Source organism: Cryptomeria japonica, chromosome 7, assembly GCF_030272615.1.
Source record: "Cryptomeria japonica chromosome 7, Sugi_1.0, whole genome shotgun sequence".
Taxonomy (NCBI): Eukaryota; Viridiplantae; Streptophyta; class Pinopsida; order Cupressales; family Cupressaceae; genus Cryptomeria; species Cryptomeria japonica.
The window spans coordinates 278,840,852-278,912,940 of NC_081411.1; the positions used below are offsets into that span (position 1 = coordinate 278,840,852).

A 72,089-nucleotide genomic window follows, 5' to 3' on the forward strand; every position below is an offset into this window, starting at 1 on the left:
AGTTGGCGATGAAGTGATGGTCTATTTCAGAAAAGAGAGATTCCTAGTTGGAACCTATAATAAGTTGCAGATGAAGAAGTTTGGACCCTGTAAGATCTTGAGAAAGTTCAGTTCTGGAAATGCATACGAGGTGGAGCTACCAAATAGTCTGAGTATTTCACCTATATTCAACAATACAGATCTTCATGAGTACCATGAACCAGAATTCAGTGAGGACAGTATTGTAGACTTGGAGAAACAATTGCCCCAAAAGGAACCAGATCAGATTGAAGAGATTTTGGATAGTAGGATTGGGCATAGTACCTGAAGTAGTCAATACAAAGAATATCTTGTGAAGTGGAAGAACAGACCAGTGGAAGATTCATCTTGGATTTCTCAGGCAGAAGTAGACCGCCTTGGTTTCACTATGACCCTAGCAAAGTGAGAGGCTCACTTTTTCATTAACCCCGGATGTCTGATGCAGGAGCATCCCCGGTTCACAGCAATCTTGCATCAACCAGAAATATTTTGTTTTTGTTTTGTTTTCTGTTTGCAGTTTCAGTTTTCCTTTCTGTGTGTCCCATTTTTGGCTCACCGATTCCTAAGGAGTTTGATTCTACTTGAAGACTTGATCATCCTTCTTTTTTTCAATCAACATCACATTTGGAGCACTCTCCGGCAAGATATCACTACCGGTTTCCTTGATAGTTTCTTGTTACCGGTTGTTCCTTTGTTGTCGGTTGCCTGAGACCTATTCTAGAGATCTACCAAAACCCATTCCAAAGCTTGTGGAGCCTTGGACATTGATCTCGATGTTTCTTGGGGTATGGTCAATCATCTGCATTTCATCCTTTGGATTTTTTTGGAGGAATCTCTTGGTGGAGGCCGACCTTGTTCATTTTGCATTGTTCTTCGAGTTTGGATCCTTTTTGGGCCGACAAGATCCTTTGGATCGATATATATATTTGTAATCATGCTTTAGAATGTAATCAATCAGAGAATCAAGGAGTATCAGATAGATAGACTGTGCCTAGAAGATAGATCTTTCGATTCAAGGTCCCAGTGTGACCTATTCTACCAGGCCTGTGTGCCAGTATGTTGTAACCCAGTTGTTATCGGTTGGATGTAATTAACTTTCATGCAATAAAACTATCTGTTATGCATTCCCTCCATCATATCTGTGGGATTTTGTTGTGTTTACTCTTGCTGACCGGTTTGAACTGATCTCCTCGAGGTCCCTCCTCGTCGATGACTACACCACTCCCATCAAGGTAAGAACCAAGATAACACGGCGAATTATACCCATGCACCATATACTTATACTGTCAACCACCTTTATGATGCCAATGAACAAGTTGCAACCATTACAATCAAAGGTAAAGATCTCGCATGCAACATTGTTACTCATTGTCGCATGATTACTGTATAAGGAGCACCATCAAGAGCGGCATATGTGCCCAAACATTACAACCTTGTGGACCAATTAGATAAGATGCCACGACTTATCTCCATACTAGAGATTTTGTGCTTATCAACCTCACATAAAACCATCTTAGATCAAGCTCTCCAAGAAGCATCAGTTCCATCTGACCTCAATATAGATCAATTTCAAGCCATGGTTGGTAGTCTCAAGTCATCACCATGTCTCACTTTTGTTAGAGTATTCGGGTATTTACTTGATTAATTAAACATTCTTTGTTTAATTATTTAAGTTCCCTTTATCTCTTTTACATTTAAGCTAACTTTAGGTGCATATAATTAATTGTTTTAATTAATTATTATGTGCAAACCTAGGTTTTCCCTTTTTAGGGTTTCTTGACCTATTAAAGGTTGAGTTCTTTCTCTTTTTTGTAAGAATCACATTACATATTTTTGTGAATATTGAGCTCTCTTTTTGAGCATATTCTCTGTGTTTTGTATGTTCTTCAGATTTTGCTTCATTGCTTCTCCTTGTAACAGGTTATTCGGCTTGCAGAAGATCTTCAGGCTCCTGTGGTGTTGTATTTTCTCAACTCCTATATGGTATCAGAGCTCAGATCTGCAGCTACCTGTTCTTGTTTTGAGATTTTTGGCTTTGGAAGCAGATCTGGGGTTTCAGGAATGTTTTTATGTACCTAGGGTCTGAGCTTTTTTTCTGAGCACTTTGGGCCTAAACGGACCTCACCATCGTGCTTAGAAGGCCCGAAAACCCCTATGGTCATATAAAATTTGACCTATTATGGTTCTTGAGCCTCTGGGAGCATTTTTTTCTCAGATCCAGGCCGTACGGCCCTGGCACGCAAATCGAGAAAAAAAATTGCAAGAAAAAAAATGCCTTTTTACGGCATGCAGGCCGAAATTTGTCTTTCAAAAATATTTTTTAAAAAAAATTGAAAGAAAGGCAAATAGGGTTTTCTTTAAAAAATTTTGGCAAAAACAAAAAATCAAATTTTGGGGTTCCCACGGTACGCAGGGTACCGTGGGACCCCTGCAGCTGTCAGTACGGTGCCGCTGCCTGCCCTCGAAACGCGTGCCACCTTTTACTGGCGCTTTCGCCGGCCGCTGTTGTCCCTGCTCCAGCCCTGACCCCTCCGGCCGCCGCTACTGTTTTTTCCGACCGCCGCCGGCCCTGTCTCCCCCGGCCGCCGCTGCTGTTTTTTCCGGCCATCGCTGGCCCTGTCTCCGCCGGCCACCGCTTCCCTTCCGGTCGCCGCCACCAGTCTCCCCGCCCGCGCTCAACACTGCGCCCTCTGCCGGCCACCGCTTCCCTTCCAGTCGCCGCCGCCGGTCTCTCCGCCCGCGCTCAGCACTGCGCCCACCGCCGGCCACCGCTTCCCTTCGACCGCCGCCTCCCTGCGTTGTCGTGCTCAGCCTTGGCCCGCCGCCTCTGCTTGGCCTGTTTTCCGGCCAGGACCACCAACAGTGCCACTAGACCCCTTTTTTGGGCCTTTTAAGGGGGGGTTTGGTTTTTTGGCCCCATCTTGGGCATACGGAGTCGGATTTTGGCAAACGAATAGGCGTCGGAAAGCTGGTTCCGAGGCCGACCTCATGGTGTTGGTACTTTATTCCAATTTTTCTGTTTGACTGTGTTTTTTTACAGTCAAAGTGAGGTCACTTTTTTGCACTCCGGGAGACGTAGAATGAGCATCCGACCTCCGTTTTTCAAAAAATTTATATTTTCGGAAAGCGTGTTCTGTGTACTTTCCAGAAATATGAGTTTTTTTTTCCAGATTCTACTCCATGCATATTTTATTCAGTTTTTTGCTTTTCAGCACTCTGGTGGATATCGTGGTTGTTTCAGGTCCTGGGATCTCTTTTCTGAGTAGGGTGTCTCTGTTTTGATTCTCGTTTCTATTTCCAGTCTTCTTATCATTGTAGCTTGTAATTATGCAAACGCACTGAGATAAAGTGCCATCATGCATTGTTTACTTAGAATCTTGCATATCTTGTGTCTCGTTGTACATGCACTATTGATCAAGTGCCATGAGGGGGTTGATGTTTGCCTTTGTTTGCCATCTTCCTTTGTCAAGTGAGTGTTCCTTCCACGACATTCGCCTCATGATGATGTGTCTCAGCACCTTTGATGTTCTTGGTTCTTCGTCATACAGTTGTTTTTGGCTGTCCTTTTCAGTGTTCCTGTCCCTCTCCCACTTCCGCATTATGGGGAGGTTTATCCTGTTGGTTCTAATGCTTCCGTGGTTCGATTGATCGTCTCTTCAAGCTTTGGTTTCTCATGCCATCTGTATCTTCGATTTCAGTTGTTTTGCCTTGTTTGCCTCCTGATTCGAGTAGTGTCATTTGAGGGCACTCATGCAGATTACAGTCTTCTCTACCTGGTCATGTTCTAGTTCAGTGGATGTTCTTCAGATCAGCAGTTATTCTTCGACAGAGTTTGCATGTTCTTCATGCTTCAGTGGTGTTCTTTTCCATCTCTTTTTGGAGTAGAGTTTTGTTCCCATGTGGTTTTCTCTATTTCTCCAGTTCATAGAGATTTCATTGTATTTGGGTACCTAATCAGGCCTTGTTGTCGGGACCCACCTTTATTGCTTTCAGTAGCTGTTCTAGGTTTTAGCTTCTCCCTAAGTCTAGCTTAAGGGGGGGTGTAAGAGTATTCGGGTATTTACTTGATTAATTAAGCATTCTTTGTTTAATTATTTAAGTTCCCTTTATCTCTTTTACATTTAAGCTAACTTTAGGTGCATATAATTAATTGTTTTAATTAATTATTATGTGCAAACCTAGGTTTTCCCTTTTTAGGGTTTCTTGACCTATTAAAGGTTGAGTTCTTTCTTTTCTTTGTAAGAATCACATTACATATTTTTGTGAATATTGAGCTCTCTCTTTTTGAGCATATTCTCTATGTTTTGTATGTTCTTCAGATTTTGCTTCATTGCTTCTCCTTGTAACAGGTTATTCGGCTTGCAGAAGATCTTCAGGCTCCTGTGGTGTTGTATTTTCTCAACTCCTATAACTTTTGTCGAGAATGACGACGCGTCCTTTCAACGACTGCATAATGCTCCTCTTCACATTGAGGGATTCATAGATAAACCTAGAATCAAGCGAGTCTTGATTGACAATGGAGATGGTCTTAACATTTTCACCTTGCAAATGATCACAACATTGGGATATTCTGAAGGAGCGGTAGACACCAAAAAGAATATCACCATCAAGGCCTATGATGATGTTGAACGTTCCTCAAAAGGGAGCGTCATGTTACTAGTCAAGGTAGGACCTATGGTGAAGAATGTGGCTTGCCAAGTCCTAGACCTCCCTCTTCCATACAATCTCATATTAGGTAGACCATGGATTCATGCCATGCAAGCAATACCATCCACTTACCATCAATGCATCAAGTTTCTACATAATGGAGTAGAGATTACTATCCTTGGTGATCCCAACCCATTCGCCTTTTTTAATAATATAAGGCATCGACGTGATATCACAATACCTAGAAATAGAGAAGCCACTGCCTCATCATCCTACATCCACCCAGCAAATCTCACTAGTACACCGATCCTTACACCCAAACAAGAGAATTTGAAAATGAAAGTAAAGGATGATGACCCATGAGAATATGACATTAGCCAACTTTTGTGTATTGGACAATTGTCCCTCTCACCTAGGACTCATGGCAAATAACAAATGTTACTCAAGACCCCTTGTTGCAGCCCATACTGGTACACTTGATGGATTCATCCTAGGCAGATCGTAAGAACAAGAAACTATTAATGAAGACTTGGCATGATGGATCTACTAAGACCCTTCTGATACATCTAGATAACAAATCAAGATCCCTATAGAGTGGTATGGTAAAGGTTTTACCCTAATGCAAAAGATGGGCTATGATGGCCATAGTACATTGGGATCCCATAAGCAAGGTGTACAAGAACCATTACAACCATTCTTACAACCACGGGATACAATTGGCCTTGGATTCAACCCTGGTTCAGGAGGCTCTTATAAGCTCAAGATTCATAGCAAACAAAAGTAGACCACATCCAAGTTCACCCCTTCCAGAAGCAGAAAAGTGTATATTGCAAATCAACCTATAAAATCTAAAAATCCAAGTCACGCCAGCACCTCTCACTCATCGAATGCATGGACACCTAACATACAAAGGGATGCACAAAGGTCAATCACTTCAAGATTGCCACTTCTATTCATTTTACATACTCAAGAAGCACCAGCCACCCCATCAGATGTGACAAATATAGTAGCTGATCACAAACCTTTCAACCATGACGACATCCCTATAAGGAACAATGACATAATTCTACCGAGTGATTTTGAGACCAATTCAAATTAATATGAATGGGATTCTTTACATGACTCTGATGAGGATTCTTTAGATGATAAAAAAGCTGACAGAGATCCATGGATCAAAACATTTTGCGATCCAGTTGATGAGGATACTTCAACAATAGATAGGTCACCTCCCAAGCCCGATTACGAAGAGGATAGTACTATTGATGACCTTGATTCCTCCATACTTTCTCTAACCAACACATCATATGAACTTAACATAATCAATGAAGCAATACCAATTATTCACCCCGAACTCATTGATTGGAACCAGCAAGATCCCCCACACCTTGATGATGAATAATGATGAACAACAAATACCCTAATTGGTACTGAGAGGGGGGGGTGAATTAGTACATACAAAAACTTCTTAGCAACTTATCAAGTTAAAACAATGCTAACCGGTGGTCTTCATCACTGAACTTAACCATCGCAATACTGGTTAAACACAGTAAGACTTTAGACCACATCGACCGGTAAGTTTGAACACTTCAAATATATTTAATACTTGATAACTACTTCACTCATAAACATATGCATGTGTTGTATCAGCAATACCATACCCATTAGCTCTGCATGCATAATCACTCAAACAAAGAATACTTAACCATCACATGAAAAATGCACAACTCATGACACAGATTTTTCACGTGGAAACCCAAATGGGAAAAACCACGGTGGGGATGAATACCCACAAGCTTGTTTTTTAACTCTTTTGAAGCTCGCTCTGTTAGGATCCTAGTCCGGTTAAAGACTTTACAATAAGGTTCTGCTAGGAACCGATCCTGTTAAAGATCACTCGGTTAAGGGATGGCTATATACCCTGTTAAAGGTTGAAACCCTGTTAAAGGTTACCTTGCTAGAGGATTTAAAGAAATCAATGAACTTAAGTCACCTGGTTAGAGGATTTATAGTAAGCCTATTAAAGCTACCCGACAAAGGGATTTTCCTTATGTTGAAATGGTTAGAAGACAACAGGTAAAACTTAGATCTAATAACAGCACTATATGCTAAGGCGAATCCTTTTCAGTTCCTCTACTCTGCAATCACACTCTGCAATTTTCTCTCACTGGTTTGGCAAGTATCTCATCACTCAGATACACACACAACATTTGCCAACAACTTACAATAACAAACATCATCAATCTTATAGACAACAATTAGGTCGGTAACCTAAACCCTAAATCCTCAGCATTTTAGGTTTACAATACAAGCAATCCAATCCTGACCATCCAAACACTTTGCATAGAGCAATACAATTTCAAATAGATCACAAGACAATCTGCATCATCCATTCTTCATCGCACATAGAAATCAGTAACTCATCACGCTTTCTTCTCATACCACTAAGAAGAATGTTCATTCCCGAGGTAGGCTTTTAATGCAGTCGATCTTCACATGCAAGATCCTCAAGGAAATCCTTCACATGCACAAAGCTAATGTGGCATCTCGATCTCATCTTCATCTCTTAGCTAACTCATCATAGAATGTCATTGGTTGCATCGCATAAGCGAGATTGCCAAACCGGAAACCCTAGAGCTGAAATTACCAACCGGTAGTCACACTTAGTGAAACCCAGACACCGGTTCACTGCATCTCTTCATACCGGTTCACCAACTTCTTCCAATCTGCATGCCGGTCCACTTGCACATATTGACATCAATGACAACATACATTATCATCATATCAACATACCGGTTCATCATATGCCAACACTTGACACCTTCCAAAATGATAACGTGATCATAGACTTTCTTGAATTACAAGATGACATATTAAGAAGGGATCACAAGGTTGGATTCGCTATTGAACTTAACAGTGTGACTTACTTTGGAGAGAATGCCAAACCTTTCAGTCGTAAAAATATTATAATCAAAATAGGATCCTCAAGTGAAAACCACAATGTGGCACTTGTGGAGGCCAAAAGAGTAAAATCAAAGGATGTATCCAAAGGTGAAAACCTCTCTAAGGTGTCGAAGGATGGAAGGTTTGACATTCTTCCCTTTAGAGTTAATCAAGAGAGATCGTCTATTCTCATTGAAGAAACAAAGGAAGTCAATCTGGGGGCACCGGAAAATCCACACATACTAGATCTAGCAGAATCACTGACTCAAGTAGAAGATCCTGATTTTATAGAGTTCTTTCAAACGCGACAAATCAATTTTGCATGGTCCTATGCAGACATGTCAGGCCTTGATCCAGAACTAGTAATGCATCACTTGACAGTAGCATAAGAATCCAAACCAATAAAACAAAAGCTCAGAAAGATGCATCCTCAGATCACACTATTAGTAAAAGAAGAACTCAAAAAGCTATTAGATGTTGGTTTCATAAGACCCATTGATTAGGCATAATGGATCTCCAACCTTGTACCAATGGTAAAACCAATTGGGGGCATCTGTGTCTGTATGGATTTTAGAGATCTCAACAAAGCATGTCCTAAGGACGACTTCCCTCTTCCAAACATTGATATGATCATGGACCTCATAGCAGGACATGCAATGCTATCACTCATGGATGGCTTTTCAAGATACAACAAGATAAAGATTGCTCCAGAGGATCAACACAAAATAGATTTTACATGCCCATGGGGTACATACTACTGGAATGTAATTCCATTCAGTCTCAAGAATGCAGGAGATATCAAAGGGCAATGACTAATTTTTTCCACGACATGATGCATACACTAATGGAAGACTATGTGGATGATTTACTAGCTAAATCTTTAACAAGAGAGGGACACCTCATCGTACTAGACAAAATCTTCACCAAATTAGAGCAATATAATGTATGCCTAAATCTGAAGAAGTGTGTCTTTGAAGTAACCTCTGGGAAGCTCCTAGGATACATTGTCTCAAATAAAGGAATTGAGGTTGATACCGCAAAGTTCAAAGCAATCATGGAAATGCCACCTTCTAGAAACATCAATTAGTTAAGAACATTACAAGGGAGGCTACAGTCAATCCGTCGCTTCATCGCACAATTAGCCGACAAATGTCATCCCTTCACACATCTTCTTCATAAGAATGTCTGTTTCAAATGGGAAGAGGATTTCCAACAAGCATTCCAATAGTTAAAGAACTACCTAATGATGCCACCATTACTGACACCACCATCTCCAAACAAGTCATTATTGTTATACATATTGGCTATAGCTATGGCCTTAGTAGTACTACTAGCACAACATAATGCAGAAGGCAAAGAATGTGTAGTATACTACATTTCTAGAACACTGGTAGGGTATGAACTCAATTATACCTCTATTGAATGAGCTTCTCTAGTTGTGATTTTAGCAGCCACCAAACTGAGGCATTACATGCTGACACACAAGATACAACTCATTTCCAAGATAGATTCACTCAAGTACCTACTCAGTAAAGCAACACTAATAGGTCATTTGGCTAAGTGGGTTATGCTCCTCAGTGATTTTGATATAGAATATGTAGGCCGAAAAGCAATCAAAGGGCAAGTCATTGCATATCAGTTAGCCGAAACGCCACTTGTAGGAGACCATCCTCTTATCTCAAATTTTCTAGATGAGGAAATCTTCACAATCATGCCAGCTCAATAATGGAGATTGTATTTTGATGGCTCTTACACTCGGCATGGATCAGGAGCTGACATTCTTTTAATCACACCTCAAGGTGATAACATTCCAAAATCATGCAGGCTCGCATTCTCATGCACAAATAACATAGCAAAGCATGAAGCCCTAATCATAGGACTACTAATGGTCATACAATGGAACTTAAAGGAGCTACAAGGCTATGGTGATTCACAACTGGTTATTCGACAAGTCAATGATGAATACCAAACTAAGGATGATAAGCTCATGCCTTACAAGAAAATGGTTGATAGCTTCAAATAATTATTCACAGATATAACTTTTGAGAAAATTCCTCAAGATCAAAATCAAGCTGCAAATGCATTGGCTATCGTAGCCTCTCTCCTTGATCTTCGACAAAATTCAACACGCTATGATTTCTTAGTTGAACAAATTTGGATCCCTTCTTATGATATCCCAGAATCCAAGATGGTTTGTCAACTCATCGGTTCTGATTCCCCATGGTATGGTGAGTTTTACGCTTACCTACGTGATCAAATCCTTCCACCAAACCAATCAAACAACCAATGCAAAACCTTCATATGCCAATCTGCTCGATACACCATCATTGTTGAAACCCTATACCGACGAGGTCACAATGGTACTCTCCTTCGATGTTTAGAGAAAGGTGAGGTGACCATAGCTTTAGAAGAAGTACATGAAGGTATCTATGGAGCTCATTCAAGTGGCCCTTCATTAGCTAAAAAGATCATCTGGGTAGGATACTAATGGCCCTCTATGGAAAAATATTCCTACTACTTTTTTAGAAAGTGCAAGAAGTGCCAAGTTCATGGAGATCTGATACATGCACCGGCACAAGAACTGCATCCCATCGCAACACCATGGCCCTTTTGTGAGTGGGGACTTGACCTTGTGGGTAAAATTCATCCTTCTTCATCCAATGGTCACAATTTCATCATTACCACCACAAAATACTTCACCAAGTGGATCAAAGTTGTTCCACTTACCCAAGTAACCGGAAAGTAGATACATCATCTGTCGGTATGGTGTACCCATGTCCATCATCACAGATAACAGGCTTCCTTTCAAAAATCAGGATATCTGGGAACTATGTGAGAAGTTTCATATCCAACACCATTTCTCCACCCCCTATTACCTACAAGGAAATGGTCAAGCAGAAGCCTCCAACAAGAACATTCTGAGAATATTAAAGAAGATAGTCAATGATGTCGATCGCGATTGGCACATTCATCTGAATCCAGCACTATAGGCATATCGAACTAGCATTTGAACCCCTACAGGCGCAACCCCATACTCACTTGCATATGGAGTAGAGGTTATCTTGCCTATTGAAGTTGAATTACCATCCCTAAGGGTTTCCTTGCACAATTTAATTATTGATGAAGAGTATTGAGTCTCACGTATTCAGGACTTGGAATTGCTTGATGAGAAGTGATAAGCTGCCTACAATCACCTAAAACAATATCAGCAGCGCATGAGCAGAAGATACAATCACAAGGTCAAACCTTGCACATTTGAGGTAGGAGATCTTGTTCTCAGAGAGAATCCCCATGACAATCAACCAAATAGAGAACACCGAGGAAAATTTGAATCCAATTGGCTGGGTCCATATGTCATCATTGCAATCTTCGGGTCTACGGCATATTAGTTAGCAACCTCAGAAGGAGAACCACTGGCAAATCCAATCAACAGCAGGCATCTCAAAAAGTTCCATACATAAGTTATACAGAGCATCAGGCCCATCAAATATCAGAAAATACCAAAAACATTCAGAAAAAAGTCCTAAAAAAAAATTACAAAGAAATTAAAAAATCAAGAAAATAGTAAAGAAAAATCATTCATCCAAATGGTGAAAACCACTTTGGTGGCACCTTGGATAAGTAGGTGGTGAAAACCTGGCAAACAGGCGTCATTCGTAAAGGCTATGTCTCCATTGTCTCTCAGACTTGTTGCGATAACATCCATTACATCTACTCATACACCATATCTATCATGGCTTGTTAAATAATCTGCAATCAGGGTTATTGCTTCATGTGTCTCGCATCATGCTTTCACACCGACACCTAACTGGGGGTAACTTTGTTAACCTAATGATGGGAGTGGATTCTCGCTACTGGTGACTCGTCAAGTTACTTATTCGGAAAATGTCTTGAAATAACCCAAAAACATTCGTAAAACCTTTAAAAATATCAAAAACATTCAAAAAAATGTCCTAAAATAATCCCAAAAACATTCGTAAAACCTCAAAAAAGCAAAAACATTCAAAACAAAACAAACACCCAAAAACATTAGAAAACATCAAAACTAATCAAAAACATTGCAATATACTTCTTCATTGTACATAAACATCAAGCCAGACACAAAAAAAATTGAGCTATATACAAGATGACTGACTATCAGACAAGCAAAAACATTTGATCAACACATACAAGAAACTGTCTTACAACAAGGATGCATCCTTCCTTCAAAACAAGACATGGTGACATATCTCTTTGACAAGAGGATTATGTTTGGTTGATAAGCATTTGGTCGGATTATTGCTTTATATATCAGGTTCCTATGCTACTCCAAGATATCTACAAGTGATTAGACTAGTCGAGATGATTCATGATATCTTTTTCTTTGTTTTTTGTTTGTGGATTGTTCCAATGAAGTTCAAGAGCACATACTAATGGTGTCTACGTGGGAAGATAACTAAGCTATGAGATCCTATGCAACAATACAATCTTGGATCACTATGGCTTATTGACTACAGCATATACCTCGACCATGTGTATATGAACTAGAATGGAGGGGAATTTATCCTTGTGTACGATGTTTGTTAAAGGTGTAACTCTCAACCTTGGTTTTTGATACCTCAGTCAAGATCAGTACCAAATAAGCCTAATGATGAAAGAAATCACTATGAAAAGCACAAGATCCATCCATTTCATTTCATGTGAACATATCCTACTATTGCATTTCATCCCTCCATAAATTCATATTGTTGCATATCATCTATACATACTCATGACAATGGATACTTTATTTTGATCCTATTCCAAAGGAATGGGTACTAGGTCCTCCATACATTCTATCTAACATTGAATCCCACCCCTCACCCTCCCTATCCAGGTCATCATAACAGCATCCCCCGCATTGTGTCTCATCAAATAGATCAAGCCAAGTTCATCATAGTCCATATCTATAGGAAGGGTTGCGTAGCCAGTGTCATCTAGGTCATCCTATATACTGTAAGGCAAGTTATTGTGTCTACCTTTAAAACCCAACTGTCAATTGGTCAACCAAACCAACACAATCAAAACATAGACAATTACATCAATTGTCTAAGTCTCAATGAGTGATTTGACTTAGGTACCTTGACTTCATTGGGCAATTACATCACTTGTCTAAGTCTCCACGGGTCAATTTGATTCACTTACTCAGAGTTTATCATGTCTGAGCGATAACTGACATCAACTATCACGCTTTGACTAATCCTAGGGAAATTCACCTAATTGCACCAAACTGTCCAAAACAATATTGATCACTTGAAAAACATCAATCAAATGCACCACAATACTACCTTTGCATCATATCTCCTGGATGACCTAAGGTTGCTTACCAACTTTCTATTATTCTCTACTGCTCACCATTCACCCTCATTCATTCCAAAATCCTCCATTCTACCATGCCTATTTTTTTCAAAAATTTCGAGAGATCGCCCGAATTTGTGCAATTTCATCCAATCTCTCGAGGGGGCATACCTAACCACCAACCTAGTGCATGTTGGGGCATGTACCATGCTTGCTTGTTTTTCTTTGAAATGATGCAATAAACAGCACCATCTCAAAGAGCGGCAAATGTAGACACCCAAATTTGTCCACTTAATTAAATGAATACTTAGCATTTATTTGATTATTTAACCATCATTCAATAATTAATTATTTAATTAATTCACCCTAACCCTCTTCTCCTATTAATTAAATAAATTATTTGATTTATTTGATTTAATTCATGTAAACCATATTTTGACTTTTAATTAAACAAATCAAATTTATTTTATTAAATCTCATTTTCACATTTAATTAAATACCCTCTTCACATTTAAATAAATAAATATTTATTTAAATATCTATCTAAATGCAAGTTGCACCAACAATTGAAATAAATGAATTTTATTTCAATTAAAATCCTAAAAATCGTCCCCACTTGCATTTTCCTACAAACCCACTTGCATGCTTAAACCTCTTCTAGATTCTTCTAATCACTTCCTATTTGCCTAATTACCCCTTATACATTTGCACATTCCTTAAGAAAAAAGTCATTTCTCGAAAACCCCCCTAAGTCTTTAATAACCATTAAAGGCTTTGTCTTCAAATGGTTAACCTCTAAAGTCTTCCAAACCATTAAAGTCTCTTACATAACCATTAATGGTTAACTCAAACTCAACACTTGGTTAGAGACTTTCTCTCTAACTTAACCATCCTTTTAACTCATGGGTCTCTTCAAGCATTCATTGTTTTGACCATGATTATCCTTTAACTCTTGCACAAGATTTTATCCTTTGGATAAAAGATTTATCCACTAACCTTACCCTAACCAAACCACCTAGGGTAACCCTCATGTCTTCTCAAGAAATAAATGTTTTTTCTCTCTCCTCTCAAGCCTCTTCTTGTTGACACTTGTCAACATGTGGTTGGCTTGAAGGGGAACACATGGATTGAGGATCACCACTTCCTCCAGCAATCCTAACCCTTCCTCAATAAACTCAATCTCAACCCTTCATTTGCCCATTTCCTCTATAAATAGAGCTCATTCCTTCATTGTTGAGGCTCATACACACATACATGGGATTTATCCATGCATTATTATTGTTACTTAGAATTTGGATGTTTTGTAGGAAGCCATTGTATTAGGTTAAAGCTATTCCACTTGTTGGAATTTCTATTCAACCTCTAATACTTCATTTGCATCTCCATTCCACTCTCCACATTCATCAACCACTTCAAACCTTCATTTGTCATCTTGGTGTGAGTTCTTAAGCTGAGGGCATACTTCATGTAGCCACAAGATCTTAAAGAGGAGAAGGACAAGGAAGAGCCAACATCATCAAGCATAGGGAGAAGTATTAGATTTATCTAGTTATTTATCTTCCTATTTTCTTTGTTACTAATCTTTCTTGATATGCTTTGAATGGATTTATCTTCAGGTTATGCTTGTGGTTGAAAGTTTACTAACATGATTTCATTGTGAATGTCACTAATCCCCATTTTCATTGCATCCGCATATATATATATATATATATATATATATATATATATATATATATATATATATATATATATATATATATATATATATATATATATATATATATATATATATATATATATATCTGTGTGTGTGTGTGTGTGTGTGTAGCTAGTAGTTTATGGAGAGGCAAACTATTTAAAACTTGTTGAAGGTTTGACACTTTGATATAAAGATTGCCAAAGTACTAAAATATTTTAAAAGGTACATTTTATATGGATAATACCTAGAGGCTCTAATAAAGAAGGGAATAAACAAAGACAATAAGCATACTCATTTCTTAGTTTCATTCCATTGCAATTATGTTTATCCAATTCTTGTCAACTTGGATAATCCATTGAAAAGGCAATTTAACATTGAAACTCACAAATATTCACAAACCTTCATGAAGATATCTTTCACTTGCTTAAATTTATCGGTCAAAACATCTATCAAGAAAGACATTCATGCCTTAATCACTATAAAAATGCATGTATCATTTCGCAGAAAAAACTAGTATTGTCAATGGCCTATTTGGAAGAAGTATTTTATGGTTGAGGAAATAGGGTAGGATATAGTAGCATCATAAATTGCATCCCTATGCAATTTATTGCTTGATTGTGCCCTATTTTATCATGTATGGCCTCCTACACCCGATCTCGTTCATCCCAGCTCAATTTCATATCTCATTTTGGCTTCTCCTTCCCACATCTGGTCTCGTTCAAACTATTTTGCTTTTGGCACCTTGTGCGTCGCGCTCTCAGGACTAGGCCAATTAAGTTGCCTTGATCCCCAACGTTTGGCCCGAAATTCAAATAGCTTAATGATCAACTTGGTTAGGAAAAAAAAAATTGCATCTGTCGACCTACTCAAAATTTTGCACCCCGAAATGCTTGGGAGAGGTATATAAGCAAGGTATCCTCCCTCATTTTATAGGAATGGAAAATAAAGGATGGCAAACAAAGAAGAGAACTATAGGCAATTCAATCAAATTCAAGCACTCAACTCATTCATGAATTCAAGGCATTTCATCCCACCATATCCTTCATTTTGGCAACCTTCGACAACATTCATGCAAACATGTCTTTTATGATTTCCTTTTAGGTCTTTTGTGGATTCATTCTATTGCTTCAACATTTGTGATCATCTTCAAAAAGTGTTTGCATCATCAAGGTAAAAGACATGTTCATTTTCAAATCTAGCCTCTGCTACATATCGACATGCTTTCCTTTTAAGTAAATTTCAATTGAATTTCAAGGTTGATTCCTAAATTAGGGTTTGACTTAGGAAAACCCCTTTCTACCCAACATTTTCCCTCATTTTTGTCTGTAGGAACGTGTGGTGCACCCATGAAAACAAGTACAGAGCAAGCAAGTGGAAATCTCCAGTCTACAATTTATTGGAGTTGAAACTACTAGGATTCCCTTGAGCAGGGCACCTTAGTCCTGAGAGTAGGTCAAGCTCGACACCAAAGTCCCCCAACTTCTACTTGAAATTCATACTACACATTAGTTACAGTCTACTCTCATAGATCCTCTTCCGAAATCGGTTTGTCAATTTAATGTTTTTCGATGCAAACAAAAGGTCATCTTTTCACCCCATTTTGCATCCCTCTTCTTAAATAGTAGAGTCACCTTTCAACTCTCCCTATGATAGACCACATAATTCACCTTGTGCCTAACAACATCTTGGTCCAAGTGGATCATTCTCGCTCTCAAACTAATTATAGAAGAATAGGCCTCAGAAGCTTCCTAGTTTGCCCATACAAGCTAATGAAACCTATTTTCCCACATTACATTTGGGTGAACTTGACATGTCCTATACTTCCATCTTTTGATTTTTAGATCTGATTTGGGTGTATTGCATTATTCATAATGGCATTCACTAAATCCAATTAGTTTTATATTTTGCATGTGATTGCATTGCTTCTTAGTTACATTTATCAAAATCATATGTTGGATAATGGTTTCTTTCATTTCATGTTTGATTATTTTCATTCACAGTACTCTTGAATATGAAATCAATAGAATTTCAAAGATATTTCCTACTTGCAAAACATTTCTCAAATCTTTTATCCATGTTGCATGTTGTTTTATGATGATATTTTTAAGAAAAAAGATAGCATATGTGGATCACATAGGAGCTTTTGTAGAAAGTGATAATCCTAGAGATGGCATTGAAATAAACAACACATGTACCTCCCCTAGGTCATCTATTGTTAATGAGGCTAGAGTCCATACTCCAAGACCCTGTCCTCAAAAAGATACCTTGGCGCAAGAGGAAGAAGCTAAGCATGTTAATTTAACCACTTTGATCACTCCAAATCCTCCCTTTTCTCCTACATCTTATCTTTGCCATCAGAATATTCTAAAACAAGATGACGTTTTGCACTTTATTCATTATCTATCTCCTAACATAGCATTAACAAATGATAAATATTTAGATGACCCTCCTTTCAAACCTACTAAAGAGGACATGAATAATGATGGTAGAAAGAAGAATCTCCCTGAAAGGATATTCCTTCTTCATCTAATCATCCCTTTGGCCCTTCAACTTATCCTTACATAACATATTTTAGATAAATTAATAGATAAATTAATGATGAAGATCCTTCTTCAAAATTGCAAACATCTTATGAGGTTTTCTATGATATGATTGCAAATCTAGGATATAGAGGACAAGGACAAGGAAAGCATGAACAAGGAATTAAGATCCCTATAGATTCTCCCTCACAAGCTACTAGATAAGGTCTAGGATATCCTCATTAATCATCTCAAACATCTATGGAAGACTCCCATAAGGTTCAAATGCTTGAGGAGTACTTTGAAAACCATAGAAACTACCATCCATTTAAAAATTCTTCTTCATCAAATAATCTTCCTCCTCCTTTATCAAATATTTTCCCACAAGAGAAAAACCCTTCCTCTTCCACTAGTGTATATTTCCCTACATCTCAAGAGATGAGACCTACCCTTATTGATAAACAAGAAAAACTAGCTACAAGAATCTTATAAAGATTGAATTATGATAGGAATGTTATCTTTCCTTTCATAAAATGTAACAATAGCTATAAGAACAAATATGGTGATGTGTATTGTCTCTTTCACCATAGTTATTCTCATTCTCTCGGAAATTGTAAAGATTTTAAAGAGTTTATTCAAGACCAATATGATAGAGCTCATATTATTCTCACAACTAATCTTATTGTTTTTCTTGGTGAAGAGGGAATTTCTTAGTACCCCCTTTGCCTATTATGTTGCTCCACATCATGAAATCTTAGTGGTTCACCTTTAAGGGGACTCTTTGTTTTGCATAGTGCTATGCTTTCATTTTCAATATTATTTTGTGAGCAACATAATAGATCCTTTTCCTTGACCTTCATGCTTGGGGGGAAAGGATTCCATGATCTCTTATTCTTTCTAAGGATCCACTTCTTCCTTGGTTGGGTGGAATTTTCTTATGATACAATGTCACTTCTTGGGTGGAATTATTTGTTCTTTCAGGGATTCTCTCTAATGCAAGAGGTGTGTCCTTGGGTACAACCTCTTCCTCACTTAAAGATGTATGTATATTATAAACAAAACCCTCACTTGGGGCCAAAAAGTGTGTTGTCCTTCATCGAGAATCCATTTACCTAGCAATGGGAGGAAGGTGTGAATTCTTGTTATCCTTCCTTTCTTTTGTTCAATGATGTTATTTTTGTTCAAGATATCCTCTTATAGGTAGATGTCTTTGATTCAAGATCTCTTCCTCCTTCTTGTGTGTCCCTCAAAAGGATCCTTTACACTTGTTGCAAGATATCTCACAATTATCTCTTCCTTGGTTCACAAGAGTTATTCCTCTTTGGCTAGAGTTGCATGTATATTATCATTTTTGGATATCTCCTTGGTGATTGAAGGTGTGTATCATTGTTCTTCTTTTCCTTAAGATGTCACCATAGCTTTGCGTTGTCATCTTCAAGAGGGGGCCATATATGCAGCCTCCTTGTGTATTATATTGCATATTTCCTTGGAGACAATACTTTCCTTGGTCATCCTTTTCCACCATTTTTAGCAAGATTTCCTTAGAGACAATGCTTTCCTTGGTCATCCTTTTGTACCATTTTTATCAAATTTCCTTGGAGACAATGCTTTCCTTAATTATCCTTTTTGCACCATTTTTAGCAGATTTCCTTGGAGACAATCCTTTCTTTTGCACCATTTTTTTGCAAATTTCCTTGGAGACAATACCTTCCTTGGTCATCCTTTTGCACCATTTTTAGTGGATTTCCTTGGACACAATGCTTTCTTTGGTTATTCTTTTGCACCATTTTTTGTAGGATTTCCTTGGAGACAATGCTTTCCTTGGTTATCCTTTTGCACCATTTTAAGCAGATTTCTTTGGAGATAATGCTTTCATTGGTTATCCTTGGGATGGTTTGACTAGCATAACACAACTACTTGACTTGGAGCTTGTTTTTTTTTGAATACTAACCCTTTTTGTGTCTTTTGTTTGTGTTTGTCTTTTTTGGTGTGTCTTTATACGTGGTTGTATGAGTTAAGATCTTTGATTTGGGGGCTTGTTCCCTTGAACTTAATGATGTCTTATCTCTTTGTAGGCTTGCCCATGCCTATCTCTCTTTCTCTTTCTTCTACTCCCACTAAAGTGTTGGCTAAATGTAGCATCATAAATTGCAACCCTATATAATTTCTTTCTTAACTAGGGCCTATTTTAGCATGTATGGCCTCCTACATCCAACCTCATTCATCCCAACTCAATTCCACATCTCATTCCAACTTCACCTTCCTATTTTAGACCTCGGGTCCCAGTTTGGAGCCACATTAGAGGGAGCAAGGTGCCTTGGGAATCCCGCTTCTAGAATTGGGCCAATCAAAGTGCCTTGGTCCCTAATGTTGGGCCCAAATTCAAATCACTTAACAGTCATCTTGGTTAAGTGGGAAATATTTTCCCCTGTCATCTTGCTCCAAGTTTTGCACCCTAAAATGCTTGGGAGAGGTATATAATCAAGGTATCATCCCTCATTTTAGGGGAATTATGAATCAAGGAGAGTGAACAAAGAAGAGAACTGGAGGCAATTTAATCCAATTCAAGCACTCAAGTCATTCAAGCATTCAAGGTATTCATCCCACCATATTCTTCATTTTCATAACCTTCAACAACATTCATGCAAGCATGTCTTTTATGATTTCCTTTTAGGTCTTTTGTGGATTCATGTTATTGCATCAACATTTGTGATCATCTTCAAATAGGTGTTTGCATCATCAAGGTATAAGACAATTTCATTTCTAGATCTAGCCTCTACTACATATTTGCATGTTTTCCTTTCAAGTACATTTCAATTCAATTTCAAGGTTGATTCCTAACCCTTTCTACCCAACATTTTCCCTCTTTTGTGTGTGCAAGAATAGGTGGTGGACCCATGAAAACAAGTACAAAGAAAGCAGGTGAAGATCTACAATCTACAATTCATCAAAGCTAAAACTATCAGGAGTGGGTCGAGCAAGGTGCCTCAATCCTAGGATTAGGTCAAGTTGGGTATCCTAGTCCCTCCACTTATACCTTAAATTCATACTACAGGTTACTTACAATTTTCTCTGTTGGATAATTCTTCTAGAATTGGTCTGTCATTTTGTTGTTTTAGAGTGCACACATAGAGGTTATATTTTAACCCCATTTTGCATCCCTCTTCTTAAATTGCAAAGTCACCTTTCAACTCCCCCCACAAGGAACTAGTGAATTCAACATGTGCCTAACAACATCTTGGTCCAAGTGGACCAAATTCTCTCTCTCAAATTAATTAAAGCAGAAATAGGCCTAAGCTTCCTAGTTTTCCCATACAAGCAAGTTAACCCTATTTCCCCACATTACAGATATGAAAAAAAAAACACTTCTATTTTTGTATAAAGAATAACATATTTCCCCATTTTGATATTTCAAAAATTCAAATTCCATCCAACGCACTGTGTCAGTGGAAAAAAAATGTATGATCATGAGCATGGATGAATGAAAGTGGCTATTAATGATAATAGGGACTCCTTGAAAGTAGTTCTAAGTTGTATTGAACTGATGCCCAAAATAAACATTAGCATTCATTCATTTCCCTTGACCCACCCATGGGAGATTGAGCACAATACTAAATATCAATTATAGTTGTACAAAAGTGATAAGTGGGGCAGTGCATGAAAGAAACACATAAGTTACACATATAGTAAGAAAAGCATGTTCAATGAGTGGAAGAAATGTAGAAAAATGGTGGTGTGTGTGATTTATTCTGGTAAAAGTGCAAGAGTTTGTACAAGAAATATGTGAATAAGGGTATTCCACATAGAATCATTATCATGGATTACATAATAATCAAAATCAAAGAACGGTCTAACTGGCATGATTATCATTTTAGTATACTTGATCAATATGGCCTTATAGGCTCATTAATAAAAGTATAGAAACAAATACACGTCATTAGATAGAATGTTCTAAATTTAATATCTTTGAACTTGGTGAAGAGAAAGAGTATTATCAAAGTAACTTCCTACCCAACCACAAAGTAATAAAATATTGTGGTACTACTCAAAATTGGAGAAGTATGACTCTTCAAAAAAGATAAATAAAGTTGAAGTAGGTGTGCATATAATAGAATTTTGTGCAACATATAATCACTGACAATCTAAAATAATATATATAATGCCTATGGTAAGATACATATACCTAATACATATCTCAAAATAGATGATATAACAAGTATTAAGATGTCAAAAAATGTACTATACTCAATTTCATTCTTAAACTTTACAAAAATATTTTTTTAAATATAGTATTGTACTATATATTAGTCATAGGCTTAAAAATTAACCCACCATTCTCTAATTATATATTTTTTGGGCACCCATCATGCCTCTCTTATGTTTACTTGTTTAGTCCATTAGATTGAAATGGATGGATGAAATTCAATCTATAAGGTTAATAAGATTCGTTCGCAAAGAACAACTGATAAGCAAAATGCCTCTAACAATATTATGCAATGACTATTGATATAACACACATGAACACTACATAAAATTAATAGGTATCACAATCCTCTATTAGATATTATGCTTTATGAAGTAGATAAAAACCATATTGCTAAGGCCCCTATTATTAGTATCAATTGACTAAAATGCTAGGTCAAAATTTCTAGGAACCCTTATATTACACAATATATGCTTGATATAATGCATTATATAAAGAACCAAATTATTGTTAAATTCCAAGATGGAATATACTCTTTACAATTTTATCCCATGCATTAGCTTATGTTTTCCTTTAACAAATATCAAACTTTGTGACAAGGTATAACACTCCTAGTGGTTGTGCCTTAACAAAAACTATACCACAAAATATTAACAAACCACCTCGTAGTACTTACATAAGACTTCACATAACATGAGTACGACTTGATAAAGGAAATTTTTAAATCTTTAAATAATTTTAACCAATAACGCTATGATCATCAATCTATAATTTCTATCATTCAAAATCAATATTTTATATTGATATCCTACATACCAAACACTTTAGGTAGAGAATCCCAATATTAATTTTTTATGTAAATCAATCTAACTAGTTATAATACATGAGATGTGACATATTTTATTTTTATGCAACAAAATTATTTTTATTCTCAATTGTAAATCTAAACCTACCATCTTCTCAAGCTTTCTAAAATAAAATATTAAGTTTTACCCAATTCATCCCCACAAGTTAGATAAAAATATTTTCTAAAAAGTATGACAATTGTTTATAAAGTGTTTATCTTTGAATAGTCATGAACTCTGTTTACCCTAATTATGTGTATTTATCTTGGTCTTTCATTCTACCCTAATTATGTGTATTTATCTTGGTCCCTCATTCTAGTGATGTTATTTTTATGATCTATTTCTAGAGAATTATTATAGATTATAAATGTGTCTACAAGTAACACATGTCACCAATTAGAAGCACTATTTAGACCCATTACAAAAACTATAAAATTCAACTAAGTCTTGTTATTTTTTCCCAACTCTTCTTTATGGTGTTCATTTCTAGATCAACATAAGTTGAAAAGATTAATTGCACAATGAAAATCTTTTATTTTTTGTGCACTTTCTCATAGCCTCTATGCTTTCTTGGGTTGTAGACTTTCATGTAAATTTATTCCTTGGGTTCAAATTCCATATTAGTCTTTTCTTGCATTTACCTCCATGTTTCCAATTTCACCTCATGTCCTATTCCATGCAATTATTTTTATCTTTTTCATGTCATGTCTATTCCTTTTGTTTCTTCTCACCCATCCATTTATGTTAATGTTATTTAAATGCCATCGAAATGACTAAATAATTAAGGCAATCTTTTTTATGTGCCTAAAATTTCATGAATTATCAACAATTTGAAAGTACTTGAAGTTCAAAAATAGAAACTTTGAAATTTTTGACTGATGGATAAAAAATTTCATCAAGATAAAAAATTTCATCAAACTTCTAAAGTTCTAATCACCATAAATTGCATTTATTTGCATCATAGATTTTCTATTTTGACCTTCTGCTAAAACAAAAAAATTTACACGCAAGCTCACATAGTCAGAATCTCTCTACTCCCCAATTAAATTGACAATTATTGTTTAAGATTGCAACAAAGAACATAATCAATTCTACAAATTAATAACTACACTTACAAATTAATAACTACACTCATGGCCTTTTCATTGGTCTTTCACTCACTATCTCTCCGTGCAAATCATATTCTATACAATGTTTTTTTTTTAACATACTAGGTACCCACTCTCTTACATTCACTTTGTTTTCTGGCCCAACTCTGCTCAATGTTCATCAGTAGCTCACCGCTCTTAATTTCCTAATCTCTGCGGCAACCTCGCACCATCTCACTGCTCCCCATCAAAGGCCCAACACCTTCCATCCCCCCTGCCCTCTTTGCTTTTGCTAATTTTATAGCACTTTACAATCTGCAATCGATTCATTTTATTTCCCCACGCAGCCTTGTCCACGCTGTCCTCATGTTCATCTGCCCTATCTATGCTTCTACATTTTGTATGCATGTCTATCATGGCATTTGCGGCTACAATATCAGATGAAAATCTTTTCGATGGACGTTCATGTCTTATTTTAGAACTTTCATTTTCGTTTAGTTTAGGAGGGTTAACCTTAAACCAAACACATTAAACAACATAATAAGTCTAGAGAATGTCAGTCAATTCTAAATGTTTAACACTTTTAAATTTAAAAATCAAAACTTAATTTATATGATTTAAATAAAAATTGTGTAATTTGTCTTTATGCCTACTAATTCACTTGCTTAGAAGTCCTTTCCACAAACTATCATCTGTGTTTCCTGAAATCTCTGCACTCCAGATGAGATCTCTTCGATGACATTTGCCAAATAATTCAGTTGCTTTATCTATGATTCCTCATATCAAAATAGCATAAACCAGTCTCCTAACAGCTGCGAATTCAGTCCTATTGAATGATAGAGCAAATAAATGTCGATGCAACTGATAAAATTTCATTTTCTATAATGCGTTGATGAATAGGTCTTATATTTGATATTTTTTCCTATCTAAAACTTATTCCACAAATCCTTTTTCACATGTTGTTCTAAAGTCTTCATTTGGTGCAAACAAGGAGAATGCTCCAAAGATTGTTGAGTCTGCCTTTATACCTGCCAACTGCAGTAATTGTTATATGGATGTAATTTAATTGTATAATTGTTAGAGTGAGGTGTTCATGTGTAGTCCTTCCTCTGGCTCTTGCTTATAATCATATGAGTGCTCTAGTGACAAAATGATACTAAAACAAATTTCAAGAAATCAAATTGGAAAATGTTTTCGGTGGTGTTTATTGCATGTATGCCCTGCTCCTAAAAAAAAATTATGGAAGAAGCAAAGTTTAGTGTTTTTTATTTTTCATATGTTTATGAACCTATCATAATTTTGAAACACTTACTTCATAAAAAATGCAATCTTCCAACAAGAAAATGAAGTAATGATATTTGAGAGTGTTACAAGTTTATTGATGTCACAAGTTTCAAAAGCTCATAAACTTTGTGAAACTGTTGCACAATTAACCTTTATGCAAAGTGTTTGATAAAATTAAAAAATTAAAAATTAAAAGAGATAAAGTTGAAAAAGAAAGGAAAGTTGTCTAAATTTGAATGTTTCAAAGTTCATAATTTCATTATCTTTGTGAAAATGTGACAACATTCATATCTATCTTGAAATTTGGAAAAAAGAAATGGGAGAGATATTTTAGTAAATTTCAAATGATAAAAATGGTGCCAATGGTTTTGAACATGTCATTATTCCCCTATCCATTATATATGTTGGTGCTTCGAACTGATTACTCCATAGCTCCTCTGTGAGAGACCAATCGTAATCTCCAAGGTCTTGGATCAATGGACCAACTGGCAGAGTGATGACTAGGGATAAGGGACTAATCACACTCTCTACACTTTAGGCTCTATAAAACCAAGGTGTGTATCCCTTATAGTAGAATTATTGATACCTTCAAGTTTATGTGATGCTACAACAGATATGTCCTTAGACTATTATGCGAGTCAGTGATCTTTAAACCTCAAAGGATGTGGCCTTCATCCTTATGCAATTTTGATCACAATGAGAACTAACTATCCTATGTACTTGAAAGTAAAAAATGAATAAAATAAAATGGTTATTGTATTGTTTAATAAACTTTTCTCCTTGTCATAGTTAGCAACACAATATTATGAACAGTGCCTTGTCCATTGGGCTAGATGCTAGATGAACTATTATTACAATACAAAATATGCATATTTTGCACCATCCTTTGTCTAATATGATTGATACCTAATATCAATCACAACATAAAATGAATTCCATGATTCCAACTCATTGCTTTCTCTCTACATAGAACACTTTTGAATAAATATTAGCAAATTTAATCCTCTACTTTAGAAGAAGCTGAAATTTATTCAAACTCGACAACACAGTGAAGACATGTGAACCAAAAACACTTGATTTTATTGATTCATATAAGATTCTGAACAACAAGTATAGAGAAACAACTTAAAAATCATTGAATTGGATTTCAAGATGTTTTATAATCTTCAGAATATGTGCACATTATCCTTTGCAAAATTTACTGCAAGTAGGACATGTAACTGAATCACAACACTACATTGCAAAACTTATGAAAATTGTTGCATACTACTCACCCTTGGTGAAAAATAAACATACAGGCTTCTTTGAGAACTAATTGTATTATCTCTTTTGTCTCGAGGAGGAAGAAGCTCTCGAGGAAGAAGAAGCTACAAAATAAGGCATCGATTATCCTCTTATAGAAAATATGAGGATACAACAAGCTTCGGGCCTTTTACAATATCAAAAATTAGGTAACCGACTGACAGGAAAGAGACAAACAAATTTGGGCTTCCTAACACAAATAGACATTCCTCTATGTTGCTTTGCAGGTGGTAGATGTTGGAGATGATCTAGAATCCTCCTTTTCCTTGCTCGAGCTCCCTTATCAGGTTGAAAAGAGTGATAACCCTGCAGACCTATTTAATGCACAGTCATAGAGAGCAGCTTACAAATTCTTCTCAGAGATATGCAATTAATAAGTAGGATAAAGATAAAGATCTTTAGACAGAAGTAAAGATTGGCAATTTAACCAAGAAATTCACCATCTAAGATCTCCTACATTCGAGATTGTACAATTATCTCCTCTGAGAACTTTCTCTTTCCCAAACTAGAGGATAGAACCAAGGTAATCAAAGGCTTTTACACAGTCGAGAAACACACAAGAGGCAATATGAAGGATATAGCAAGTGCAGTAAGAACATTGCAACAACCCTTATCATATAAACCCTAATTGTGATAGCAAAGAATTACAAAGAGATTCAAAACATATCCAAAGCATTGTAAATGTGAAATTGAGCGGAGGCAGTGTCGATATAGCTAAAGAAATCTAGATCATCGAGCAACTAAATTTATTTATTACAAGCACACAGGGTGGTGTGATGGTGGGAGATAGCTGTTACAATTCATATTTGAACATTGGGGCCCTAACAACAAAATCTAAGTAGGGGATGAATAAAAACTTGGCACATAGAAACTTTATTTATTTTTTATTTGTTGTCGCCTCTTCGAGCTTTCTTGGCACTGTGGAATTAACTCGGTAATGCCTTCTTCATTCAATCGCGCGAAAATCACTTATTCGTCGTCGCCTTCTTCTAAACTGCCTTATTCTACCCGACTTGGAAGATGGGAGCATAGGACCCACACCCTTATTATGTGGCTCGTCCATCCATGTGTCCACGCTCTTATTGGTTCAAGTGTCTGTCATCATCCCTTGTGGGCCCTTTGTGCCACTTGTGGGTTCAACCTTTTTCTGTAACTAACAATATATTTGAAATCTGCTCACTGCTTAATAAACCATTATCCTGATCCATATCTTCTACCTCTACCTCTTCCTGATCCCTATAACTGTTGTTGGTGTCACCAAGCTGTAAATCATGATCAGTTGTACTAGTAGCATCATCAAACTATGAAAACTCAATGGACTGATCACAAAATAAAGTTTCAATACCATAGGAGATTGAATCTCCAACAACCTTATCAGAAAAAGGGTCACAGTCTGCCATAGAAAGAAAGCTTTCTATGTGTCCATTCTGATTTACACTTGGGTCTTCATGGTGGCAGCTCGCACTTGCACATTGGTCTTCCATGGATTGATTGCAATGCTCATTCTCATACTCTTCAATATTGCAGTGAGTGTTATTGATCATTGAGCTTCTTATTAGCAGCATTTGTTGATAGGTAACCCCATTTAGAATAAGCACAAATATTTTCACTAACATTAGTACCAATGCTACATCTTGCTCCATCTTCAACCTCTACGATGTCAACCATACACTTTTCTTCTTTTGAGGCTGAAAACACTTGATCACTTGCATCCATACTGTTGTTCATAACTTCAACATACTTGTTATCATCATTACTATTTATGGACAAAAAACTTTGCACGTACTCATTTCTCATTTTGTCCATGATATCCAAGAAGTCATAGCCCATCTACATATCAACTATTCTGAAATCTTTTAGCAGTGTACTAGAACCTTCTTCAAAAGCTTCAAAATACATACTAATGCAAGCTGACATATCAGGCCCAAAAATTTTCAAGGATATGTGACAAGGTAATCGCAAACCTATGGCTAAAAGAAATGCACTAGTCTCTCCAACTTGCCTCCTAATTTGAGTTAGTTTTGTGACAAGATCAGCAGGTTTTCTTGCAAATTCTTCCCTAAAAGAACCCATTACTTCATCCCAACGAGCAAAGGATTTCTTAGGAAAACTTAAATACCAAATCTTAGCTCTCCCATCAAGAGACTTAACAAAAAACCTCATCCACATGTCCTCTTCTCTAAACAAATGTTCCTTCATGAAACTATGGAACCTTCTGACATGTGCATCCACTTCACATATATTGAATCCATCAAATCAAGGAATTTTATTATAAGTCTGAGCTGGCATACTTTGAATCTCATAGTCAACTCATGATAGGTCCAGCTAATCATACAATGGATCAAAAGAATTAATAGGGGTTTCAGCAGTTTGGATGGGAGGCATACCATGGTCGACACTCAACTAAGCTTGTAGAAACATTAACCTTTCATTCAAATCTACAATATCTTTATCAAACACTGCCTTCTCTCTTTGGCTTGACACATGTGCACATACTCTTGGATTCATGACATTTGTGATTCCACATACTTGAGACTTATCTAACTCCTTAATCTTTTTTATGAATTTGGGCTAATGCTTGTAATATTATGACTATTCTATCATGGTTGTGCATAGGTACTTGCATATCTAGATTTACAAAATGTGCAGAACCATAACCATAACTAACAAATCCTAGAATAGTGAACAAATTACTTAAGTGTGACAGCAGATGCATTCAACATAGTAGAATCAATAAATGGGAACAAGAAGAAAACCGTGTACCCTTTTCATCTAATATTGATGCAACTTTGAATGGGAAAAATTTCTTCTAAGATGCGAATAAATTTTTTGAGTTCTTCCAGCAAAGTCTTCAAACTTTGTGTGAACCAAATAGTGGTGAAAACCACCATTGACAACTCAAAATAACTAGGACATAAATCTTCCATCACCTTCAGTCTGGAGCTGCTACAAATCAACATTTTCAAACCTGGAACTTCTTCAACATCAAGAAGCTCTTTTGCAACTTTTATCAAGTTCTTTTTAGGGTAGAGTCACCATCACCTTCCAGAGGAACATTCTTTGAACAACAGAGAGCTATTCAAAACATCTTAACATTCTGGGTCTTCTCTTCAACAGCAAAGTCACTTGAATCTTCTTCACATATGCTACTACAAAACTTCTTCTAAGCTGAAAAACTTCTTAACCAGAAACTCTTGGGCAACTTGACCAATTTTCACCACAGACTCTAAGCACTCCCCAACAGAGTTAAAATTTTGTTGGCGACTCGGATGGGGTAATCTCAATTGTATAGTAACTCGATAAATTTTCACTAGAGACTCTAAGCACTCCCCAGCAGAGTCACCATTTTGTTGGTGCTTCCAACTGATTACTCTAGAGTTCCTCTATGAGACACCAATCTCGATCTCCAAGGCCCTCGATCAATGGACCAATTGATAGAGTGATAACTAGGGATAAGGGACTAATCACACTCTCTACAATTTAGGCTCTGTAAAACCAAGGTGGTATCCCTTATAGTAGCATTATTGATACCTTCAAGTTAATATGATGCTACAATATGTTCTCAGACTATTATGTGAGTCAGTGATCTTTAAACCTCATAGGATCTGACCTTCATCCTTATGCAATTCAAATCACAATGAGAACTAACTAGAATAAAATAAAATGGTTATTGTATTGTTTGATAAAAAAAATTCCTTGCCATAGTTAGCAACACAATATTATGATTGGTGCCTTGTCCATTGTGCTAGATGCTAGATGAACTATTATTACAATACAAAATATGCATATTCCTTTGCCTGGTATGATTGATACTTAATATTAGCATAAAATGAATTCCATAATTGCAACTTAGTACTTGCTCTCTACATAGAACCCTTTTGAATAAAGATTAACAAATTTAATCCTTTACTTTCGAAGAAGCTTAAATTTATTCAAACTCAACAACACAGTGAAGACATATGAACAAAAAACCCTTGATTTTATTGATTCATATAAGATTATGGACCACAAGTATAGAGAGACAACTTAGAAATCATTGAATTGGATTTCAAGATGTTTTATAATCTGTAGAATATGTGCACAATATCCTTTACAAAATTTATTGCAAGTAGGACATGTAATGGAATCACAACAATTCATTGCAAAACTTATGAACATTGTTGCATACTACTTACCCTTGGTGAAAAATAAACATACAGGATTCTCTGAGAACTAATTGAATTATCTATTTTGTCTCGAGGAGGAAGAAGCTCTCGAGGAAGAAGAAGCTGCATAATAAGGCCTTGCTTATCCTCTTATAGAAAATATGAGGATGCAACAAGCTTCAGGCCTTTTACAATATCAAAAATTAGGTAACCGACTAACAAGAAAAAGACAAACAACTTTTGGGATTCCCAACACAGATAGACATTCCTCTTTGTTGTTCTACAAGTGGTAGATGTTGGAGATGATCTGGAATCCTTTTCCTTGCTTGAGCTCCTTTATCAAGTTGACAAGAGTAATAACCCTGGAGACCTATTTAATGCACAGTGACAGAGAGCAACTTACAAATTTTTCTTAGAGATATGCAATTAATAAGTAGGATAAAGATAAATATCTTTAGATAGAAGCAAAGATTGGCAATTTAACCAAGAAATTCACCATCTGAGATCTCCTACATTCGAGATTGTACAATTATCTCCTCTGAGAACTTTATCTTTCCCAAATTAGAGGATTTTGCCATTTATAGGGTTAGGGTTTGCTTAAGCCTATCGAAACAGTAATTAAAACTTTGAATTTTTTATTAGGCTAAAACTAGGGTAATCAAAGGCTTATACACAATCTAGAAACACACAGAAGGCAATATGAAGGATATAGCAAGTGCAGTAAGAACATTACGACAACCCTTTCCATGTAAACCCTAATTGTGATAGCAAGGAATTACAAAGAGATTCAAAGCATATCCAAAGCACTGTAAATGTGAAATTGAACAGAGACAGTGCCAATGTAGCCGGAGAAATTTGGATCATCAGGCAATTAAATTCATTTACTACAGGCACTAGGCTGGTGTGATGGCGGGAGATAGTCGTGACAATTCATATTTGAACATTGGGGCCCCAACAACAAAATCCAGATTAGTCGGCAATGAATGAAAACTTGGCACATAGAAACTTTAATTATTTTTTATCCACTATCGCCTCTTCAAGCTTTCTCGGCACTACGAAATTAACTTGGTAGTGCCTTCTTCGTTGAATCACGCGAAAATCGCTTATTCATTGTCGCCTTCTTCTAATGTTCCTTCTTCTACCCGACTTAGAAGACGGGAGCATAGGATCCATGCCCATATTATGTGGCTCAGCCATCCATGTGTCCACGCTCTTATTGGTTCAAGTGTCTATCGTCATCCCTTGTGGACCCTTCATGCCACCTGTGGGTTCAACCTTTTTTTGTATGCTCTAAAGTTGGAGAGAATTGTAGCTCCAACTCTTATCTTCCACTTGGTAACCTCTTGGCTAGCCCCAACAAATCTAACGCACATTACAAATTGGTACTGTGTTGACATCACCACACATGTTGTGGATCATGGGGCAGCTTCTGTCAGAGAATCGATCTATCGAGATCTTTAAGAACCATGGAACAATAGAATGTGTGTGCAAAAATATTCTTAAAGTGTGATCAACCGATAAGAGACTTGTGAGGGGCCCATTGACACAACACTATCGAGGATCAGAGACCGAGTGGAACAAATCTTGATGACAATGAGAACTAATGAGTTACACTTTCATCGGTTGGCGATAAGATGATAAAGCAAGGGTAGGGCCTCTTTAGACATTAGTGAGACTTGACGCCTAAAATAAGGTTGATCGGTCAATCGGGCATTTTTGGAACTAAAGCATATGAAATGCGACTCAAAATGAAAAGGACTTCGAGACCAAAGGGGATATCCCGACTTAGTAAAAATGATGGGTAACAAAGACCAGGGTTTAGGATTTATGGGCTTTGGACCAAAAAACATTGGAGCAGAAATAAACCTTAAACCCATTGCAGACAAAAGATTTCAAAAAGCATCCCAACAATATCTATCCATCAACTACCTTGAATGGTATTGAAAAATATTCATCTAATATGTTACTCTATGTGATCTAGATCATCCATTTTGGGTAGAGTTTCTTCACAACCATTAATTCCATGATATTTGTACAAGGCCACCTTTTATCCCTCAACCACTTTGGTCCCATTTATTTTTTTCCATGAGCATCTAAGCATGAGATTTGGTGATAAATATGGTCAGCTATAAGATCCATTTATGTTTGATCTTTACCATGTATGTATCTCTTATTAATGTTTATGCTACAACATATTTATAGGGCTTGAGTGATAAATAGACTAGCGAGAGAGTTTGAAAAACTAATTATAATTGGTGTTTTGATTAAAATTACATGTGTGATTATGTAGATTTGATGATATAATCGATTACCATTCCTTGTAAAGTTATTACCTTATCATGATCATTGCAATGGTAACATGATTATATATTTATGTAGCATGTGATATTATTTAATGACTAACAAATATAACTTAATCATCTTTAAAATTTTCATTAATTACAAGATGTTAGTTGATTGGTATTTATATGTGGTTTAGTTATACATCTCTATATTATCTTTTATCATGTTATAATTTATTAATTAATATTTGTATGTGATTATATCATGTGAGTTTGTGAATATATCCATGTAGTTTATTTTATCTCATACTTCAGCTATTATTATCAGTATTATGTAGATATGATTTATATTTCAATTAAGTATGTAAGCACATTTAAAACTAATGGTAGTCATTTCAAAGATGATTGTATTATGTATGTTTGAGTTGGATAACTTATATTACTTAATTTAGAGTAAAAGGTGTGTTATGTGCTCAATCATTAAGCTACATGTATATAAATCACTCATTGTTTAGACTTCTTCTTTTGTTCTATTAAATATTAAGCTAGGAAATTATGTGCATTCCATTTGGAATAAATTTACTCCTTTATGCACAATCTTTTATTTGGTGCTAGAGTAATTAATAAAAAATAGTGATTCTTAAGAAAATAAAGTGGTCATTAAAATTTGGAATAGTGATTCTTTGTAAATTAATATTTTAACCTTATATTTGCAAAAATAATGTTATATATATTTATTTAGCTCTATCATTTGTCTGTGTTTGTATTGTCTTTATTTCTATACTCATACCTATAATCATAATCCATTGATTCAACATTGTTGCACCATACTTCCTAGAGAGCTTTCTTCTTGATTTCATATTGCTATATCTCACTTTCTAAATCTGAAATAGTGTTCCTACTTTGATACATCATGTTATATCATTAGAGCCAATATTTTGGCCTTATATTAATACAACTTTCTTCATATAAATTTATACATTTATCCTATTCATCAATATATCTTACTCGCTAGAGTTACTTGTTGAGCATCTATTATTGTATCGTTCTTTTAGAGTCGAGCATACTCAAGAAGCCACACAACTTCCCCCATGACACATTAAGCTTACTTTGCTATATATTTACACTAGGGGGAATATTTTCTTCCCTATTAAATGTTTTACATTCATTACCACATCCTTACACTTGGGGGATATAATGCCTTCACTCGCATGCCTTAAGTGTTCTTATATCATTTACATCGGAGACATTATGCTAAGAGCTCTCCTTTTCTATTACACTCAATTGGGTATATCATGCTTCCCTTCTATATATATTAAATGCCCTTAAATTGTTATATGTATACACTATGGGGCATCATGGCTTCCCCACATCATTTATAACCTTCATTGCATTATTCTATCCAAGGGTATCTAGCTTTCATGATCACATCCTTATATGTTACCTATTTAAACACTCATTCTTGAATAGGGATATTATTATGCATCGATCAACGGCACATTTGTACATAAATTAATATATTCGAAGATCGTATGGGCTAATTATCATCAATTTCATTATTTATTTCATGTTCCATGCATTTTATTGCTTACTCCTTGAAAAATTATGATAGTTTCTTTATAGACACATATTCTATTTCAAAGAAAACCATATTGTATTCACATATATACTTTCATGCTTATTTATTGGCATTTTATATATTATTTCTTATGACATGATTCTATCAGCCATTAAGGGCTATACTTACTTGATTATTATACATTGATCATGAGCTTACTCTAATACATCTTCCAAGTCACATTGCAACAACCATATTTCACCTTTATATTTCAATTGTCATTGTCATATCAATACAAAAATTCATATGCATTGGTATTTAAGTATTAAAAATTAAAAATTATTATTCTTTGTTTATTTACTACAACTACTTTGCATCCCTTATTTATATATTTGTTAATAAAGAAAGTCACAACAACACCTAACAAAATAAATTTGATGGTTGATGTGTCTTCACACTCATTTCCAAGATTATCATTTTGAAATATGCAAAGATATTTCTATAACTACCATGTTTGTAATTTTGCAAATTAAATGCATTTCAAATTTGCTTCAAAACTTCTAAAAAAATTAAAATAAATATATTCTCCTCCAAAAGGAGGGATCTTTGATAAAGATAACATCTTTGAAAAGAAGGAAACTAAGAATACGCACCTTCTCCCATTGCTAGGAAAAAGTGGGTTCTCGGTAAAGGATTGCACACATTCGCTAATGAGGGATTGTTTATAAGAATATGCACCAATGCAAACAAAGAACAAGTCCAACCGAGGAACATATATGTATTCGTATGGAGGACCACACTATGTAAGAAAGGACCTCCAATTATGAAAAATGCAACTCAAAGGAAAAAACAATCTTTGAAAAAGAGAGAATTGAAATATTATTCTTGCCCCCCAGCATGGAAAGAAGAAAGAAAGACTATTATGTTGTTGTCCAAGTATGATTGTAAATTGAGGTTGTACCACCACACATGACAAAGAGCCCCCAATAAAGATAAACTACCAATGTCATAGGGTAAGGAGCAACACAATAAGGTGAATGGAGTGCTAAGGCACTACTTCCACATTTGGATTGAGAAAAAGCATGAGATCAATTGTAAGAGCAATAAGAGATCTATCATATTAGTCTTGAACAAATTCTTTGAAACCTTTACAATTTCCAAGAGAATGAGAATAACTATGATGAAAGAGACAATACACATTACCATCTCTATTCTTATATTTATCGATATATCTTATGAAAGGAAAAGTAACATTCTTATCATATTTCAATCTTCAAAAGATTCTTACATGGCTAATTTTTCATGATTGTCAATATGGATAGGTCTTGTCTCTTGAGGTGTAGGGCAAGGTAAGCTACTGGAGGAAGAAGGGTTGTTTTCTTGTGGTAAAAGAATTGATCAAGGAGGAGGAGGATATAAATCATGAATGAAATGCATAACATCATCTTGCCTTAAAATATGTTGATAATTAAGGTAAGTTGATGCAAGAGCATCCCCGATTCATAGCAATCTTGCATCAACCAAAAAAAAACGTTTTCCTTTTTGTTTTGCTTTATGTTTGCAGTTTTAGCTTTCCTTTCTGTGTGTCCCGATTTTGGCTCACCAGATCCTATGGAGTTGGATTCTACTTGAAGACTTGATCATCTTTCTTGCTTCCAGACCGCATCGCATTTGGATCATTTTCCAGCAAGATATCGCTACCGGTTTCCATGGCAGTTTCCTGTTACCGGTTGACAGTGCTTTGTTACCGGTTGTTTGGACCTATTTTGGTGATCTACCAGAACCCATTCCAAAGATTGCGGAGCCTTGGGCGTTGATTCCAATGTTCCTTGGCGTGTGGCCAACCTTTTCCCGCAATCTACGTTTCATCCTTTGGATTTTCCGAAGGAATCTCTTGGCGGAGGCCGACCTTATTATTTTACATGTTAGGTCTTGTTCTTCGGGTTTTGATCCCTTTTGGGCCGACTGGATCCTTTGGATCGATATATATATTTGTAAGTACACATTAGAATGTAATCAATCAAAGAATCAAATAGCTAGATTGTGCGTAGAAGATAGATCATAAGATTCAAAGTCTCGATTGTTACCGGTTGGATGTAATCAAATTTCATACAATAAAATAATTTGTTCTGCATTGCCTCCATCATATCTTTGTGTTTTCGTTGTGTTTACTCTTGCTGACCGATCCGGATTGATCTCTTTGAGGTCCCTCCTCACCAATGATTGCTTCATAAGCTCTACGAGAATAAGAAGGATCTAGAGAGATTGATGTGCTAAGATTAACTTGTTTAACTTGCCCCCTTGCACTAAAGTATCTTTATGAAAAGAAGATGGTGTCATGTTGCTCTTCAATGCTGCCTCCCCATAAGAGAGATCATTGATAGGAGTATTGATTATATCATCATTGACATAAGATACCCTAGGAGAGGTACAAGTGTTAGCCATTTCAATATCATCTCTAGGATTATCATGAATATTGTCCACTAAAGCCCTTATGAGATCTACACGCTCCATTAATGTTTTTAATAACATGTCATTATGTAACCACATGAAATATGTATAAAAACCTAGAACTTTTATTTATGAGTAGAAGTATTATTGAAACCCTTATTATGCAATATGTGAAGGTACTATGAAAGAATGCAAGAAACATGAAATGGAATAAACTAATATCCAACACAAGATTTTGATAAAAATAGCTCATAATTAATGTAATCACATGTGAAATAACAAACCAGTCAGATTTGTGAATTCCATTATGAAAAATTAGATCTAAAAACACCAAATCAAAAATGTGCAAAATCATCGAGTTCACCAAAATGTAAGGAGGTGAAATTAGGGCTTCACTAATTAGGTTAAGAAACCACTAACTTCAAGTAGGGTTCAACCTTACATTAAGGAGGGAATTGAATTTGATTGATCCAATCCTAAAAAGACTAAATGCAAATTAGATTAATACCTCCTTGTTTTAGTTGAAACTAAATTTGAATTAGTGTTAAATAGCAATGCTAGATCTAGAACAAACAATGAGAATTTGACATAAAATAATAGTAACAGAATATTCTAGATGTCATGAAAAGCTATAAACTTGGATCTAAGAATGAGAAATAGATTAGAACCTGTGACAAAAGGTTCAGGCAGAATTATCGGGACCAGGAGGTGTGGAGCGACATGGTCCTATCGATGTCAGATGTAGACAAACTGGATGTTTTTCCGAATCAAGATGATGCACAAAAGCTATTATCAAAAGATCATCTGAAATTTTCAAGACCAAGAGGGACCTATCGACCTAGTCCTTCACTTTTTGTTCTTTCAAAAGCTAAGTTTGATTGTCATTGTCTACTATGTCAGATTCCTTGCTCACAACTCCTGAATCAATTTCCTGCACAAAAAAACAAAGGAAATAGGCTTTTTTTGATGCATAGGGGTTCGCCTTCAATCAAACCCTACTTTAGGAATTAACCTTGAATTGAATTGAATTTTAAAATGAAAATTATAAAGTAAATGTTGAATGATATGCCTCAGAGCTACAAGAACTAATGGAAGTTGATGATGCAATTCTCTTTAGATGTGATCACAAGTGTTGATGCAATAACATGACTTGACATGAACATGAACATGAAAGACTTAATCAAACACACATGCTTGCATGAAGATTGATGTAGACTTGCTCCATAATGCATGAAGAATATGGTGGGATGGAATATTGTCTTGAATGCTTGAAGATGCTTGATGACGAACGCCTATGATGTGTGTCTGTTGCTTAGGAATGCTTAGATGAAAATGAATAGGAAAAATGTTCTTATATAGGGTTCCCTAGGTAATTTATCGATTAGGCTGACCTCCAATAGTCAATTTAAGCCATGAGGACCAAAACTTATCAGGGAGGGAAAGTGCCCTAATCCATTTGAAATTGGGTCTATTTTAAGGAGGACTATGGTACCCAGGATGCCCTAGTCCAGATAGGGGCACCCCAAGCACCCTTGTCCTCCCAAAATAGAGCAAACAAGCAAGCAATCAAGAAGATACACTCACGAGATGGGGTACACTCAACCATGCAGCCAAGTGACATCAAATTTGGAGTAAAAAGGGTCAAAATGGACCTAGGGGAGAACTAGGATAGGATACGCTAAAATAGGAGCACAAAAAAAATGAGGTGTAAATTGTACGAGGTTACAATTTATGACGCTACACACTATTATATTTATCTAAGCATATCTAGCTTTGATGATCACATCCTTACAAATTACCTATTTATACCTTCATACTTGAATAAGGATATTATTACAGCATTGATCTATGACACATTTATACACAAATCAATATATTCTAAGATTGCATGTGCTAATTTACTATCAATTTTATCATTTATTTCATGTGACATGTATTTGTATCGCTTACACATTTAAAAATTAAGATAGTTTCTTAATAAGCACATATTCGATTTCACAGACAACCATATCTTATTCACTTATATGTTTGCATACTTATTTATTGGTGTGATATATATTATTTCTTATGGCATGATTCCATCAACCATTAAGGCTTATACTTACTTGATTAATATGTACATTGACCATGAACTTACTCTAATACATCTTCTAAGTCACATTAGAGCCACCATATTTTGTCATTATATTTCAACTTTTCATTACCTTATCACTACAAAATTTCATATACATTGATATTTTAAATATTAAAAATTAAAATTCCTTATTCTACTTTTATTTACTACAGCTACTTTGCATCCATTTCCACTATTTATATATTTGTTAATTAAGAAAGTCACAAGAACACCTAGCAAAAGAAATTTGATGTTTGAAGTGCCTCGGCACTCATTTTCAAAATTATCATTTTGAAATATGCAAAGATGTTACTACAACTATTGAATCTATAATTTCACAAATTAAATGTATTTCAAATTTGCTTCAACACCCCCTGAAAAATTTTAAATAAAGAATTTCTATGTATATACAATAATGAATATATTTTTTTAATTTTTTTGTTTTGATAACCATCATAATATTGTATAGGACAAAAAAGAACTCACACTCGTTGAATAGTCTACAAAGGCAAATCATTTCAATCTTAAGGAAGATATTACATTTTTCAATATAAAAATTGTCAAAGTACTAAAGTATTCTAAAAGACGTAATTTATATGGTGAATAGCTAGAGGCATAATAAAGGAGGGAATGAATCAGCATGACAATGTTTAACTAGTTCTTGTCAACTTGGAGAATCTATTGAATACAAGCATTGGCATACATTCATTTTCTTGGACCCACCCATGGTAGATTGAGCACGATACTAAACATCAGTATTTGTTGTGTTGTAATCATTGTAAGAAAAGAAGCGTGTTCAGCGAGTGGATGTCATTTGTGAGTGGAATGTTGTAATCATTGTAAGAAAAGCGTGTTCAATGAGTGGATGTCATTTGTGAGTGGAAGAAATGCAAAAACATGTTGGTGCATGTGATTTATATGTAGAAAACTACAAACCCTAATTGTATAGGAATGTTGTGATTTAGGTTGTTTCATGCAGAATCACTATCGTGGAGTTCACAATAACTAAAATCAAGGGAGCTTCTGACGTGAATTTCACTTTATTATACTTTTCCTTTTCGAAGAGCAAGATATGCACACTCTTGGATTGTGATAAGCAATAAAGAAAAAATGTTCCTTTTAATTTATTTTTTTAAATAGATAATTTATAATTTTCTTAGGTTTTTTTTAAGTTTGATGGTGGTTATTATTTAGAAGATATCATGGTTGGGTTTAAAGAGCACAAATTAAGGTTTGACTTTTTAGGAGGCTTTTCGTCTCATTTTGCTTATGCCCATCGTTTGTTTTCCATTGTGATCCTCTTTAACTCTCCCCCATCACTCTGACTATAGCGGTTAATTTTAAATATGCATCTCCCTCCCATCTATTAAAAAGAGAAGTACAAGGATTTCTCATGCTCGACCAATCATATTTCAATTTTGAGGGAAAAATCCTCATTTTATTGTGAAATTATTCCAATATCTAGCAGTGCATGGGAGATGGATGAATAATTCTTTGGGACATCACAAACCTATTTTGTAGAGGACGCATGTGAAGTAGTGATGGAGGCAATATTTGAATTGAATATTTTAGGGTTGCAAAATTGAACATTTTAAAGTTTAAAATGAAGATTTTATGGTTTCAAAATTGAACATTTTAGGGTTTGAATTGAAACTTTTAGGGTTCGAACTGCATATTTTAGGATTTCAAAATAGTTGTATAGGGTTTCAAAATAGCTATTTAAGGTTTTTAAAACTTCATTTAGAAGTTCAAATTAACTTTTAGGGTTTGAAAATAATACCTAAAGGTTTCAATTAATTCTACATGATTAAAAAGCCATATGAATCATTGTATTTTGAACACTAATAAGGTATTGATAAATACCTATTAAAAATCAATTTTCTCAAGTGATAGAAAGAGAGAGAGAGAGAGAGAGAGAGAGACCTTAATTTGAAGCCACATGCACCATGTTGAAATGTCATTTCACCTTCATTTCATTTTTTATCCCTAATTAAGACCTTTGTTCGAAGTTCCCTTCAAACAAAGGTAATATATTTCTCTTTATAATGACTAGGCACCTTCAAACTAAGGTGTTTGAGATGTTTGAGTGTCCAACATCTTCAAAAATTGGATGTCCCACAAGTGGGACTCATTATTGTGGGTTCACCTCTCTATTTGATAATTCCTTTGGTCTATCTAATAGCCCATTTCTAGCAATGTTGTGGAAAACTTTGGAAATTTCCCTTAATTCTTCATTGCTTTTCATCCTCAATCAAATGGGTAGATTGAAGTTGTAAACCAAACTCGCATACAGAGTTTTAGGATTTGCCACCATAGTTCATCTGTCTAGTGGCATTCAAGCCTAATGTACATTGAGCATGCTTACAAGAAGGTTGTTCACTCATCTACAAGTCACTCCACATTTGAGGTATGTCCTAGTTTTTAGCCTCTAGCTCCAATTAGATTCCCTTATCTTTGCCTAATTTCTCTTGCAACTATGTATATTCTAAACGAGCAAGGCCGGCCCACTCCTCCATCTAAAATTTACAAAGTCTTCGATCCAAAGTAATTCAAATCCTTCAAACAACCCAAGAAAAACATAAACAACTTAAGTACCATCATCATGTCACAAATCATTTTCAAGTTGAGGACAAAGTTTGGCGATACTTAAATAAACATCAATTCAAGGAGAAAGCACACAGTAAATTCAATCCACTTCACTATGGGCCTTAAACTATTCCCCAAAAGGTGTTTAACAATACTCTTAGACTTGATACTCTGACACAATTGGGCATCCATCATGATGTCGTTGTTGATCTTGTCAAGCACTACCATGAATCAACACTAGAGACTAAACTTCCTATCAATCATTTTATATATGTTCTTGATTTCCAACTTCCATTTGACTTTGACTAAGTCTTGAACATAAGAAGTAAGGTCAACTTCCACATTAGGTCTGTTGGATCTCTCACTGTCAATTGTTTTAAGATTTTCCCTCTTTTGAGAACAATAAAGTCCAATGCCACTATTGATTTTGATTAAAAAAGCAGTGATAACTAGGGCACCGACCCTTTACATAGTCAGAGACTATCAATAATACAAATGCAACAACAAAACCTTACAATTCAACAACAACCCAGACACAACTCAAGGAGGGCTAGGGACACTTGCACCAGGAGGGATTTGGGGGGGGGCGGGGAAAATTTCCCCCTTCGCCTGCGACAAACAACAGTTCAGGCAATATTGTCCTTGGGACCATCAAGAGAGTGATCAAGTGGTAAGGTCCCTGCTTGGATACCATTAGAAGGTTCAAGGGAGTGCAGCAGAGAACTGTTGCACAATAGCAGTAGGCTATTGAAGAGGACTGGCTTCAAGAGCAAAAGCAGAAGATGTGGAGCGGAGCTACAAGTCGAAGGCAACAAGAGTTGAATCCAAAGTTGCAACCACAGGAGTTGGGACTTCACGGACATCAGCAGCATTGTCTTCCTGAGAGGAATCAACTGAAACAAAGTCAGAAGCATTTATTGTCAGATGATCTTCAATAGTGTCCTTCCACCAAGTAGCAACACCTCAACAGCGAGAGAGAGAACGGTCTGAAGCTAAGTGACCCGTTGAGAAGCACCTTCGGCAACGAAAGGGGAGGCCCTCATAATCCAGCGGTTGAGTCCAAGGCCTATCCCCAACCATAAGAACCACATCCCTGGGAAGGGGCAAAGATATGTCGACATCAATTAATAGACAAGCAAAGGTAGAATGATCCATGTAGTACGTGGCGTCATCAACCTTCAAGAAGTTGCTAATGGAATTACCGATGGCCTCGAAACAAGAAGGCTCCCAAAAATGGAGGGGAAGATTGAGCAAGTGGACCCAAACCGGACGAACGGGGTTGAAGGAAGGAGTCCAAGGCAAATCATGATCATGAGTAGAGCTAAAAGAAGCAATGAAAAAGCCTTTAGCGCAAGAAAAAAGCTCAATACCATGAGCAACTAAAGGCTTCCAAGAATCACACACCCAACGATGCAAGTCTAGAAGAGAAGGCCAAAACCCAGTAAATCTGCAGACCAAAGCAATACGTTGATAGAAGTCAACATTTTCCACAACCTCCTTCACAAGGAAGAGGATGAATACCTTTGTGAGAAGCAGTGGCAGATCTAGCCACACAAGTAAAGCTTCGCCCAACAGCAGGGGGAAGAGGTTTGGGAACCACACCCTCACCAATGTTCACAGCAGCAGAGGTGCCAGCACCAGAGTTCACAGAAACCGAGTCAACATCCAAACCCTTAGCAAACAGAACAAAGGGCCTGGCAAAATCCCCAGGAAGCACAGCCCCATACGAAGTAGAAACCCCAGCACCCACATCGCTAATGACACCCGCAACAGTGCAACCATTAGCGCAGGAAGCAAAACCAAGGGGTGTGTGTGCAGAACAGTCTGCACCCACACCAAGAACACCACCGACGCAAGGAGGAAGTGGGGAGAAATCAGCAAAAGAGGCCACGCCAGGCGAGAAAGACCCACCAGCGCCAGCAACACTCGCGTCCACCCCAAACACAGTCACACAACACACAAAAGCAGAAGGCACAACGGATAGGATGCAGGCATGAGCAAAGGTAGAGTTGCAGGCAGGAGTTGCCAAGGTAACGGTCGCCTTGAGAGCGAGAGAGCCCATTTCAAAAATTTCTTTCGGTATGTGACTACAAGTAAAGCATGGTGCAATGCCACTATTGTTGATTGGAAGGAATGATAAGGATTCATAGGGTATAGCATTAGGATCTTTATATTATTAAATTTTTTATCTATGTAAAAGGTAAAAAGATAAAGGTCAAAAGTTAAAGGTTAGTTTTAGGAGGTTAGCATAAAATAACTAATTGTTAATTGTTAATTTTTAATTTTATGTTAAGATCCAAATCCATTATTTTAGACATATTAATGTCCATACAATTATAATTTTTCCTTTATGTAAGATATTAGAATTTCAATTTCGCAACATTTATCTTTCAAAGTTTAATGTCCTTCGTATGAAATCTAGCCTCTATTTTTTACTTCTTTTCTTTGTTATTATATATCAAAAGTTCAAAATCAAGCTTTCTAAGTAAGTCTAAAAGGTTGAGCTCAATTGGGTAAAACATTGAGTTTTCATTGTAGAGACCCATGTTCAATTCTTCATAAAGACATCTAAAGTATAATTCTAAAGTTGTGACTCTTGATCTTCCATTACTGGCTTATAATATAGAGGTGGTTTTTAAATAAAAGTAGATTTTTAAGTAGAGTCTCTTGATCTTCCATAAATGATTTTTAGTGTGTTTGTTCCTAAGAGTATTAATGTCATGCTCAAATGAACAAGATATTTATAATTGATATGGGATTCAAAAAGCTTTCAAAGAAATTAAAAGAGTTAGACCTTCCTAAAAACATGTCAACACTTGCACATTATCTTGTCCGTCAAAATTTCCAATCATTCGCTCAACCACAATACTAAGAGCATATTTCATCATGCAATCTCTCCTCATATATGTTATCAAATCAACTAAGGCATCTATCAATCGATTTGTAATGTCCCCTTTTCTCCAAGTTGGATTTATTTAAGGGAATAAATTAATTAATTAAATGTTAAATAGTTCTAAGTCCTATGAGATTATTTAAATTTAATTAATTAGCAGTTGGACATACTTTATTTTATAAAGTGACTTTATAATAATGTCAATGACAAATTATAAAGTAAAGTCACTTTTGAGGGGAAAAGTAAAAAGAGAAATAAAATAAAGTATTACTTTCGAAAAAATAAAGTATTATAAAAGGAGGAAAATGTGCAATGAAGATTCAATCTTGAATTGTTATTTTCAAAAAAAACTTTTCCTTTAGAGCTTGAAAGCTTTAACTTGCAAGTTCAGTAAACCCTAGGACAAAAACCCTAGAGGTTTTGGCTATTTGGACGGAAACCCAAATCAGCCCATTTGGTGAATTCATCTTAGTTGCACAACATTGAGCAGTTTTCATGGAGATTCAATGATCTATCTCGTAGATTTTCAAAGGATTTGTTATTTTATGTGTGGAGGCATTCCAGGGGATGTCTTGCCTGATGGCATTAGGCATTTTTTTATTTGTAACAGCAGCATGTGTTAGTAAACAGCAATAAATTTCTATATCAAAAGAATTCCATTGGCTTATTTAGATTCTCCATATTTCACTTATTGATTTCCTTGAAAATCTATAACGTTCATCTTGCATGTTTGCATGTTGCAATATTACATTATGATGAAACAAAACAGGAGTAAAAACAAAAACCCAAATCAGATTTGAAGCATTCTCTGAGACCGGGATATTTCAATGGTATCAGAGCTGGTGATCTTGCCAGCCTGTTGGAGTTTCAGCGTTGCATGTCAATTTGGTGAATACCCATATTAGTGCATGTCAGTTTGGTGAACTTGCATGTTAGTTTGGAAACTACCCAGATCCTACATGTCAATTTGGCGACTACCCAGATAGTTGCATGTTGATTTTGAGTCTAATCAGTTGCATGTCAAAATTTATGGCTGCATGTTGCTTCTAATCAGAAGCATGCCAGAATCGTTGATTGCATGTTACTTCTAACCAATTGCATGCAAGTTTGGATTGGTTCTATGCACTCCAGGGAGTCAGGATCGCACAAATATAACACAAGGAGTAGGTTGGGGCAACAACAAGAAGCTGAAATTAACCCAGCTGAAGCAGAAATGGGTGAAAGAAGAAATGAAAACCCACCAAGGGACTTGAATAATCAATTGAATAACTTTCTAACAGCTCTTGCACAACAACAGCAGCAAATGATACAACAGTTTGAGGATCGTATGATCATAGCTATGGGACAAATGAGAATGAATCGTTCCCCCTCGAGATCTAGTAGTGTACCTAGTAGAGGCAATGCTGGACATGAAAGTCAAGACAGGGCAGCTTCTAATGTTGTCAGGACAGCAGTCACAGAGTCTAACAAACCTCTTCGCCCTACTTTTCTACCTAGACAAACTGAAGAAGAGGCACATGAGACTTGTGGCAGCTATGGTAATGCTACTGAAAGGGAGGAAGTTAATTTTGATTTGGTTATGCATAATAATAGTATTACATTAATTTTGCATGAACAGTTACTTGAGCATGCATCTACATGTGTTGAGGATATTAACAAGGAAGTGGAAACAATGGATCCCATTGAAGAATGTGTGGTGAAAAACATAACTGATTCAGATTTGAGGAAGCATTTAATCAATCAAGGAGAAATGAAAGAGTCTACTTATGTTTTGACATCAAACCATCATGATTCTTTGACTAGGCATAAAGTTGTCCATGAGATTTAAAGTAGCCACAAGTTCACTTCAGCCATGTGAGGTTTTAGGCAAAGAGGAATCACATATTGTTCACAGGGCTGCCTTGGGGTTTGCCAAACCAGCAATAACTGATCAGATAAGTGGAGGCAATTCAAAATTTTCAGTATGTAGTGAACCAGCATTTGTTGATGACCATCAACTCATGAAAGGAGAGGTGATTAAGATATATGAAGACATCACACAAATGCATGAATAAAGGATTAATTCCCTGATTTGGAACAACAGTCCCTTGCCTATGCAAAATCATGAGTTGGCAGCCCTTACGCATGAAGATAATGATATTGTTGAGTCTTCCAGTGTTGGCACTCAAGTTGAAGGTGTCAAACATGAAGTATATATTGTGGATCCCAGCCACAAAGGTTCTAATTTTGTACATCATACCATGGAAGATGTTAAAAGGACACAAGGTATGTGTGATGGGTGGTTACAAAGAGCTGAGAAGGCAAAGGAAGATAATTTAATAGCCCAACAAGGCAAGTTTCTCCTGTAACAGATTCGGGATACACACCCCTCCACAATTGATGATGAGCGAGAGCCTTCTAATATTGAAATTTTTGTTGATGTTGACAAATATTATTGGTGGACATAATGATTCTATGGATGTTACTATTAATGGACCAGCCACTCATGAGTTGACTTTGGGTGTTGTGATGGCATCTACATTGCAAATTTGATGTTGGCAACTAATTCTTGTGACGGTACAGCTGCTTATTGGTTGGCATTTGAGCCAAATGAAATGGGTTTGTTTAGTGACAAGTGACTATCCTATATGGCTGCTCACTACATTTTCAGAATTGTTTGGGTCTACGTCAACTATGGGTATGCATTGGAGTGTGTGGAAACAAGATTACTTGATGGGAAATCCCTCTACTTTTGCCTTGGTATGATGACACCATTGCCATCCTATTTGTTGTTGGTCTAAGATATAACAGTGGTATTGATCAGTTGGATGTATTGTTTCACATGGATTCCATTGCGTTGCTTCACGGTTTGTGGTGTATTGGCATTGATATCAGAGTAGCGCAGCATTTTGGTGGAGCAATGTTCCTGAGATTGATATGGGATCCAGGCATTTGGTTTCAGCATGCAGGTGCAGATTGCTTGAGGGCAAGCAATCTCCGGGAAGGGAGGACTGTAATGTCCCCTTTCTCCAAGTTAGATTTATTTAAGGGAATAAATTAATTAATTAAATGTTGAATAGTCTTAAATCCTATGAGATTATTTAAATTTAATTAATTGGCAGTTGCACATACTTTATTTTATAAAGTGACTTTATAATAATGTCAATGACAAATTATAAAGTCAAGTCACTTTTGAGGGGAAAAGTAATTTAAAAGAAATAAAATAAAATATTACTTTCGAAAAGGAAAAGTATTATAAAAAGAGGAAAAAGTGCAATGAGGATTCATTCTTGAGTTGTTATTTTCAAAGAAACTTTTCCTTTAGAGCTTGCACGTTCAGGTTTTGGCTATTTGGACGGAAACCCAGATCAGCCCATTTGGTGAATTCATCTCAAGATTCACAGTTGCACGACATTGATTCGTTTTCGTGGAGATTCAATGATCTATCTCGTAGATTTTCAAAGGGTTTGTTATTTTATGTATGGAGCCATTCCAGGGTATGTCTTACCTGATGGCATAGGCATTTTCCAATTTGTAACAGCAGCATGTGTTTGTAAACAGCAATAAATTTCTATATCAAAAGAATTCCATTGGCTTATTTAGATTCTCCATATTTTACTGATTGATTTCCTTGAAAATCTATATCGTTCATCTTGCATGTTCAATCTACATGTTTGCATGTTGCAATATTACATTATGATGAAACAAAACAGAAGTAAAAACGAAAACCCAAATCAGGTTTAAAGCATCATCTGAGACCGGGATATTTCACGATTGCCCAACAGGTTGAAACCTATGCATCTAGAGTTGGCCTCTTCTCTCTTCCAGACGTGTGTATTCTTCTAGCCACTTCCACTCAGGTAAGAGCCACAGAATATGAGAAATAGAAGAAAAAGTTTCTAACTTTGGTCATCAAGCCTCGGCCACCTCTCTCGCCTCGCCAACAGGCTCTCTGCTTTTCCCCTCCCTAAATGCTTCCTATCCTGACCCCTCCAGAACTTGTATCTACACCATTCAGTAAACCTCTGTGGACCTTCAACCATGGTCACCAAACCTCCCCCCTCCCTTTTTGGCTGCAGTCACAAACTGCTAGGCTAATTACTATGCCTCTATCGCACCTATTGTAAATTCTAAAACAGAGGATAAAACCAGAAAGACACAATTTTACAGAAACAGAGAAAACAGAGGAAACAGATAATGGTTTTCAACACACACACATGAAAAGAACTTTATTCATAATTGATTACATTTTGCAGACTACTTCAAACATTACAATTGACAGTTTTTACAGAAGTTGCAGCCTCTCAGACTGATCGTATCATCAAAGAGAATCCAAAACATGCATTACATGCAGCATGGCGGTGAATGACAGACTGGAAGCTACGGTGGAACTATGTTCCCTCAAACTCATCGAAGCATCAATTTTCAACACCTATCTCACCATCCTTTCTTCCCCGAAGTCATCTCTCTCCTCAATTGTCCACTGTAAACCTCTCCTCACTGATGCGTTAATCAATTGGCGCCTCTGTCCTCTGTTGTCCACCATTAATTATGATGAACTACGGCTTTCCAGCCTGACTATCCCTTGTTGCTCACCTCAGTCCTTGTAGCCCTCCCGTTATCTTTCTTTCGCTCTTCACCCGAATCATGTTCATTCTACTCTCATTATTTGGAGCTACGCTCTATCTACCACCTCTCCGATTCATCCCTCATTAGTCGTTTCTCACCATCTCCCTCAGTCTTTGGCATGCATTAATTTGAACTTATTTCTAAGCCACTTAGTTGATTTGGATTTGACCTCTCCAACGTGCCATGTCCCCAACCATTCGCTAGCTCCTCATTTTGCTCGTAGTTCATCCTCTCTCAATTCTTATGCCTCACTTCCCTCAAAACTCTACCGCTTATCTAGATTGCCTTCCTAGACTCCCTACCCACCTCTAAGGTCCCAAAATTCCTTCCAAATTGTTCGAGATTGGGAGTAGTCAACCTTTCTAATGCATGCTTGAACCCTCTGACCTTCAATTTCTTAAAAGGAGTCCTTGACTTCACAATCACCCCTCATTCTATTCTCCATATCAGCTTTTCAATCGAAGCTAAGAAAGTTGTTCATTCTCTTGAAGATATAGCCGAATATAACCCTACCCCCGTATCTCTTATCCCCATTGATGAGCTCCATGCCTTTAAGAGCTTAATTCAAACCACAATGACCCCTTTATTATCAGGGCTGAGAAGGACAATGCTACTATCATTTTGAACAAACTTACCATATCTCCAAAATGCATATTCTTCTTTTTGACAATAGCAGCTACAAAATCTAATCTCACAACCCTATCTCTTGAATCATTAAAAAGCTATTTTTCTATCCTCCTTCGATGAGGCTACCAAAAAAAGGCTATGAATGTCCACAAAAATCAAACCTGGATCCCCACACACATATCAAGCTATGAAGACTAGGAAAAAGACATTCAGACTTCTGGATTCTTCTATTCTTAAAGAACTGAAAGACGAGTTTCACAATTCAGCCGGGGGGTAACACAAATGCGGCCTAACCCTATGTTTAATCACTGTAATGTGGTAAGTTTTCAAAAATCATATAGGAGCTCTTGCAAAGTCGCGCAATCTGACAGATCAAGCTTAGTATGAGTGGCCAACTCCCCAAATTTAGCTGGTAACCGCTTCAGACACGCTCAAATCCAATTCCTATAAAGATCGAAGCTTAACAAGAGACAACTTTTTTAGATTTTGATACCTGTAAAGTTTTAATCATAATAGATTATGTAAATTTTATAAACACTAGAAATTCCATCAGGGCATTGCATCCATACAAATCTAGCTGCTTAAATGAATGAAGTTGCACAACTTCAGGAATTTCATGCACACGGCTACTATTCCATGTCTCAAACTTGAGCTCATTCAAACTTGAAACATTATTCTTGAACGACAATTAGTAAGGTTAACTCACAACTCTTACCATACTATTATATCACAAATACTAAACATTGATCTGAGAATTGGTTAACTTGAAGGAAATTGGAACATAACAGAATTTGTTGAGGAAAAATAAGACTGCCTAGAAATTTTTGAAGATTACAAGAGAAAAAGAAAGATGATGTCGAATCTTTCACCAAAAAAAATGTATTAATGTAACTGTTTATTCTAGATGTTGTAGACAAAAAAATGTATTAATGTGGCTGTTTATTGCACAAAGCACTAATATATAACGTATTGGATTATACAAAATACAAGTTAAAGCATCCTTTCAGCTATATACCCTGTTTCATGCTCTGTTTTTCCGTCTGTTGCTTGCTGTTCTGTTTTTTGTACTGCCCTGTTATTCTATTTTGGGCCTTTTTACATAATTCATTATTATGACGAAATCGTTGACCAGTTTCCATGACAAAGTAGAATGATATCCTTCAGGTATCTCAAATGTGTAAGGTTGATTATATTGATTGGTAAATTGGTTACGCAACTCTCCACATGAAGAAACCTTAGCCCATCAAATTGTTTGCAGTATTTCCCTTTCACAGTAGTCATGTTTCCCACATAAAATGCTCGTTAAGACAAGCTCATGGCATCTAGCTCTTCTCCTGATTTAAGGAAAGGGTTCTTGATATCTGCCATTCACATTCCTTTTACTTGGGAAACAAGCTGCTGAAATTTACACACTGTCAAACTAATTTAACAGCAAATGTTTAAAGGGACTCAAACAATGTAATTGTAATTCATTAAGTGGTTAAACTATCTAAACAAAGAATGAAAGAAACTTACATCTTTCTAATCTTTTCTATTCAGAAATTTAATGGTACATATAGATACTCTTTCTATTGGTTTTGTTTCAATTTTCATTAAAATGTACACATTGGTACCCTCTGCATTTTTCAAGGCCACACAAAAATCTTCTACACTTGTAATTTGGCTCTGTTGCAATAAGATCATGAATAAGAGGTCCTTCCTAAAGGTATTACATTTCTTTATCTCCTCTAATCCATGCAAACTTTCTCCCACTCCCAATAAAAGAAGAATGAGTATATGTCGAAGAATGCCTCCTTGCCCGTTGGTTTAAGCTCCTCAAAGGAAAACCCTCAGCTCATCAAAACTGTACTTCTCACTGCCACCAAAATCATCCCCACATTGTAGCCACCCAAGAACTCATTTGTAAACATCCACTTTGTTCTTCCGTTGATGAAGATAAGCTTTGATAACTTCCAAAAATAGAGGACAGCAGTTGCATTTCTCCAGATATGCTCTGATAACTTCTAAAATTAGAGGACAGCAATTGCATTCCTCCGCTATCTCTCTAACCTGATGCTTTTCCAGCACTATGGAATCCTTTTATCTTTTTCTATTAATTTTTCTGCATAAGACTTTAAGGGCTGCATCAATAGAAACACACTCCATGTGATATAGTCTACAAGGTTCAATTCCACAATTTTCAACTATTCCAGAGACTTTTGTTTCTCTGGCTGTTAAAAACCACTGGAGTTTCTTTGCACTTGTGACATCCTTAGGTAGAAGCTTTTTCAACGGATTTAGAAACGAAGAGTCATCCATATATATGAAAATGGATTCTTTTTCTACAATGTCTTTCAGACTCTAGCATCCATTTTCAAAATCTCTTCCACTTTGTTTGATGGCAGCCATATCCTGCAAAATCAAGGATTGGAGATCTTCAACTTTGAGATTTTTTTCCGGGTTTTGAATGATAGTAATTTTAGAATGTTTCCACCCGTAAAATTTGTATTTGAAAGAGGGATAAACTGCATCCCCCAATGTAATCTTCCCAGATCCCCCAATTCCATTTACAATCACTGCTGCTGTTGTGGTATCATCCTTCCAATCGAGCTGTTGAATGACTTCTCCAATTTCTCTTTTATTCCAACTGCTAGTTATACAACAGGTGAAATGTTACAAAATATCAATGTAGCGCCTCCGGTACTTAACAAAAGAGAAGTTTAGCAACTAACTAATGATGTTTTACCTGCATCGTGGTGCAGGATCGGACGAGGTTGGAGACTAGCTACAAGATTGCTTTGAATGCCTTCCAAAGCAGAGGTGTTTATTTGTAAATGAAAAATCATACACATATAATATATAACCCTGCTATGTTGTTGAAGATCTTGTCCATCGGCCATCCATTGAGGCTTTGTACACCCTTTACATAATCCAATCAAAATTTATCCAACTAAGTGAAAAGAAAGTACACTCTGATGTAAAGAAACACTGTTGGAAATGAATAAAAATGCAGGATATCTTTGATTTTATAACCTTAATTCAAAATAATGATTCTCTTTAAAACTAATCTTCGTATCTGAGAACCCAAAATAGCCTGCTATGAAACCCTAACAGACCAATGAGAATATCAAATAATCCACAATAAATGTTCATATAAAAAACCAAAAACATCTATTGAAAGATAAAATGGTTATGTACCTTTCAAATCCTTCCATCTGCGGCCACTATTAAAAACCTTACTGCAGCCTAGTGAATATTTCCAATACCATTCAACACTGCTATGCTTGTCTGGTGTTGATCTACGGAGCATTCCGTCTTCCAAAAGAACAACAACAAAATTTAAACCAGAATATTTACGACGAACAGAAAAAACCCACAAAAATTCTCTCCACGCCAAACAAGTCATGCAAATTTCCCTTTACAATTTCATAGACCAAATTTTAGACTCCAAAAATTGACAAAGGCAGAAAAAATTAAAAATTTTGAAACCAGAAGTTCATATTAGTATGCTGCGTAGGATGTACCTGGGTATCGATTAGTTTGAAAAAAAAATGATGCTTGTTCTCTCAAATTAGATGCGTCCGATGCAGAGGCTAGATTAGCTTGCACAGAAGCCAATTTCTCCCTATTGGGATTTCTTTTTCTCTGCAAAATAAATACATCAATGGCGTCTTTTAACAGCAGAATATGGAAAACGAGATAAAGATAAAAACAAAGATAGGGTTTGTACCAGCTGATTGTTGTAATCAACAAGAAGAGTATCGATTTGGTGAACTAATAGTTGAAGATCGAAGTCGGGCTTGTCTGAATTTGTATTCAGATTTTCATCAATGATTTGGGAAAGTTTAAAAGACGACAAAGATGAGAATGGTGTGGCATACAGATTAAACAAATATAAGACGGACAATAAATGCAGTTGTGGGGATTCTTCTCCGCACATTCGAGGAAAGCCATTGTGTCACATCACACCTTGCTGTAACCCATACATAGGATTTGAAAGCGGGCCCACTGAGTATTGCCTGGAAAGCACGCCATACTTGCAGTGCTGTAAGTCTACAGACATTTCGAGACGCCCCATCTAGAATAAAAAAGCATCTGAGGTGGGGATCGCGCCTTTACGAATTGGGATGAGATGGGGTGGGGATTGTGTTCTTGATAAATTGGGAATTAGCTAATATGATCTTATATATGAAAAATCTTTCAAGATGCGGTGGGGATTGTGTTCTTGATAAATTGGGAATTAGCTAATATGATCTTATAGATGAAAAATCTTTCATCAAGAAAAGAAAGCTACATTGAATTAATTATCATATAATCTTCTCATTTTAATGTCTCTATACAATTATCTCCTTTTAAATATCATTTTTGCTATCTCTTGATGATAGCAAAGCAATCTAGAAGACGAGACTCAATTTTCTAATACCTTATTCTACTTAAAAGAGAAACAAATTACTTGTTTGCTTAATGATCAAAAACTTTTCAATCTAATAATTAATTAAATTAATTTATGTAATCTTTTTATAGAGATTAATTATTTAAATTTATGAAATAGTCATATAATTTAATTTCAAAAAGAAATAAATTTATTTGATTAACTACAAACAGTGCTTATTATTAAATAAATTATAAATTTGGTTTTGTGTCAATATTGGCATGTTGTGGTATTGGTGTTTTTGTCATCAAGATTCAAATCTCACTTGGATGTTATTGTTGAATGTTTATACTGGGAATGAACCAGGGCCTTGATTGTAACCTCACCAATTCATAACTCTAAATCAAAAGTGTTTACACCTTGAAATCAAATTAATTATGAATTCAATATTGTAGTGTCATAAATTGTAAACCCATACAATTTCATACTCCTTTTTGGGTCCTAGCTTTAGTGTGACCCCATAGCCCTTTCCAGGCCTATTTATGTCCCTCTCACTACCAAATTGTCATCATGTGTTCATGAGGTGATCGAATTTTGTGCCCTGAGCCTATGCACTCCATACCTACCTATGTTCCACCCCTTTCTAGGTGGACTATGGCTTTAGGCACCATAGTCCCCTAAAAAACGGACTCAAATTCAAATGTGTTGGTGTGTCGGGTCCTACTAGTTGTTATATAATCCCAACATTTAAAAATTATTGTTGGAAGTCAGCCTAATTTATGAAATACTTTGGGAACCCTACACAAGAGCATCTTTCATAATTCATTTTCATCCTAGCATCTTACAAATTTGAGCATTATTGAGATCATTCCTAGAGAAAATATATAAGTGAATATCTTTGTATTTAAGCATTATAGCATGTCATGTTATTGCATCAACACTTGAGGGTCCTATCCAATGAGCATTGCATCACCAACATTATCAAGTTTGAGGTATTTAATCTTGTCAATTCAATATTTTATTTCAAATTTAGCCTTTACAAGGTTGTAAGGGTAAGCTCTATTTTCCTAATCATCATAGCTATAGTGGAGGTTAACACCTACCCAAGTTTTGACTTTAGCAAGCCCCTGTATAGCCCAATATTTTTTTCCTCTTTTCTATGTGTAGGTGACAAATCCAATGACAAAGAGTTGCAGATCTAGAAAGTGCAAACAAGATACATAGCTTCATATTCGGGACAGGTGAACAATCTTGAACACTTTTCAAAAGTTAGAAGTATCTAACACTTTTATGTTGAAATTTTGGGGGGATGATCTACAAACCATCCTAATCTAGATTTTGCGCACCTGAGCTAACGAAAACACCCCTTAGACAATGATTCCTATTGACATAATCCAACACTTTTAGACCTAGATTACAAACACGGGTTCCTTTATGTACCCCATTCCCAACTCTGAGCTTCTCTTCTGATTTACAATTTTGCACCTTCATATTTATGATATTTCTTGTCAAAATTCCTAGTTCTTGCATCGTTTCTCGTTCTATCTTATCCAATCATATTAAATCACAAAAGAAGAATAACCACTTTTAGTGCCCAACCCTCTCAAGGGTCTAAATCGATCCTATTGATTATTCTTTATTGTATGTTGATATGAATGGGTTTGATCCCTAATATGCATGTTTAGACTAATAAACCCCATTTCCACTACATTACATTTTAGTGAACCCTCAACATTTCTTACATTTTTCATAATTTTGATTCAGAGTTTCAAATCTGATTTTTCAGTATGGGTTTTATAAAATCTAATTGGTTTGCATTTTCACATGTAATTACATTGATCCTTATTTATATTTTATCAAAAGCATGTGTTGAATGGTGTCTTCTTTCACTTCATATTGCTTGCATTGATCCATTGCATTTTAATGTATTGCATAATAAGGGGTTGAAAGATGTTTCCTACTTTCACTTCATTTATCAAAACTTTCATAAATATTTAATGTTGATATATGATAATATTCTTATAGATTGTAGCGTCCTAAAATTGCGACACTTGCAATTTCAACTGCATTTGGGTCTTCATGATGGCGATGCAACACTAAACCTGAATGGAGACCCCGAAACTTGTCCACGACATCTAAAACTGCATTTTTCTAGCACCCTGCCTGATCCCTCCTTGCACCCTGCTGTCCCGGGAGGTGGGACCAGAGCGCCCAGCGCCCTGGTCCCTGGCCCTATTTTTGGGCCTGGTCTCTTTTGGGCATCGGGTCTTTAAGTTTGCAAATTGGAAAATAACATTTCCTGGTCGGCCTAAGGTCGGGAAAATCAGTCTATCAACCCTAATTGACAAGTATATAAACTACTTTTCCTCTCTCATTTTGGGAAGAGGGAAAAAGGCGTGGAAACGATATTCAAACATTCAAGCATTCAAGCATTCAAGCATTCCTTCAAGCAATTGATCATTCTAAGTCTCCATTCAAGGCTAAGTGTTGCATTCAAGACAAGGATTCAACCATTGAAGAGGAGATCACATACTACAACATACAACAACATCTATACCTTCGCATATAAGGATACAAACATCCTTACAACAAGGTATTAGTACTTGTTTTACATTACATTTACAGCATTTCTCATTTCTTGGTTAATTCCAAAACCGGGGTTTGACCTAAAGGCAAACCCCTCATCCCTAACCCCCCCAATCGTCTTCGCTTTTCTGTGTGTAGGTTGCAGGTACGCGGCTGAAATTGAAGATCTGGAATCCTTGTGCAAAGACGAACAGATCCCCCTTCGTTTCGCGGATTTTTCGGAGGACCGTGTGCACGCCGGGCGCCATCGTCCCGTCAACTTTTGCTCAAATTTGCAGGACAGCGTCGTCTCGACATTTTACTGCTAATTCCAGGTCCACAGCTTCATATCATATCCCTATCTCTATTTATAAGTGAATCTTTCTTGCTTCTACATGCATTCCTAGTTCAATCTTTCTATCTACATTCTTTACAAAAGAGGGTATCCTTGCTATCACAACTCTTGAAACTCATATAAAATCCAATCTTGCATTGCGTGGGATTGGATCTTGTGGGTTTCAACCCCTCTTTTGAATGTAAAGTCCCTCCTAAGTGAAAACCATCAACCCTAGTGACTCTCCCTTCTCTCTCCTCGGAGTTGGGGAGGGGAGAACGACTAGGGTTCGATTTTTCCGCTTTACATAGATGTTCATTGAATGCTTGGATTTCATTATGGATTTAGTGAATGTTTCAAGTAGTACCTTTTATAATCCTCCTAGGAGTGATGTTGAGATGAATAATGCTTATACTTCTCCTAGAGTATCCCTTAATAATGAGGAAAGAGTTAATGCTCATATCAATGTTCTATCCAATGGAGATGTAGCATTGAAGAGTAATGATGATTCATCTTCTCATAAGATTACTTTAGTGCAAGAGGGACATGATTCAATCATTGACAATCAAAATCTTAGCACATCTATTATCTTAGAACCTCCTTATTCTCTTAGAGTTTATTTTAGCCATTAACATGTTTTGAGACAAGATGTTGTTATGCATGTTTTCTTAATCATGTGCTACCTAACACTACATTGAGTAGAGATGAAACTTTAGATGATGATAACACTTCTTCCCAACCAAACAATTTAATGCAAAAGGACTATCTTAGCTCTCAAGTTAAGTCACAAACACAAAGGTAAGTCACCTTTCAAATGTGTCCCTTGATTTGGTTTGACGAAATAGGATTTGTGTCTACACACTCCTTTGTAAAATAGGCCTAATTGGGGCTACTAGGTCTCCTAAACAAGATAGGGTTTGGGTTCTTGTGTTCTCAAACTATCAGAACCCTTGGGAAATGTTTTGCAACTCTCAAAAGGGTATCCAAATCTGGAATTTGTTGTCTGGTTCCTTTGGAGAGATAAGGATTTTTAAGTGTGGAAAACCGGTCTGATATGGCTACTAGGATTAGTAGGCCTTATTGCAACAGTCACCTCGAACCGGTAGAGAGAACCAAGTTTGATCATTTTAGGAGGTCTTCCTGACCTAGGGGATTTCAAACCAAACCTTAAATAGGCATTGATTCATTAGAGAGGGGATCAAACCATTGTTGGGATATAAGGTCCCTAAGAGCCTCTAGAAGACCTTATGAAGCACTCAATAGAAGTGACCTTGTGAGGAATCCTTTAAGAAGGAAGGGATGTGGGACTTGTCAAACTGATCTTTCCTGACCCCTTCTAGTGTTTTGAGATTGCTAGAGTCCTTGGTTTGTTCTTGGACTAGGGGAACCTATTCTATACCTACATCAGGGCTCTGCATCAGTTACACTACTCTTACTACTTCTCCAACTGATATGGCTTAGATTAGGCTATATGAGAACAATTATAAGGCAAATGATGTAATTCTAAGTGGGCTAGTTGGTTCTAAACTTCTAAAAGTGATGAACTGTGGTTATACTAAGGATGTCTAAGAAAAGCTTAGCAACATTTATGAAGGAGATAATAAAGTAAAGTAAGTCAAGATGCAAAACTTCAAGAGCAAATTTGAGACCTTGAGGATGACAAAGGATGGAGATATTACTAGTTATATGCTCTAGTTGGCTGAAGTGGTTAATGTTATTAGAGGTCTTGATGGAGAAATGAAAGAAGATGAGCTTGTGAAAACACTATTGAGATCTTTTCCTAAATCCTATAGTCATAAGGTATCTTCTATTGAGGAATCTAAAGATTTAGATAATTATTTAGTAGATCAAGTATATGGTGCCCACACTACTTTTAAAATTAGAGAATTTGACAACGACATCCCAAAGAAAGTTGCTTTCAAAGTTAATAAGAAGTTGGAGGATGAAGAATCTGATTAGATTGATGGTTTCAATGAGGAAGAATACTTTGTGAGAAGATTGAAAAAGGGCATTCACAAACACAAAGGTAGGTCACCTTTCAAATGTTTCAATTATGGGAGAATTGGTCATTTACTTCTAAATGTCCTTTCAAAGAATCAAAAGATAGAAACAAAAGAGATTTTAAAAAGTATTTATTTGAAATAGAGAAACTATTCATCAAAAGATGAGGACCATAATGATTCAAATGATGAAACTGAAACTCTCTTCATGGCCTTGAAAGTTAATAACAATAATGTTGATGTTGAAAAGTAGTCAAGAACCCTATAGACTAACAAGGGCTATGAAAAACAAATGGTTATGTGGACTAGATTTCATTCAAAAGAATAATAAAATGCTTGGGTGATTGATAATGGTTGTTCAAATCACATGACCAGTGATAGGAACAAATTCATAAAACTTAAGAATTGGAATGAAGGATTAGTCAAATTTGGAGATGAAGGATTTGCACAAATTTGTGTAAAGGGTAAAATAGCCATTGATGGAAAGAATAAGATACAAGATGTTCTCTATATCAAATGGCTAAAACACGATCTACTGATTGCCAATCAAATGTGCAACAAAGGATATAATCTCACATTTCATGAAAAAAAATGTGAAATTACGAAGGCAAATTCTGGAAGAGTAGTTGCAGAAGGATCTAGGACTGAAGATAATGTTTATCACCCAAAAGAGACCAATGGGAGAAGGTGTCTATTGAATTAAACCAATGATTGTTGGTTATTGTACAAGAGGATGGAGCACACCAACTTTGACAACCTTGTAAAGATTAGCTCTATACAAACGATAAGAGACGTGCAAAAGATTATCAAGTTTGCTAACATCTTGTGGAAGGAATGTTAGATAGGAAAGCAGACAAGGACTTTTTTCAAGAACAAGGAGTACTCCTTTACAAGGCCTTTGGAGCTGATACATTTGGACTTGTGCAAACCTTCTAGGACATAGAGTCTCTTATTTTGCTCATTGACGATTACTCTAGAATGACATGGGTTATATTTTTGAAATAAAAATTAGAAGCTCTTAGCAAGTATAAGATTTTAAAATCTATGGTTGAGAATGGAATAGATAATAAAATCAAATGTACGAGATCTAATAAAGGAGTTGAATTTACTTCAAATGAGTTTGAGAAGTTTTGTGAAGACCTTGGAATAAGGAGACATCTCTTTGCTCCTAGAAACCCTTATCAAAATGGCGTAGTGTAAGAAAGAATAGAACTATCCAAGAAATGGCTACAACAATGTTGAAGGAAGCCAATCTACTTGATATGTATTGGAAAGAAAAAAATTATATTGTTGTCTATATTATTAATAGAGAAAAATTGAGGGTTAATAACATTAAGACCCTTTATGAACTATGGAATTGGAAACCTGTTACTATCAAGTGCTTCAAAAGTTTTGGTAGTAGATGGTACATCAAGAGAGATGAAGAAGACTTGGGAAATTTTGATTCTAGATCTAGTGAAAGGATATTTCTTGGTTATTCAACCAGAAGCAAGTCATATAGATGTTACAACAAAATGTTGAGGAAGATAGTTGAAAGTCCAAGGATTAGGGTAGATGAAGAATTAAGTCAAAATACACAAGAACTAGAGGACTGTAGATCAGATGAACCTTCTTTCATAAAAGAAGTAGAAGGAGGACAAGAAGAGAAAGATGAGAAGGAAAAAACATTAGAGAAGAACCCTAAGAATCCGACCAAGTATGCCTAGACGAATCATTTAGAAGATCAAATTAGTGGAGATAAGAATTAGGGGGTGCAAACTAGAAGAAGACTTGAAAAAGCAAGTTAATAGGTGAATCTTTGTCTTTTATCTAAGATAGAACCCAATAGCTTTGTTGATGCTAGCAAGGATGAAGAATGGATATAAGCAATGGAAGAAGAACTAAATAAAATTGAGAAAAGTTAGACATGGGTGATGGTTCCTAGGCTTGTTGATAAAAATATGACAGGAACAAAATAGATTTTCTGGATCAAACTGAACGAAGATAGAGAAGTGGTAAGAAACAAAGTAAGATTGGTATGCAAAGTCTATTCACAAGTAAAAGGAATTCACTTTGAGAAGACTTTTAATTTGAACAATAGCTAGAAGGAAGCAATTAGATTGTTTATTGTCCTATCTACTCTTAAGAACTTCAAAGTTTATCAGATGGATGCCAAATTTGCCTTCTTCATCAGTGACCTAGAAGAAGAAGTCTACATAGAGTAGCTTGATGGGTTTTGGTTATCAAAATATTTAGACATGGTTTACAACTAAAGAAATAATTGCATGGCCTCAAGCAAGCTCCTAGGGCTTGGTATGCTAGATTAGCCAAATATCTACAACAACAAAGTTTCAAGAAAGTTGTCGTAGATAGAAATCTTTATTTAAAAATTGAGGAATAAATTTGTGATAATTGTTGTATATGTTAATGATATCATTTTTTGTGGAGATGATGAAATGTGTAAGAAACTTTTGTTGAGGAAATGTAGAAGGAATTTGAGATGTCTATGATAGGTTAATTAGCTACCCTTCTTTCTTGGACTCTTAATTGCTTAACTATATGATGGTATCTATAGCCTTTTCCTACAACAGTCAACTTCAAAACTAATATCATCAATGGTTCTCCTTACTCTGAGTAGGAAGGATCTTAGAAAGGATGCATAAGAGCCTCACGCATCTCTTAAGCAAGCATTCTTCACCTTGAGAAACTTTTTTGCGAAGAGGCCATGTGTCAACACTTTGTGCATCTATGGATGGTTGAGAGAATGCGATGGAAGAAGCTTCACCGACATGCCTCATGTCAACACCTTGAAGCACTCAACACTCGCTAAGCCAAGACCCCAGGAAAATTTCTAACCTCTTGTCATGTGTCCCTATGTGCCCCACCTCATCTAGGTAATCAAGAAATATGACTTGAAGGTTGGGCATACCATAGAGGTTATGACAAATATTCCAAATGGCCAGTTGGCAAAAGTCACACATGCACTAGCAGTTCAACTAAAATAGAAAAAGAAATAATCATGGTAGCAAAATCAAGTGTTTTATTCCCCCAAAAATTGTGAGAAAGGTGACAAAGATGTGGATGGTTTATATGCACATAGTCAAGGGGTGAACTCACATTAATGGTTCCCACTTTTTCCCATGAATAAAATCTGTGAGGTGGGAAAAAAAAATATTTGGGGGGTTTGAACGAACTGGGGGTGTTTGAGCGAACTACCCCCATGGGTTCAATTGAACCCCCCATTAGATCTGGGTTCGATCAAACCCGAGATGGATTTTGGGGTTCGATCGAACCCAATAAAATATTTACTTTTATTGGGTTCGCTCGAACCCCCCCTTCGAGTGAACCCGTTAAAAAAAAATAAAAAAATTAAGTCTCTATAAAAGTCGAAAATGATAGTTAAACTGTCATTTTCGATTTGGGAGTTTACCGTGGAGAGGGGGTAAGAGCGAACCCGACATCAGCATTACGTCACTGTGCCCTGTCAGCAGCAGTCAACTCTTCTCACCTTTCAGCTTTCGACTTACATTATTTCAAGTGCACAAAATAACCGTTTTTTTGTTTAACAATGTTTTTTTTGTTTTATTTATTTTTTATTAAATTTATTTAAAAATTAGTAAATAATTTTTTTTTTTAATTAAATAATTATATATTTATTATTTTTTTCAACATTTTAGAAAAACGTTAACAAAAACTTAGAAAACATATCTATACTAAAATTGTAAAACTTAGAAAAACGTCTGAAATTTTTTAGAAAAAACATTAGCAAAATTAAAACTTAGAAAAATGTTAGAAAACTTAATTTAATGTTTTAATTTAAAATTAATTTGTTTTTTTAATTAAATAACTGTATATGTATTTTTTTTTCAACTTTTTTAAAAAGCGTTATGAAAAACTTAGAAAACTAAGATAGTAAAATAAAACTTAGAAAAACGTTAAGAAAAAAATTAGCAAAATTAAAACTTAGAAAAATGTTAGAAAACTAAATATAATAAATTAAAATGTTAGAAAAATAAATAATAAATTAAAACTTAGAAAAACATTATAAAACTTAGATAATAAATTTAAACAAATTAGAAAAAACAGAACCTCTATGACCCCTTTTCACATCCTATTACACGCACAACATGACCCCTTAGGACCCCTTAAGACCACAAATGCCCCTGATGACACTATATGACCCCTTAGGACCATAAAGGATCACATAGTATCCTAAGGGGTCATATGTGGTCCTAAGGGGTCACGCCTGTGTTAGAACACATGCGTGACTCCTGAGGACCACATGTACCCCTTAGGACCCAATTTGACCACATACTCATCACATAGTGTCCTGAGGGGTAATATGTGGTCCGAAGGGGTCACACATGTGTTCTAACACATGCATGACCCCTTAGGACCACATATGACCCCTTATTTAACATTCTATTTTGTACAACATACCCCTTAGGATCACATAGTGTCCTTAGGGGTCATATGTGGTCCTAAGGGGTCACGCATGTGTTCTACCACATGCGTGACCCCTTTCAACCACATATGACCCCTTATAACGTCCTAGTGTGTACAACATACCCCTTAGGATCACATAGCACATGTGAGACACCACCACATGTGACCCCTTATAATATCCTAGTGTGTACAACATACCCCCTAGGATCAAATAGTGTCCTAAGGGGTCATATGTGGTCCTAAGGGGTCAAGCATGTGTTAAAACAAGATTATTTTTAATTAAAACAAGATTATTTTAAATCCTACCATTTCCAATTTATTTAATAAAAATAACATCATTTAGAATTAATTAATATAGAATTTTTTAATTATTTTTTAAATAATGCCTGGCAAACTTGTTATCGTGACTGACGACACTGGCATGACACGCCCTTCGGCTCCACATGAAACGCTTTTGACCAGAAGCTATGAACCGGTGAGGCCACAATCAAGGGACCTCATCCCCACACTTCACTTGTTCAAACCCGCGAGCACAACGACCCAACAAAGACACAAGACCTGCGAGCACAATGGCCCAGCAGGGGTTTGAACCTTGGTGTTCGCTTCACCAACGAAGTGTTTTAACCACGACACTACATGTCCGAAGACATTAATATAGAATTATTATATAAATTAAATTAATTAAATTAAATTAATATTATTTAAAATAATTTTCATAAAATTATAATATAAAAAATATTTAACTAATACTATCAAATAAACATAATTTTTCAGAATGTAATACATATAAAATTAAATAAAAATCCATACTTGCATCATAATATCTTTGCCTTCTTTGTTCTCGATATCTTTGTTCTGTTTCGGGTGAATAATTCTTTGAAGTCTTTCTTGTTTCCCATGCTTTTAAAATAACCTTCAAATATCTTCAAATTATTGCCCTCAAAATAACTTTCAAATGTCTTCTTTCATTCAAAAATGTGAATTGTTTTGATCATTTGTGTGTAAAAGAATGAAAAAAATAATCTATATTTATATGACATAGTAAATTGTTAAAAAAGAGAAAATTTGGGTCGGCTGGGGTTCGTATGAACGTTGGCCATTACAAAAGGTCAGATTTGTTCGAACTAGGTCGTTATGTGAATGTTTGTGCCATTATTCTGCCCAGGGGTTCAAAAGAACCCCCTATGGTTTGTTGGCATTGTATTGTCATTGATGTCAACCAGTATGCAAGATATTGTTACCATCATTGGAGATTGTTGGCATGTTTATGTCAACTGGTATGGGATGTCAACCAGTAAGTCTGCCAACCGGTAAGCAAGCAAACCCAGTAAGTGCAGTCCGATATAACAAGACCTAACCGACAGAATAGTGAAGTCCACGATATGAAGGTTAAACAGTTAGTGTATACCGGTAGCATGTTCGGTTGGTGACCAAAGTTGAACCAACACAATCAAGTGAACTAGATGCTGACAGAGATGTCAGGTGGACTCCAAGTGGAAAACGTGCATTGGGTAGGTGAATGGTGTGTCAGTGAGTAGTTGCCAACTAAGTTTGTATTAATGTCGACTACGAAAATCATGAATCAGTTGCAGAGGATTGCAGCTCAAAGCAGATCAAAGGGCAGAGATTTGATTCTTTGACATCATGATCAAAGCAGGACATTTGATCGTCTAGTTGATCCGGAGAAAGAAACTGCTAAATCATTTATTGATTGACAAAATCAAGACTGATGAACAGAGTCGAGTTTGCTAAATATAGTAAACGTTCATAGGAAGAATAAAAAGAGGACGGAGATATTTACTGTACTATTGCAAGTTGTCGATTCAGGAAAGATGAGATCCGATTTGATTTGGATCGAGGTCGGTGCAGAAAACCTTAAGTGCATGAAGTTTGAGTTTGTGTTTTTAGCAAGAAAGCATATATATAAATATGCAGATAAAAAATTGAAGGTTGTGTTGGGAGAGAGAATGCTTGATGAGATTTTTATGATACAGTGAATCTCTGTGAGGCAAGAGTTGATCAGTCTGAGTGTGATAGATAATATTGAAGAGACTGAGTGTGGGAGAAGAACTAGTAAGGAAGGTTTAACCGACAAGGGTTAAGGTAACCGGTAAGGAAGGTTTAACCGACAAGGGCTAAGGTAACCAGTAAGGAAGGTTTAATCAACAAGGGCTAAGGTAACTGGTAAAGTGTTACAAAGTATAATAGTCTGTTAAACCGACAGTGTTTGAACTAGTAAGAGAGTAGCAAAGAGTGAAGGAGAGCAGAGTGAGTTTCAGTGAAGATCCGGCAAGGCTGAAACTGAGTTGATAGAGGATTCAAAGAGTAAGAATAGGAGACCGATAGAACAGGGAAACAATAATACAGAAAAGAAGTTTAACCGACAGAGTGAATAGTATCCAGATGTTACAAAACTCATTTGTAACTAGGTGATTATCATTGTATTGAGTTTATATCTCATTGTATTTCACTGAGTTGGTGCTCGGTTCAGGGGTTGGTGCTCCTTGAGTTGGTGCTCATAATAGTATAGGGGTTGGTGCTCCTTTGGGTAGGTGCCCATAAATTGTTAGGGGTTGGTGCTCCTTGGGTTGGTGCCCTAAACTTTGTAAACTATTATTTCATTGTGAGGGTAGATTGGAGTAGTAGATCTCCATCAGTTTTTCTCACCAAGGTTTTTCCCACATTGGATTTTCCTCGTATATCTGGTGTTATATGATGTTCTCTTGTGTGGCTGCTTGTTAATGGTTTCATTATCCTATTGGTTGCACATATTGTTTAAAATTGGTTATAATAATTGATTCATCCCCCCCTCTCAATGATAGCTTGTGTTCTACAATTGGTATTAGAGCATTAGGTTCCCTATTTTTCAAAGTTTTCTCTAGCTTGGGTATATTCTAGTTTAAGAACACAATGGAAAGGAATGAATCCTCCTCCTCCAAAGCTCCCATGTTTAATGGTACCAACTATGCCTTCTGGAGCAGAAGAATGGAAACCTATTTGTCCACCCTAGGTTTTGATGTTTGGATGTCTGTGCACAATGGGTATTGTCCCTAATAATCCTCCTATAGATCTAGATGCTAAGGAGTATGAAAACAATGCCAAGGCCAAGCATGCTATTCTCAGTGGTTTGTTTGACAATGAGTTTTTTAAGGTCATGCACTGCTCATCCGCCAAGGAAACTTGGGATAAATTGAAAAGATTGTTTGAAGGAGATGTCAAGGTCAAGGAGGCTAAACTGCAAACATTAAGGGGTCAGCTTGAAGGCCTGAAGATGAAAGATGAAGAGAAGATTGTTGATTATCTTCACAGAATTGATGAAACGGTGAACACTATTAGAGGACTTGGAGAAGATATAGTTGATGGAGTGATCGTAAAAAAGGTACTTAGATCACTCATATCTAAGTATAACACAAATGTCTCTACAATAGAAGAAACCAAGGATCTAAAAACCTTTTCAATGGACGAGTTATTTGGGTCCCTAACCACTTACGATAAGAGAACAACTGGTGAAGGAACTTCAAAGAAAGAGGTTGCTCTCAATTCCATCAAAAAGGGTAAGGAAGAAATTACTCATAGAGAATCTAGTGAAGACTCGGACATAGTGGTAGTAAAATTTGTAAGGAAGCTTAAAAGAGGATCCAATAAGTACAAAGGAAAATTATCTCTCAAATGTTTTAACTGTGGTAAAATAGGACACTTTGCTTCAAAATGTCCCTATGGTGAGAAAGCTGGAGAGGAGAAACAAAGCACCAACAGACCTTCAGGTAAGGATAAAAAGAAGAATGCTTACTAACAAGATAGAAGAAGCTACCAAAAGCTGAACAGTCTGTATACTATTGAAGATAATGCCACAGATGAAGAAAGTGCCTCAAAAAATGACTGTTGTGAGGATGAAAGAGAAACCAATCTCTTTATGGCACTAGATGAACCGGTTGATGAAGATAATGAAGATGAAGACATTGAAGTTGAAGTGGACCTAGAAGGTGAGCTCATAAGTGCTCTTGATGAGCTAAGTAAAACAAGAAAAGATCTCAAGAAGCTTAAGTGTGTTGTTGTTGAAGAAAAAGACCGGTTGAAGCAATCCCTGGATGAGTCCAAGAAAACAATTTTTGATTTGACACTCTAGTTGGAAGAGGCCAAGAGGATATGTGAAGTTACATCCTCCGATTTGATAAAGAAGGAGAAGGAGCATCAAAATTTGGAAGAATAAATTGTAAGGCTCATAAAGGAGCTTGAAAAGAGTAAAGATGAATTAAAGATGAGAAGCAAGTATGAGGGTAGCACTGAAGCCTTGGACAAAATGTTGAGTAATCAAAAGCACTCAAAAGATACTGGAGGTTTAGGATTTGAAGAGGGACAAAGTTCAAATAGAAAATACACATCCAGAAAGGAGATATAGTTTACTTCTTCATGTGAGAGTAAAGAAAAACAAATCTTTACTGTCAACAAAGCTACAAAGAAGAAGACCTATGCTGAAGCTACAAGAAATATGCCTATGAACCGGAATGCAGACCATTAAGGCAAGTTCAAGATTGATGAAGAGGGGTTCACTAAAGTCAATGGCATGAGAGGAAAATATCCGATGAGATAAAGGTTTTCTGGTCCAATGCATCAACATTGGTATGTACCCAAATTTCATGGTTACTGTTACCAATGTAATAAGTTTGGTCATAGAATTGCTGATTGTAGTTTGTTGCGTGAGCCCCCTACTAGTTTTGAAAGTAGAAATTTGTTTGCTACACTCTAGGAGATGAATGTCACTTGTTATCAATGTAGTGGTTTTGGTCATAAGAGTTATGAGTGTAAGAGAAGTCAGCCGGTATCCTACGATAGTTTGTCAAATTCATCATTTAATGTCAATGTGAAATGTTGTCATTGTCAAAATGTTGGCCACATTGCAAAGCATTTCAAACTCAGGTCTTCTAAGAAAAAGAAGACAGTACCAGATCAAAAACTAGAAGCAAAACCGAAGTAGAAAATTGCAACTGACAAAAAGAAGGAAGACAACCCAGTTTGGTTTGAGAAGGATAAGAATAAAGCAGAATCAAGACTGATTGTGCAAATTGTCCTGCATGGAAAAAGAAGGAATTTATGGGTTGTAGATAGTGGATGTTCCAATCACATGACCAGAGACAAAAATAAGTTCATCAAGCTTGATGATTGGAATGGAGGTTCAATAAGGTTCAGAGACAACTCTTCCATCAAGATAAAAGGCAAAGGTACTTTGAACATAAATGACAAATGAAAAGCACATGATGTATACTATGTGGAAGGACTAAAGCATAATTTTCTAAGTGTGAGTCAAATGCATGACAAAGGATACAAATTCACATTTAACTCTACCACTTGTCAGATAAGGAAGGATAGTACCAGACAAATTGTTGCAGAAGGTAAAAGGACAGATGGAAATGTGTACAATCTGAAGGAATGCTTTGAGTCCCAATGCATGATGAGACAGATAGATGAGAGTTGGTTGTGGCACAGAAGATTAGGCCATATAAACTTTGATAATCTGGTTAAGGTAAGCAAGAAAGGTTATGTGAGACATATACCACCAATTATCAAACCGACGAGTACTTTTTGTGATGAATGTCTAAGAGGCAAGCAGACTAAGGTAACCTTCAAGATCAAAGAACATAATACCTCAAGGCCCTTAGGAGTTGTGCATACATTTTTGTGTGGTCCAACCAAAACAAGAGCTTTATCCGGTGAGAGATACTTCATGATGTTCATTGACGATTTCTCAAAAATGACATGGGTCACTTTCCTACATGACAAATCACAAGTTTATGAGAGGCTCAAGATATTCTGGAAGACGGTTGAGAAGGAAATTGGATGTAAGTTGAAATGTCTAAGATCAAACCAGGGTGGTGAGTTTACATCAAATGAGTTTGTAGACTACTGTGAGAGGCATGGAATCAGAAGACAGTATTCAGCTCTAAGAACACCACAACAAAATCATGTTATAGAAAAGAAAAAATAGACTGCCAAGGAGATGGAAAGAACTATGTTGAATGAGGCAAACATACCGGATATGTACTGAAAGGAAGTAGTATATACTGTTGTATATACATTGAACCAGGTTCAGTTGAGAACAAATAGCAAAATGACACCTTATGAACTGTGGTATGACCGGAAGCCATCAGTTAAGTATTTCAAAGTGTTTGGAAGTAAATGCTCCATCAAGAGAGATGAAGATAATTTAGGTGGTTTTGATTCTAGGAGTGATGAAGGCATCTTCCTGGGTTAATCTACTCACAACAAAGCCTACAAATGCTACAATCAAAGATTGAGAAAATTCATTGAAAGTGTGCATGTAAAAGTTGGTGAAGATTTGCATAAAGGCAAACAAACACATGCAAACCGGTATGATGATTCATGTGATGAAGATTTGCATAAAGGCAAACAAGAATATGTAAACCGGTATGATGATTCATGTGATGAAGATGAAGTTCAGTTAGAAAATGAACCAGGAGAAGCATCCAACAAGACCCCTAATAGATATGTGCAGAAAAATCATTCGGAAGAGAATATTATAGGAAATAAAAGTGAAGGTATATAGACAAGAAAAAAATTTGCCCGAAATAATGAACAAGTGAATTTCTGCCTCATGATTGAAATGGAACCCAAAACATTCAATGAGGTCAACAAAAGTGAGAAATGGATGGATGCAATGGAAGAAGAGTTGCAATAGATTGAAAAGAACAAAACTTGGGAATTAGTTCTAGACCAACAGATAAGAATGTCATAGGTACTAAATGGGTCTACCAGAATAAGATGAATGGAGAGGGTAAGATTGTTAGGCATAAAGCAAGGTTAGTGTGCAAAGGTTTTTCTCAAGTAGAAGGAATTGGTTTTGAAGAAACATTTGTACCGGTTGCAAGACTTGAGGCTATTAGAATGTTCTTAGCATTCTTTGCCTTCAAAGGATACAAGGTGTATCAAATGGATGTCAAGTCTTCTTTCTTGAATGGCAATTTGGAAGAAGAAGTCTACATAGAACAACCATAAGGTTTTATGTTGCTTAATGATGAAACTTATGTGTGCCGATTGAAGAAAGCATTGTATGGTTTAAAGCATGCTCCAAGGGCATGGTATTCAAGGTTGGATAAGTATCTTAAGGAGCAAGGTTTTAGAAATGGAAGTGCAGGTAGTAATCTCTACATAAAAGCATATGGAAATCACTTAGTTGTTGTTGTTGTATATGTGGATGATATAATTTTTGGAGGCAACAAGGATATCTTGTGTAAATAGTTTGTTTATCAGATGCAATCAGAGTTTGAGATGTCAATGCTTGGAGAGTTGTCATATTTTCTTGGTTTACAAATTTCACAACAAGATAAAGGGATATTTATCTCTCAAACCAAGTATGTCAGAGATATGTTGAAGAAGTTTCAGATGGAAGACAACAAACTGGTAAGTACCCCCATGGTGACTGGATGCAAGTTGAGCAAGGTTGACGAGTCACCGGAAGTGGATTAGACCATGTATAGATCTATGATTAGTAGTCTGTTATACCTTACCGCCTCAAGACTGGATATAGTGCAAACAATATGTATGGTGGCAAGATTTCAAGCTGCACCTAAACAATCACGTGAGAATGCAATTAGAAGAATCTTCAGGTACCTACAAGGAGCACTTAATTATAGCTTATGGTATCCAACGCAAGGAGATTTCACTTTATAGGCCTACACTGATGTTGATTGGGTAGTCTGTATTGATGTCCGAAAAAGCACAAGCAGTGGTGCATTCCTTTTAGGTGACCGATTAGTTTCATGGCACAACAAGAAGTAGGATTCAGTCTCCTTATGTATTGTAGGGGCATAATTTATTGATGTTGCTACATGTTGTTCTCAAGTGTTATGGATGAAGTAGACTCTTAAGGACATTCAGATAGAAATATTTGATCCTATTTCAACATGGTGTGATAACTCAAGTGCCATCAACATTTCCAAGAATCCGGTTATGCATTCAAGGACAAAGCACATTGATATGAAACACCAATTTCTTAGAGAGAAGGTTGCAGAGCAAGAAGTGAAGGTATAATATGTTCCTACAAGTGAACAAGTTGCTAATATCTTCACAAAACCTCTACCAGTAAACACATTTGAATATCTAAGACACAAGTTAGGAGATTTCTCACCAGTTTCATGCACTTAAATGCGTATGGAGATCTGTGGTTCAGGGTGAGTTCATAGCCATACATTTTTTACTCTTGAACCATATGTTATACTTTGGGGGAGAGTAGGCATCCCTAGCTTGTTTGGGATTTTCTTAGTTGTGTCAATTGACTCTTTAATTCACAAGACTGGCATAATTTTTAGTATCAAAAAGGAAATCAAGTTTGGGACTTTGGAAAGTTGTCTATTCAATTTGTCTATCTACTAAAGTCACAATCAGCTTGACTGGGAAAGTAACTTCACCAGGGAGATTTGCTCTTCAGTCCATGTTTGTGGTTGTTTTTCAGTGCCTATTCAATTTGTACTTAATAAAAATCACAAATTGACCCGTCGGGTGAAAGGGACAAGTAGTCTAGCCTACCAGGAGATACAGTATACTAGTTCATGAACTACCTGCAAAAGGGGAGACCTCATAAAGCTTTCCTAGCCCTTTGTCATTGTTGTCAAAGGGAGACAAAGTTAGCACTAGTTAAAGTTAATAGGGGGAGAAAGTTAACAACTAGCAAAAGAAAAATGTTGGAGATAGTACATATTGTAAGCTCGGGTTGTGGAGATTAACCCAATAATATGGGTATTGCCATCAATCCCAAAGGGGGAGATTGTTAGTATTGGATTGTCATTGATGTCAACCGGTCAATATGTCAACTCGTATGCAAGATATTGTTACGGACAATGGATATTATTGGCATGTTGATGTCAATCGATATGGGATGTCAACTGACAAGTTTGCCAACCAATAAGCAAGCAAACCCAGTAAGTGCAGTCTGATATAACATGACCTAACCGACAGAATAGTGAAGTGCAGGATATGAAGGTTAACCGATAGCATGTTCGATCGGTGACCAAAGTTGAACTGACACAATCAAGTGAGTTGGATGCTGACAGAGATGTCAGGTGGACTCTAAGTGGAAAACATGCATTAGGTAGGTGAATGGTGCATCGGTGAGGTAGTTGCTGACTAAGTCCGTATTAATGTCGACTGTGAAAATCACAGATTAGTTGGAGAGGATTGCGGCTCAAAGGAGATCGAAGGGCAGAGATTTGATTCTTTGACATCATGATCAAAGAAGGATCATATTTGATTGTCTAGTTGATTTGGAGAAATAAAT

At 36.2% G+C, this 72,089-nt stretch overlaps 2 protein-coding genes across 5 annotated transcripts; both read right to left on the reverse strand.

Moving 5' to 3' along the window:
- Positions 1–2,559: 2,559 nt before the first annotated feature.
- LOC131856675 (uncharacterized) lies at positions 2,560–13,010 on the reverse strand. The gene is made up of 2 exons (XM_059208542.1): positions 12,979–13,010; positions 2,560–2,854 (listed from the first exon to the last, which is right to left on the reverse strand). Exons 1-2 carry the CDS (start codon positions 13,008–13,010, stop codon positions 2,560–2,562), a joined length of 327 nt encoding a protein of 108 aa, XP_059064525.1.
- Positions 13,011–25,961: 12,951 nt separating this feature from the next.
- LOC131027076 (uncharacterized) lies at positions 25,962–53,223 on the reverse strand. Of its 4 annotated transcripts, XR_009102442.2 has the most exons (6): positions 52,835–53,196; positions 52,629–52,749; positions 52,303–52,419; positions 51,851–52,024; positions 50,641–51,751; positions 50,048–50,523 (listed from the first exon to the last, which is right to left on the reverse strand). XR_009102442.2 is itself a non-coding variant. In XM_057957049.2 (5 exons), exons 1-5 carry the CDS (start codon positions 53,042–53,044, stop codon positions 51,678–51,680), a joined length of 696 nt encoding a protein of 231 aa, XP_057813032.2. In that variant the 5' UTR covers positions 53,045–53,196; the 3' UTR covers positions 50,627–51,677. The 4 variants fall into 4 exon arrangements, 3 of the variants coding, with proteins under 3 accessions (XP_059063969.1, XP_059063970.1, XP_057813032.2); XM_057957049.2 differs by lacking the exon at positions 50,048–50,523 and having other exon boundaries at positions 50,627–51,751; XM_059207986.1 differs by lacking the exons at positions 50,048–50,523; positions 50,641–51,751; positions 51,851–52,024 and adding an exon at positions 25,962–26,176 and having other exon boundaries at positions 52,835–53,223.
- Between the last annotated feature and the right edge of the window lie 18,866 nt (positions 53,224–72,089).

Bases quoted from the DNA above. Each gene is read 5' to 3' on its own strand.
- LOC131027076 (XM_057957049.2), bottom strand. From the start codon at position 53,044: ATGTGCGGAGAAGAATCCCCACAACTGCATTTATTGTCCGTCTTATAT. The intron at 52,420-52,628 runs GTACATCCTACG...TTCTTTTGGAAG, and splicing joins TCAAACTAATCGATACCCAG to ACGGAATGCTCCGTAGATCA. The intron at 51,752-51,850 runs GTAAAACATCAT...TATAACTAGCAG, and splicing joins GATCCTGCACCACGATGCAG to TTGGAATAAAAGAGAAATTG.
- LOC131856675 (XM_059208542.1), bottom strand. From the start codon at position 13,010: ATGGAGGATTTTGGAATGAATGAGGGTGAATG. The intron at 2,855-12,978 runs GTGAGCAGTAGA...GCCGGAAAACAG, and splicing joins GGAATGAATGAGGGTGAATG to GCCAAGCAGAGGCGGCGGGC.